The sequence below is a fragment of the Malaclemys terrapin genome, chromosome 21, assembly GCF_027887155.1.
Source record: "Malaclemys terrapin pileata isolate rMalTer1 chromosome 21, rMalTer1.hap1, whole genome shotgun sequence".
NCBI classification, from domain to species: domain Eukaryota; kingdom Metazoa; phylum Chordata; order Testudines; family Emydidae; genus Malaclemys; species Malaclemys terrapin.
Genome location: NC_071525.1, coordinates 16,591,150 through 16,659,530, shown reverse-complemented (window position 1 = coordinate 16,659,530; position 68,381 = coordinate 16,591,150). Strand labels below are relative to the sequence as shown.

Genomic DNA, 68,381 nt, shown 5'->3' with positions numbered 1-68,381 from the left:
GAGGCTGTGACCCACCCTGGGCTCCTCCTGCAGCCTGTGGGTGGGAGAAGAGACCTGCTCAGCTTGATGGACCATCTGTCCCACCCACCCCCCAGCTCCCATCCCACTGCCCCCAGCTCCCTCATCCCACTGCCCCCCAGCCCCATTCCACTGCCCCCCAGTCCTCCACCCATCTCCTCCAGACCCAGCTCTCACCAGCCCCTGTCCTCTGCCCAGTCCGACCCCAAGGCCTCTTCCTCCTCCGACTCGCCGCTCTCGCCGTCCTCATCCCACAGGCCGTGCCGGGGGTCGAGCTCCTCAAACAGCATCCTGCGCCCGCGGGACGAGACCCCCACACTCCTGAGTCCTGGCAGCGCCTCCAGAGGCCTCGCTCCGCCCAGCCCCCAGCCGGCTCTGCAAGGGGGAAACGGCTGAACAAGGCCCAGTAGCGGGGATGGCGTGGGGCAGAGCCAGGGAATGCAACCCTGCTCAGCCGATTCCCCACTCCTGACCCACAGTCCCCTACTTGTCCGGCCCTGGCCCCAACCCCCCAGCTCTGCCAATGCCCCTCACTCCCAACCCGTAGCCTCTGCTAGCCCAGCCCTGCCCCCCAGTCCTGACCCACAGCCCCCTGCAGCCCAGGCCTGGATTTGCCCAGTGTCTAAAGGGCCGGCTCAGCTCTCCCACTGTGGGGTGCTGATCTCTTTCCCGTCCAGCTCACACTCCCTAGGCCCCAGTCTGGAGACCCCCGAGGCTCTGGGGCTGGATCTGCAGCGACCCTCAAACAGGCCGGGAAGCTTCACGGGTTTCCAGCCCCCACCCCCTTTGCAAACAGCCAGCACCTGGCTGCAGCCCCTCACCGGTGGGTCCTGTGGCCCCTGGACTGGGACCTGGCTGAGTTGGGGCAGAGCCTACGGCCAGCGGGAGCTGCTCTGGGGCTGGCTGCAGACAGAGCAGAGGGGCCATGAACCCTCTGGACAATGGCAGGGCCCAGCCCCTCCCGCCTGTCCAGCCCCATGGGGTGTGGATCACAGCCCAGTTGACACCTGGTTAGCACCATTGGGCGGCTCCTTCCCCTGGGCTAAAGGGCCTTGGGTGGGGCCCTCCAGCAGCAGGGCTGAACGCCACTGGAAAGCTTCCCAACTTGGGCCACAATGTCTCAGCCCCACCCCCGTCCGGCTCCCCCAATCTAGAGACACCCCCAGCTCTGCTGGTGCCCCTCAATCCCGACCCACAGCCCCTGCTAGCCCAGCCCTGGGTTGCCCCCACCCCCAGCTCTGCTGGTGCCCCTCAATCCCAACCCGCAGCCCCCACTGCTCCAGTCAGCCGCTCTGGCTTCTGGGCTTCTGAGATGGTGGGGCCCTCAGGATCAGCACCACTTCATTCACCCAGCTGATCAATTCCCAACTTCAGCCACAAGTCTCAGCCCTGCCCCGCCCCCATCCCCAGTGGGGCCAACACCCTACCCACCAGCCCCCCACAAACAGCCCCCGTCGATGCCAACCCCCCACAAACTCCCAGGCAGGCCAACCCCCAACCACACAGACCCCCCCCATCCAGGCCAACCCCCCCAACAGACCTCGGCCCATGCCAACACCCTACCCCCACCCCCCACAAACAGCCCCCTGTCCATGCCAACTCCCCACAGACCCCCCCGCCCATGCCAACACCCTACCCCCACCCCCCACAAACAGCCCCCTGTCCATGCCAACCCCCCACAGACCCTCCGCCCATGTCAACACCCTACTCACCAACCCCCCACAAACAGCCTCCTGTCCAGATCCCCAGCCAGGCCAACCCCCGCCCCACAGACCCCCCCCCGCCCATGTCAACCACCCCCAACCCCTCCAACAGACCATGGCCCATGCCAACACCCTGCCCACCAACACACAGACCCCACCACCCATATCAAACTCCTCACCCTCCCACAAACACCCCCCCGTCCAAGCCAACCCCCCCCCACAGAACCCGGCCCATGCCAACACCCTAACCACTAACACACAGACCCCCAGCCTGCATCAACACCCCCACCTCTCACACAAACCCACCCCACCCGTGTCAACCCCCCCCCCCCCCACCACCACACAGACCCAACTACATGGAAGAGTTGGGGGGGGGAAGGTTGTATTTCCTGGCACCCAGGTTTGAGTCCAGCTCTGCCACCCCAGCCTCTGGGCCCTTGGCAGGGACCCCAGGGCTGGACCAGGATTCCTCCCCCGCCGCACCATCCCCTCAGCTGGGCTGCTCCGCCTGCCCCACCCAGCCCGCTGCCCCCCAGCCCTGTGCCCCACAGACAGGGGGGTCTGCTGGGGCCCCACAGGCTGAGGGGCTGGGCAGAGGATGCAGGAGTAGGGCAGAGGCTGGCATGGGGGGAGCAGGGACATGTTTTGAAGGGGGCAGGTGTGGGGGTTTGGGGGGTCAGAGCTGAAACCCCAAAACTCCCCAGCATTCCCCAGCCCAGCTCTGACCCCCCCCCCTCCTTTGCACCCCACACTCCTGTGCTGCACTGAGTTCCCCGTCCCTATGGAGCAGCTGTGGGGCAGGAAGCCCCCTCCCCACAGGTGGGGGAAACTGGGGGGGGGCAGGGGAGTTCTGGGCTCTGTCCCCTGGAGGGGGAGCACTGGGAAAGGGTAACCCCAGAGCCCCCCTTGTTCTGGAGGAGCAGCTGGGGAGATAGCAGGGGGGGTCATGAGAGGGGTCAGGTCCCAGACAGTGTCACTCACCTTCCCCCCCAGGAGTGTCACTGTGGGGGAGGGGCCCAGCCCCCTGGGCTCTGCTCTGGGGTCACTGCCAGCCAGGGGTCCAGGAGACAGCCAGTCTGGGCAGAGCTTCACTCACCAGGCCGGACCCTGCAAAACATGGACCCCCCACAGTGCTCCCCCCAATCTCCTCTAGCCCCCCACTGCTCTGACCCCCCAAATCTCCTCCAGCCCCCCACTGCTCTGACCCCCCAAATCTCCAGCCCCCCACTGCTCTGAGCCCCCCTCCTCTGCCCCCCACCCCTCCAGCCTCACACTGCTCTGAGCCCCCAAATCTCCTCCAGCCCCCCACTGCTCTGACCCCCCCACGTCCCCTCCATGCCCCCACTCATCTGATCTCCCACATGTCCCCACCTCTTTGTTGCTCCACCCCCAGGTGAGCTGGGAGGGTCCGCGCGGTGGGTGCGGGGGGGCTGGGCCGTGAGCAGGGCGTGTCCCAGCTGGAGGCAGGCAGGGGAAGGAGGCTGGAAGCGCAGAGGCCGGGCCCCAGATCGGGCGGGGGGGGGGGGAGAGGAGGCAGCAGGGGGCTCAGAGGGGGGCGGGGTCCGTCCGCTGCCAGGGAATGGGCCAAGCTGAACGAGGAACCTCGGGGAGGAAACAGCCTGAAAAAACTCCACTGAGGGGTTGAGCTGCCCCATTGATCCCAGGGGAGAGCTGACCCCCGGCCCACTCTGCCACAGCGCTGGGGTGTCTGGTCTCTGCACCGTGTGTCTGTGCCGTGCCCCGAGCGTGTCTGGTCTGTACTGTATGTCTGTGCTATGAACCCAGCGTCTCTGGTGTCTGCACGGTGTGTCTGTACTGTGCCCCGAGCATGTCTGGTCTCTGCCCCATGTGTCTGTGCCGTGCACCGAGCGTGTCTGGTCTCTGCACCGTGTATTTGTGCCATGTCCTGAGTGTGTCTGTGTATTTGTGCCGTGCCCCAAGTGTGTCTGGTCTCTGCACGGTGTGTCTGTGCCATGTCCCGAGCATGTCTGGTCTCTGCCCGTGTGTTTGTGCCGTGCATCAACCATGTCTGGTCTCTGCACCGTGTGTCTGTGCCGTGCCCCAAGCATATCTGGTCTCTGCCCCTGTGTCTGTGCCATGCATCAACCATGTCTGGTCTCTGCACCGTGTGTCTGTGCCGTGCCCCAAGCATATCTGGTCTCTGCCCCTGTGTCTGTGCCATGCATCAACCATGTCTGGTCTCTGCCCCGTGTGTCTGTGCCATGCATCAACTATGTCTGGACTCTGCACCGTGTGTCTGTGCCGTGCCCCGAGCATGTCTGGTCTCTGCACCGTGTGTCTGTGCCGTGCCCCGAGCATGTCTGGTCTCTGCCCCATGTGTCTGTGCCATGCATCAACTATGTCTGGTCTCTGCACCGTGTGTCTGTGCCGTGCCCCGAGCATGTCTGGTCTCTGCCCCGTGTGTCTGTGCCATGCATCAACCATGTCTGGTCACTGCACCACGTGTCTCTGCTGTGCCCTGAGTGTGTCTGGTGTCTTCACTATGTCTGTGCCATGCACTGAGCACGTCTGGTCTGTACTGTATGTCCATGCCGTGCCCTGAGTGTGTCTGGTTTCTCCACTGTGTATTTGCGCCATGCCCTGAGCATGTCTGTTCTGCACTCTGTGTCTATGCCATGCCCCGAGCGTGTCTGGTCTCTGCACTGTGTCTGTGGCATGGATCAAGCATGTCTGCTCTGTCCTGTGTGTGTCTGTGCCATGCACCAGCATGTCAGGTCCGTGTACTGTGTGTCTGTGCCGTGCACCGAGCGTGTCTGGTCTGTCCTGTATGTCTGTGCTATGAACCCAGCGTCTCTGGTCTTTGCAATGGGGGGGAAGAGGACGAGCAGGGGGTGGGGCCAGAGTTCCAGCCACTCCTGCGGGACCCCCAAATGGGCCGGGGACCCTGGGCACGGGCCCCATCGGCTGTGCGGGAATGCAGGGGACTGGACTAGATGAGCTCTCGACAGGGCCGGCTCCAGCTTTTCTGCTGCCCCAAGCAACAAAAAAAAAAGACGAGCGGCGGCACTTCGGCGGCAGCTCAATCGCGCCGCTTCTTCGGCGGCAGTTTAGCGGCGGGTCCTCCCTCTCTTCCTCTTCGGCGGCACTTCGGCGGCAGCTCAAAGAGGAAGAGAGGGACTGAGGGACCCGCCGCCGAATTTCCGCCGCAGACCCGGACGTGCCGGCCCGATACCGGACGGAGTGCCGCCCCTTTGAATTGGCCGCCCCAAACACCTGCTTGCTAGGCTGGTGCCTGGAGCCGGCCCTGCCTCTCAAGATCCCTTCCAGTCCTAGGATTCTAGGATTGTCCCCTGGTGCACGCTGCTGAGCTCCTGGCGCGGGCTGGCTGCAGCGCTGGGGCACCGAGCGGGTCTGTTTCTAGCAGCCCTCGGGCCGATTCCCCAGCCTGGGCATTTGCTTTCTGCCTTGGGAGCTCTGCAGCCTGGCTCCAGCTCCGCCCGCAACCCCGGAGGAGCAGCAGCCCGGAGAGGAGAGCGTGCTGCAACAGCACCTCCTGGTGGCCACGTTGCTCCTTCCTTCCAGACAGTCCCACTAGTGATTTCTGTCCTGTGTGTCTGTCACCCCCTCCCCAAGTGCGTCTGGGCCTGGGTCCAGGCCTGTGGTGCTAGAGCCCAGGTACCCCAAGAGCTCTTTAGGGTCTGTCTACACAGCCAGCGGCAGCTGTGTCCACACTGCAGCTCAGGGCCTGAACTTGCACGTCCCTCCCCAGGCCTCAGCGCCCAAATGTCTACACGGCTTTGGCTAGCCTGAGTCTGTCAGCTGGGGCACCGCGCTGCTGTGGACTGTGTGGACGCCGGATCCTTAGCTGTCCTGGGGTCTCACAGAAACAGCCAGTCCTGTGCTAGACCTGAGAGCAAACAGCTCGTCCCCTGAGGAGGAACTGGGGGGGAAATCGGATGTTTTAAAAAGTTTTCGAAAACAACCAACTTTTCAGTTTTAAAATTGTGTCGCTAATTTTTTTTTTTATTGAAAATTTATTTTTTGTTGTTTTTCCCTCTCGGCCGCCTCCCCCTTGCTTCCCTTTTGCTGCTGAAAAGAGGAAAAAGCCGGAAAAGGGGGAGAAAAAGAAAAACTGGAAAATAAAAAAACAAAAATCATTTTTGTCAGAAGAAACCCAGAACATTTTGAAAAACCAATTTGTCCGTGTGAAATTTTCATTTTCAAATAAACTATTTTTAATGGGAAAAAATATTTGACAAATTTCAACCAGGTCTCAGTATAAATTGGACTCAACTCATTTCAAAGGCTTGGGTTTCCTTTCCCCTCCCAGTAGATTCCTGTCCCCTTCCCCTCAGGAACCAGTTAGTGTCAGGTGTGTGGGGGAAGTTTTGAAAATGTTACTTTCTAAAAATGACGCACTCTGACTTTTTAACGCTCTCTTGAAGTGCAAGGAACTAGTGCCCCCTTCTGGCCTATGTATGAATCTATTTCGCTTAAGAAAAGGATGGTGAAGGGTAAGTACCTGCCTGGAGAACAAATATTTAATGATGGGCTCTGCAGTCGAGCAGAGAAAGGCCGAACACGATCCGATGGCAGGACGTTGAAGCTAGACAAATTCAGACTGGAAATAAGATGGAAATTTTTAGCAGAGCGAGTAATGAACCATTGAAACAATTTACCCAGGGTGCGGGTGGATTCCCCATCACTGGCAATTTTTAAATCCGGACTGGATGTTTTTCTACAAGATCTGCTCTAGTTCAAACAGGAGGCATTAACTCAGGGCAGGTCTGTGGCCAGTGTCATACAGGGGTCAGGCTAGATGATCACAGGTGTCTTTTCTGGTTTTGGAATCTAGGAAAGAAAAAACAAACACAGACATTGTTCCAGTGAAAGAAAGAAAAAAAGAAGAAGAAAAAGTGTGATTGCGTGTCGGGGCGCGGAGAGGGGGGGTCACACTTTCTTTTACTTTTTAACCCCCCCTTTTTTTTTCTTTTGGAAAAAGGGGGAGCGGTAAAATTGAGTTTGTTTTCCCTCTATTTGTCTCACTTTTTTACAAACATCCTGTGACATTCTATACCTTAGGGGAGCGCCCTGTAGCCCCCAGATTCCTCACTTGTACATAATTGTGATCTTGCATATAAAGCTGGCCATGTGAGGTATCAGGGGAAAGGTTGTGAACTGCTGATACCCACTGTTCCATCTAAATATGTGTATCTTTAGTGCATGTGAAGTTGTGAGAATTGTGTAGTATGGTTGTCACTAAACCACACTGTAAATTGGGGAATCAGGCAGAAATTAGCTCCCCAGAAACAATAGCCAGGAAAGTAACCAACACCCGGGTGGGTGTCAAACAACCCATCAACAGCCATTGTCCAGCAAGGGAGCTACAATGCAATGACTCACCCGCATAAGGCCCCACCAGGGGGATTGCTCAGCCTTGCCTGGTGACTCAGCCGTGCCCCCCAGACATGCCTGGATTTATGTTCTCCAAGCACATGGACTGAGGGTATAAAACAGAACACGGGGGCTCCATGCTGGGCCTTTCTCCTGTCCCCACCTACACTGCAAGCAACATGGACGCTCAGAAGACTGAAGACTCCAACAGAGGAGATAGGCCCAGGTTTAAGGGACAAACCTGTATATTAAGAACTGCAATATCCAGTGTGGTGAGAAAAACTGCTTCATCTAGATTTTGCCCAGTCTAATAGAGTTGAGAGTTTAGACCGCGTGCTTACATTTTCTTTTCTTTTGGTAACCACTCTTTTTGCTTATCACTTATAATCACTTAAAATCTATCTTTTGTAATCAATAAACATGTTTTACTGTTTATCTTTACCAGTGAGTTTGCCTGAAGTGTTTGGTGAATCTGGTCAGGTATACAAAGGCTGGTGTGTATCCACGTTCCACTGTGGAAGTGGTGAACCAATTAATACATTTTCACTGCTCGTCTTGAGCAGTACAAGACGGTCTATTCCTGAGGTACAGTGCTGGGAGCTGGGGGTTTTGGCTGTTGGCTTTCTCTGTGTGATTCATGAGTGGCTCTGGGAACATTCATAAGAACGGCCAGACTGGGTCAGACCAAAGGTCCATCTAGCCCAGTATCCTGTCTTCCGACAGTGGCCAATGCCAGGTGCCCCAGAGGGAATGAACAGAACAGGGAATCATCAAGTGATCCATCCCCTGTCGCCCATTCCCGGCTTCATGCAATCTAGCTGGGTGTGGGGCTCCACATGTGATTGTGCTGAGTGATCACAGCTCCTGGAGGGGTTTGCTGCTGGTCACTAGCAAGGCATTGTGAGAGACAGCCCAGGCTGGAGAGTTAAGGGGGCACAGCGATCCCACAGTCACAGGTTGCACCCTAGGTCTAGTTGTCAGAGTGAGGAGGTAAGTTAATGCTGAGGAAAGACAAGCTACCGAGGAAGGAGAGACAAGCCAGTAGTGTGGGATTCTGAGTCTGAAATGGCCACTCCAGCCCCTGTGAGATTGAACTGGTGACCCCTGTGTTTCACAGACCACTGTGCTAACCCCCAATCTACTGAGCACCAGGTCCCCTTGGCAGCTCATAACCTTTCCCCGATACCTCACGTGGCATGCTTTACATGCAAGATCACAATTATATATAAATGAGGAATATGGGGGTTACAGGGCTTTTCCCCCAAGATACAGAATGTCCCAGCTTGGCTCCCTAGTTCTGAGGCTCAGGTCAGGTCAGTGCTTCTGGAATGCAGGAGTCATGGTTCAAATCTTGCGGGGGCCCTGGGTAGCGATCTCAGACTCGATCTCTCCTGACTGCCGGTTCATCTGTCCTCAGCATTAACCAACCTTCTCCATCTGCCAAGGGAAGCTAGGACCCTCCTCTGTAGGTTAGCGCGGTGGTCTCAGACTGCAGGGGTTGCCCTTTCAAATCTCACGGTGCCCTGGGTCGCGGTTTCAGACTTGCACACTCCTCTTTAGTGACTCATCTCTCCTCCCTTAGCAGCCTGTCTCTCCTCAGTGTTAACCTGTCTCCTCCCTCTGCCGAAAGGATGCATGGCCCAGCTCCAGTGGTTCAGGCAGTGATTGTGGAATGCAGGGGTCACCAGTACACGTCTCCCAAGGGCCTGGGAAGCGTTCTCATACCCAGAACCTTCCCTTGGGTGGCTCATCTCTACATGCTCAGTAACTCATCTCTCCTCAGCGTTAACCTACCTCCTCCCTCTGCCGAGGGGGCCTGGTGCCTGGCTCCATAGTCCGGGGGATAGCGCAGTGGTCTCAGAGCACAGGGGTTGCCAGTACAAGTCTGGTGGGGGTCTGGGAGCGGTCTTGGACTTGGAATCTCCTCACTGGTGATTCATTTCTCCATCCTTGGTAGCTTGTCTCTCCTGAGTATTAACCTCCCTCTGCTGAGGGGACTTGTGGCCCTGCTCCATAGCTCAGGGGGTTAGAGCCGGGGTCACAGGTTCAAATGTCGCAGGGCCCTGGGTAGCCAACTCACAGTTGGAATCTCCTCAGTGGTGTCCCATTTCTCCTCAGCCTTACCCTCCCTCCATAGCTCGGGGAGTTAGAGAAGTGTTCTTGGAACGCAGGGATCAGCAGTTCAATTCTCACAGGGAACTGGCGAGCAGTCTTGGACTCAGAACTTCCTCACTGATGGTTCATGTCTCTTCCTGGGTGACTCATCTCTCCTCAGGGTTAACTTCCCTCTTGTGAGGGTACGCTGGGCCCAGCACCCTACCTCAGGGGTTTTGAGCAGTGCTCTTGGAAGGCAGGGATTGGTTGCTGGCTCAAATGTTGAGGGGCCTTGGGTAGCCAACTCGGACTCTCCTCAGAATTAACCTCTCTCTGCAAAGGGGCCCCGTGGCCTGGCTCCATAGCTCAGGGGGGTAGAGCTGTGGTCTCAGAATGCAGCAACACAGTTAAAGTGACCTTGCCCTCCAGAATCGATGGCCCTAATCAGTGGGAGAATTGGCCCATTACTTCACTACCAGCTCTCCGGGAGGAGGAGGAGCTCTGCCAACCGGAGAAGCCTTCCAGTTAGCATACATAGCATCTTCACTGAAGAACATCACTGTCACATTTTCAGCATAGACTTGCCCTGGGACAGGTAGCATGACACCACACACCCCTCATATACACACAGGTACGTCTCTTAGCCTGCCCTGAGAGCAAACTTAACCCTTCCCTCCACCCCCACTGGGCAGCCGTGCAAAGTATAGGGGAAACTGAGGCACACACAGGCTTCATAACAACATTACAGAAAATTCCCACTTTGTCGCACCACATCCTCCTTCTCTGGCCAGATGTTGACCCAACAGGTGGCCACTGAGCATGCCTCCCATCGGGTCCTGGATGCAGGACAGATGTTTGCCCGCCTACCTTCCCTGCTTCGTGAGGTGTTCTGGGGCTTAGGCAGGAGACAGGCATCCAGATGCCTGGAGCAAGGCAGCACTATGGGCACCTAGGGGCCCATTACCCGGCGAATGCAGGCGCTGAGTTTTGGGGCCTAATGGGTTTGACAGTTTTGGGAATTGCCGTGGAGCCTAAAGCTGGGATTTAGGCACCTAAACCTTTGTGAGTCCAGCCCTAAGCCTCTATCACATGGCCATAATATGTAGTGTGGGCGCCCGGCTTCTTCAGCCCCTGGTACCAACGTTGGCATCGTCCTTCTCCGAACCCTTCTCAGCACTGTCAGCAAAGCCGGCCCTCCCCGCAGCCATGCGCCTGCTCAGTAGGGTTGCCAGGCAACTGAACTGCCCAGTCGAAAAGGGACCCTGGTGACTCCGGTTGGCACGGCGGCGCAGCGGGGACCTGGGGCTATGGCAGGCTGTCTGCCTGCCTGGCTCCACGTGGCTCCCGGAAGCGGTTGCTCCCACCCTAAGTGCCGGCTCTGCAGCTCCAATTGGCCAGGGACCACGGCCAATGGGAGCTGCAGGGGCGGGGCCTGCAGGCTCAAAGGTAGCACGCGGAGCCTCCTTGTGCCTAGGGGTTGCAGTAAGTGCCGCTGGGACCCCGAACCTCCACCCGCAGCCCAACCCCCTGCCTGCACCTTGCACCGCCCCCTGCACCCCAACCTCCTGCCCGAGCCCGGAGCCCCCTCCTGCACCCTAAACACCGCATCCCCGGCCCCACCTCAGAGCCCGCACCTGCAGCCAGACCCCCTGCCTGCACCTCGCACCACCCCCTGCACCCCAACCTTCTGCCCGAGCCCGGAGCCCCCTCCTGCACCCTAAACACCGCATCCCCGGCCCCACTTCAGAGCCCGCACCCGCAGCCAGACCCCTCACCCCCCTCCCACACCCCAACCCCAGCCTGGTGAAAGTGAGTGAGGGTGGGGGAGAGCGAGCGATGGAGGGACGGGGGATGGAGCTAGCGGGGAGCGGGGCCTTGGAGAAGGGGTGGGTCATAGGCAGGGCCTCGGGGCAGGACAGGGGTGTTCGGTTTTGTGCGATTAGAAAGTTGGCAACCCTACTGATCCGAACCCTTCTCGGTGCTGTCAGCAAAGTGGTCTCTCCCACAGCCACACACCTGCTCTTGCACGGATCAGCTGCAGGTGCCACAGAGCCGGCGTCAGGGGCTGGGCTGACAGCTCAGTTTGGCAGGATTCAATTTTTATTTTTATTAATTTAATTTATTTTCTTTGTTACTGTGTAACTGTTGTTCCAGGTGCTGGAACTGAAGCGGGCTGGGGGCAGCCTTGGGGCTAGGGCTGCACCGAGGGCACAGCTGCTGGGGGGCCCTGCATGGCTGCAAAGCGCAGGACATAAGGTGCAGGGGAGGCTGTGATGCTGGAGGGCAGCACAGAGACCTCCAGGCAGGGCTGCGAGGAGCAGGAGGAGAATGAGCCCCCCCGTTGCGGAGAGACCACCCCAGGCAGGAGCCAGTCAGTACCGGGGTGGCATCCTGCCCGCAGTGGGGCTGCAGAGGGCCCTGCTCTGCGGTGATGGCCCATCCCTGCCAGTGCGACAGGGGAGACCCCACTCGGGTGATGGAAACTTTTTAGTCAATTTCAGTGTCAGCTGCAATTGACATTTACTGACCTCTATTGATTTATACCCAATCCTGCTAACCCTACTGATAACACTTGACCCCTGAGTTCTAATTGGCTCAGCCCTCTGATGAGACAACAGGGTGCGACCCGCCAGACGGCCCCCTCCAATGAAAACACCCCACACCGCTTCAGAAATCAATACGGAGCCTAGCGAGTAACAGCTGCGCCCTGTTTCTGGGCCAGGTGATCAGCCTGCGCTCTGTACCTGCGCCGAGACACAACAGCGCAATGTGTTAAGCAAGCTGAAAACCCGTCTGACGGGGTCCTCACACCCCTGTGGATATCGCACGGCTGGACCCGTTACTAGTACCATCCTCATGTCAGGACGGTGTAGGAGACAATGCTGTGTTCGGAAGTTCCCTTTCCCTAGGGGCACGTAGAAAGAGGGAAAGTTTTACATCACGGTTAGTGAAGAGGTAGCGGCTGAGCTCAGAGAAGAATCTTCACAGTTAAAAAGATCAAAATTTGGCTCAATTGATTAATTCTAATAGGACAAGCATTCCACCGGGTTATGTACATGGTTTATAGAGGGGATCCCTGTTCAACTAGGCCAATATCCTCTGAGTGCACAGCACGATCTACCGTGCCATTCAGGCCTTCATTCTCCGGCTCAGGAAAGATGTCCTGACCTGCCCAGGACAGACAAGGAGTGAGAACACCTTCAATTTTTAACTGTAACCGTTCACTGACCCGGTCAGGCCAAAATTGATACCTGTGAGTTATTGCCCAGGCTTTTCTACAGAGGGCAGTTCCGAGGAGGGCCCCGCTGCTTCGCTCCTTCTCACTGGACTTCAAACGTCACATGTGGGTCACACCTGGACTGTGCTAAACTCTAAAGATGTTCCAGGCAGGTCAAAGGCCTGAGGACTAACAGCGTTTGGGGGAGGGATGCCTGACACCTTCAACGTTTGCCCTGATGCCCTTCGTTTTGGCAATGGCAATTTTACTTCTGAACGAGCGCGTCCACACAGGGGCTTTGGGGGCTGTGACTTACGTGCATGGACATCACACCTTTAGTGCCACGGCATGATGACAAACCCTTAATAAGGGATGGGAATAAAGGAAATGGGGGGTCTGCATTGACGCCTTTGTTTAAAATGTTTTAACTGGTTTCGTTCTGTAAAGGGGGCACAGCAGTCCTACTGTCCCACACTGCACCCTGCCACTTGGTTATCAGTGGGGTTAACCAGTGGGACTCCCTGCCACTTGGTTATCAGTGGGGTTAACCAGTGGGACTCCCTCACACTTGGTTATCAGTGGGGTTAACTGGTGGGACACCCCTCTAAATCCATGACTCAGACACACCATTTATGATTCTTTCTTCTGACTTTCCCCCACATGCCGAGTGCTGGACAGACCCAGTCCTGGCCCTGAAGAGCCATGAGAGGCCGAGGGGAGGATCTGGTAACCATGGTGAGATGCTGAGATGGGGGCCCAGCCTTTCAGCTATGATGCTCACCCGAACGCAGAGCAAGTTCCAGGAGGAGCTGCATTCCTCGTGCCCGTCATGAGCAGGCCCTGCTCTCCCCGCAGAGGCTCTGCCTCGGGCTCACAGGGTAGTGGTGGGATCCGTATCCACCATGCACGAGGTCGCCGTGCTGCAGACAATGTGCCATGGCCGTCTTCAGACAGCAGTAGCAGAATGGCATGCAGTACTCCAGGCATGCCACCAGGGGGCAGCCTAGCCTGGTGTGGCACACCACGGTGTGGTGTGGGGGGCAGCCATGGACAGACGATCCCGGTGTCATACAGCACGGGGGCCTGTAGCGAGAACTGGAGGTCGGAGCAGGATTTGCTCTGGGGTGGGGAGCGTCCAGTCAGCCCCAGCAGCACTACAGCCCCCCGGCCCATTGGGGGCAGGGCAGGCAGGAGGCGCACAGGGGTCTGGGGTCTAGGACCTGGACAAGGTACTGGCAGCACGGGCACGGGGGGGGAGATGTGGGAGGCATTGACCACTGGGTACGATAGTCTATTGCCCCGAGCTCTGAGCTCTCCATATCCCATTGCTGCGGCTCCCTGCCCAGCCAGTCGGAGACGCCCCAAAAAACACTATAATCAGGGACTTAATTGCAGCCAGTGTCAGAAGAATATTGGCTGGGAATTGCCTTCGTTTTTGTTTTAATTTAGTATCTGTCTATCCATCCCAATACACAATCATCTATCCATCCATCCACCCCCATGCACACATCCATCCATCCCCATACACACCCATCCGTCCATCCCTCCCTCCCTCCATCCATCCCCATGCACACCCATCCATCCATCCCTCCCTCCATCCCCATGCACACATCCATCCATCCCCATGCACACCCATCCATCTGTCCCTCCATCCATCCATCCCCATACACACCCATCCATCCCTCCCTCCATCCCCATGCACACCCATTCATCCATCCCCATGCACACATACATCCATCCCTATGCACACCCATCCATCCATCCCTCCCTCCATCCCCATGCACACCCATTCATCCACCCCTCCCTTCCTCCATCCATCCCCATGCACATCCATCCATCCGTCCCTCCATCCATCCATCCCCATGCACACCCATCCATCCATCCCTCCCCATACACAACCATCCATCCCTCCCTCCATCCCCATGCACACCCATCCATCCATCCCCATGCACACATCCATCTATCCCCATACACACCCATCCATCCGTCCCTCCATCCATCCATCCCCATGCACACCCATCCATCTGTCCCTCCATCCATCCATCCCCATACACACCCATCCATCCCTCCCTCCCTCCCTCCATCCCCATGCACACATCCATCCATCCCCATACACACCCATCCATCCATCCCTCCCTCCCTCCCTCCCCATGCACACATCCATCCATCCCCATACACACCCATCCATCCATCCCTCCCTCCCTCCATCCATCCCCAGGCACACCCATCCATCCGTCCCTCCATCCATCCATCCCCATGCACACCCATCTATCCATCCATCCCCATGCACACCCATTCTCACATACCCACATCTCTCTCTGTGTCATACATTTCAATGACTGATACTTTAACCATTATACAATAACACCAAAGATTTTAGCTTTGGAATTTCCTTCCTTTAATAGTAATGTTAGAAGAGATTTAAGGCCCCTCGTTCTCCCCCCGTCCATTCATTGCCGATCTGATTCACTCATTCAGACACACAATTACCTTACACAATTCCATTATACTGTGGTGGCACCTAAATGCCCCAGCCATGCCAGGGACCTCACTGTGCCAGTGCTGCACTGATAAAGGGAGAGGAAGCCCCTGCCCCCGATGCCTGGAGTCCTGACAGCCCTGGGAGGGGAGTCAAAGCAGCGCCCCCTTGTCTCAGATCCACCCTCCCCAAAGCCCCAGGATCAAGCCCATGATCCCGGGCACTCCAGGGCTGCCCCTGGAAGTTAGGGTTACCGCATCCCCACTCCCGCAGACCAGCTGCGGGTCAGCGATGGGGCAGGAACGCAGGTGTCCCCCCGACAGACCCAGGCAGCGGTAGCAGAACCAACACCCGCATTCAGGGCAGACCACCATGGGGCAGCCTTGCGTGGTGTGGCTTAGGAGGGCGTGGCAATGGGGACAGGCCCGCAGCGAGGGGCAGCTGTGGACGGACGATCTTGGGGCGTGGATCTTGGGGGCGTCATGCAGCGCGGCCTGTAGGGGGCATCGCGAGTCAGCATGGGATGAGGGGTCCCTCCATTCCGTGCGGCAGCCCCAGCAGAAGCAGTACAGGGCCCCGGCCCGCTGGGAGCAGGGCAGGCAGGGGGTGCGCAGGGTCCCGGGATCCAGGCGCTGGACAAGGTGCTGGCAGCGTGGGCACTGCAGGGCAGAATGAGGGCGTGTTAGCTACTGAGACCCCACCCCACATCCCAACCTGAGCCAGATCTGGGAGAGAGGGGATCAGGTCCCCCTTACCTCCCCCAGGACTCACCTGACGGTAACTGCCCCTAGCCCCATCCTGCGCCAGGATTTGGGCCTCCAGCGTGGCCCGGTCCTCGTCTGAGAAGAGCCCGAGTTTGCACAGCTCCTGCCAGAGCCAAGGGGTGTCAGGGCAGCGTGGGCAGCAGAATGAGGTGACGCCCTGGACGGGAATGAGGGGACCCCGATCAGCCACCAGCTCTCCCCTGCGGCCCTTGGCCACCCACCTACCCCACCCCCACCCCTCCCCAACTGCCCTCCCCCTTCAGCCCCCTGAACTCCCCTCCCCTTCCCCTGTCACTCTGCATCCAACCCCCCTTGAATCCCCTGAAACCCCTCCCCTTCCCCAGCACCCCAACTGACCCCTCCCCCTTGAGCCCCTTCCCCTGTCACTCTGCATCCAATCCCCCTAGCATCCCTTAATCCCGCCCCTATCACCCCAACTGACCCTTCCCCCCTGAACCCCCTCCCCTGGCACCCCCACAGCAAACCCCCCCTCCCCACCCCTCCCCAACTGCCCTCCCCCTTCAGCCCCCTGAACTCCCCTCCCCTTCCCCTGTCACTCTGCATCCAACCCCCCTTGAATCCCCTGAAACCCCTCCCCTTCTCCATCACCCAGCTGACCCCTCCCCCTTGAACCCCTTCCCCTGTGACTCTACATCCAATCCCCCTAGCATCCCCTAACCCCTCCCCTTCCCCATCACCCCAACTGACCCTTCCCCCCTGAACCCACTCCCCTTCCCTTCCCCTGGCACCCCCCAGCAAACCCCCCTCCCCAGCACTCCCTCAACTGGCCCCAAAATCTGCTCTGAAGCTCCAGCCCCGCCCCACAATCCCCTCGATACCTCCCCCCGGAGGGCCCCGCCCCGCGCCCACCTGCCCATAGCGCGCGGGGGGGGGGGTGTTACCTGGTCCAGCAGCGCCCGCACCCAGCCCCGCAGCCCAGCCGCGCTCACCCAGTGCCCACAGGTCATCTTCCGTCCCAGCGCCCCGGGGGACCCCGCACCTGCAGGGAGAGAGGGGGCGGGGTGAGACAAGGGCCGACCCCCCGGAGCTCGGCTGATCCCGCCCTTCCCCAGGGGTCACCCCAAAGGGCCCCACCGGCGGGGGTAGGGGAGGGGCCGGGGTCTCACCTGGGGCCCCCCCGGGGGGGCAGATCACCTGGAACTGCTCGGCCAGCGCCCGCCACTGCCCCGACGGCATCGCAGGCTGCCGGGATCATGTGTCCTGGGCTGGGAAACCCCGCGGGAATCCACCCGCTTTCCCTTTCGCTTTCACCCTCCCCGCGGTGCCCAGCCCCCCAGCTCTGCCGGGGCCCTCACTCCGGACCGGCAGCCCCTGTTAGCCCAGCCCTGGGCTCCCCCCTCCCCAGCTCTGCCGGGGCCCCTCACTCCGGACCCACAGCCCACCGCCAGCCCAGCCCTGGGCTCCCCACCCCCCAGCTCTGACGGGCACCGGCAGAGCTGGGGGTTGGGGGAGCCCAGGGCTGGGCTAGTGGGGCTGCGGGTCGGGAGTGAGGGGCCCCGGCAGAGTTGGGGGGTGGGGAGCCCAGGGCTGCTCTAGCAGGGGCTGCGGGTCGGGAGTGAGGGGCCCCGGCAGAGCTGGGGGGTGGGGAGCCCAGGGCTGGGCTAGCAGGGGCTGCGGGTCGGGAGTGAGGGGCCCCGGCAGAGTTGGGGGGTGGGGAGCCCAGGGCTGCTCTAGCAGGGGCTGCGGGTCGGGAGTGAGGGGCACGGGCAGAGCTGGGAGTTGGGGGAGCCTGGCTAGCAGGGGGCTGCGGGTCGGGAGTGACGGGCACCGGCAGAGCTGGAGGTGGGGGGAGCCCAGGGCTGGGCTAGCAGGGGCTGCAGGACGGGACTGAGGGGCACCGGCAGAGCTAGAGTGGGGGGAGCAGGGCCGGCCTTAGAGAAAAAGGCACCCTGGTCGAACATGTATTTTGGCAACCCTGGCTCCCATGGGTGCGGCACCCCCGCCCCCCCATTGCCCCTGGCCCCTGTGGGCTCCCCACCCTTCCTTTTCCCCTAACCCCTGCCCCATGTGGGGAAACTGACCTGGCTGCATGGAGGAGCTGGCATTGCTGATCTCCCTCCCCCCCCAAACGCGGTTCCTCTGTGCACCCCAGGGGCTGTGGGGGGCGAGGAGCGACATCAGGGCTCCCTGCAGGGGGAGGGGCAGAAGGCAGGAGCTCTGAGCAAGGGCAGCAGGCAGCTGAACCAGGAGCTGCTTGGAGCAGACGCCGTGTAAACGCCCAGATTGGGGCTGAAACCATGAAACGGGCCCACCAGGGCGAGCTGCCAGCGCACGGCCTGGGTGGGGGGCAGAGAGTCGGTGTGAGTCCAGCCAAGCGGGGGAGGGGGTCTGCATGCTGTGGGGGGGAGGGAGGGTGTGTACCCCACTGCAGGACCTGCGCTGGGCTTGGCCTGGGTTAGGCTCGTGCAGTGCTATTGTTACAGGGTGCTGGAGCCAGGCTTCATGCTGCCCCCAGAGGAGGGAGGGCTGAGTTTGTGCAGAGGTGGGGGGCCTCTGAGCTATCCCTCCCCCCTTAAAGGGCTGTTCTTGGTGGGCCCTGCAGCCGTTTCCCTGGCTGGGCCCCCGCAGGTGGCATGAGTGGACACATCCCTGGTGATCTCGCTGCTCTCAAGCAGGGCATCCATCGGCAACTGCAGGACCGGGGAGGCCTCTGCTGCCTCCAGCCGCTCAGGGAGGCTGGCGTTCAACAGCAGCACGGCCACCACGGGGCCACCCACGCTGCCGAAGATCCCCATGGTGGCCTGGTGGAAGTCCCAGACGATGGCCCCCTTCTCCTGCAGCGAGGTGTGAGGGGAGGCCATGCGGGCGTACAGGTCCCGGCTGGCGTTCTTCCACACGTGTCTGTCCATCTGCTCTGCCGCGGCGTGTATCTCCTGCGCTATCCACACCAGGCGCTCCAGGTTCTCTCCCACACCGACGCTGCCCCCCACCAGTTTGAGAGGCACGCTGGTGTCAAGGTGCTGGTTGAGGATGCGGAGCAGAGCGTGGGTGGCCGAGATGTATCCTGGCAGGGAGTTGTGCAGGGACTGGCTGGCGCGCACGAGCCTCTGCCTTTCGCTCTCTGTGCCGGAGAACAGGGACAGCATCACACGGCTGGGAAACAAAGCGGAGAGCGCAGGTGAGGGGGTGAAAGCAGTTCCCCACCTGGATCCCCAGCGCAAGGCCAAGGGGGCGTGCAATGGAACTGAGAGGCAGCCCCTTTCAAATGGAGAAGAGGGAATGTTGCTTCATTTAATCCCAGAATTTGTCTGTGGAACTCACTACCACATGATCTCACTGAAGCCGAGAGCCCAGCAAGATCCAGAAAAGGGATGTGACATATGGCTAATGAGGAGAGACAGAATGACATTAGAGAAGAATTGTTTTTAAGTTTGGAAAGATTAAACACTCTCATGCTCCAGGGCATGAACCTGCCTCTAACTAATGGCTGCGTAAGCAGAGTCCGGATGAGCTCTACCCTGACATCTGGTGGGGAATTATGGCGAGTGTGGGAAAGAACTCCAGGGGCTGATCTTGTTTGCATAGGCACACCCACCCACCTGGCATGAAACAACAGCAACTCAAAGTGGTTACTTTGGCTGGTGTGGGATCCCCAGTTTCTCTGTTATTGGGGCAGGAGGAATAAAGGGTACGTCTACACTTATCGGAGGGTCCGGCGGCAGGCAATTGATGATCTGGGATCGATCCTGGAAGTGCTCGCCGTCGACGCCGGTACTCCAGCTCGGCGAGAGGAGTATGCGACATTGACGGGGGAGCCTGCCTGCCGCGTCTGGACCCGCGGTAAGTTCGGACTAAGGTACTTCGAATTCAGCTACGTTATTAACGTAGCTGAATTTGCGTACCTTAGTCCGAAGTGGGGGGTTAGTGGGGACCAGGCCAAAGTGTTGTTACCCTGATTATGTGAATCAAGGCCAGTGGAACTGTTGTATGACAGAGGGTCTCACCATTACCTAAGTAGCACTCGCTAGATGAGGGACATGGGTTCCAAAACCAAGTGACTTGAGAGAGGTTGTGGACAGAAATTTGTACTTTGTGGTATGGGCCCCTTTTGAGGGCTTGAAACATCAATTTTACCATTTTCTTCTGTTGAATAGCAGAACTAATTTTGATTCTATTAAGAGTTTAGTTACAGACTGTTATGCTGAATTCACTTTGGACCAATGGTGTACTAGCACTAGGGCTTATCTCCTATGAGCTGAAATCACTGAGTCCTGTGTTAATTAGTGGGGGAGCCTGAAGATTTATTGCTAAACAGCTGGCAGAGTAGGGCAGTTTGTGAGATAGCTGGAGGGACTCACAGGACAGCTGGAGGAGTGGAGTGGCTTGTGGTGAAGGCTGTTTGTGGTGAAGGCTGCTGCAGAACCCCATGGAGAGGCGGGGCAGTTGGCCTCAGACCATGTAAGGTGCCTCTTAATACCCCGTGTGCCCCTTTCTCCCCCCCCCCCATTTCCAACCAGGCTGGGGGAGGGGGAGTAGGACTCTGCAGATAAACTTTTGAACTCTGGGGCTGCACTGACCAGGGACAGAGACTTTTGGTTGATTCTTGGGTTGCTGGACTCAAGAGACTTTTGGGGTGTTGGACTTTTGGAACTTTGGGGGTGGGTTTTTGCTCATGGTTTGTGTTATGAATCCTGTTTGTGGTGTTTTCCCAATTTAATGCTGATGTCATTTACCTCCTGTTATTAAATATTTTCTGCTACACTCAGACTCCGTGCTTGCGAGAGGGGAAGTATTGCCTCTTAGAGGCGCCCGGGGGATGGTATGTAATTGTCCCAGGTCACTGGGTGGGGGCTGAAGCCGGTTTTGCATTGCGTTATTGAAATGGAACCCCTAGATACAGAACCGGCCCTTGTTGCTGCCAACTCAGATGGGCAGAAGGGTTACAACTGTCAGGAAGGAACTGTCCCTGAGTCAGAATCTCCCTAACCTGCTACTGTGGGGTTCTCTGAACCATCTGGTACTGTCACTATCGGAGACGGGACACAGCGCAAAGGGCCTCTGGGCTGAGCCTGTCTGGCCAGTCCGATGGTCCTAGTTATTAAAAAAAAAAAAAGTTTTCCCGCTGCTCTTCCTGTTTTCAATGCACTGAAAGCGCCCAGACAAAGGCAGGAAGGTCCCAGGCTTCATAAGAAAGCCGGCAGCTTTTGTATCTCCAGCTCGGGCATGTTTTGAGGACGTATCAGTGCAGAGAGAGGAAAGAATAAAACACCACAAACTTGCCACAGCGAGTTCTTTTCTGCTGCTCGAAAGCGCTGGGGGGCGATTCCCAAAGCACCCACCAGCATTGTCTTTGCTACTGAAAGACGGGCCCCGACCTTCAGAGGTATTTCAGCCCCCCCTGACATTCCAAAGACAAAACCTTTTTCATCAGAAAACATTTGGCCAGCTCGAACTGTTCCCTGATAAACTGGATTTAGGTCCTTTTAACCCAAATTATCTCATCCTGTAGCACTGCCTGAACTGAACTCTAACAGTTTAAATTCACGCCTTGGGTTAAATTAGTGACACTGTCTGCAGAGTGCCACTCGGCAAGCTGGGTTTTGGTCTCGTCAACCCAAAGTGTTAAAAAAAACAGCATGAATCAGGCCTTTAAAAAGCATGAGTACAAATCTAAGCGATGCCGGACTCTGTTTTTTTTTTTTTTTTAGTTCAGATCTTTGTGGGTTCCCCCCATACACACTTTTCTCCCTTTTTTACTTTTTCTGCAGGGAAAACTGTTCATCTTCTGACCCATTTATGCCTCTGATGTTTGCTGTTTATGAAAATTTGAATCTCACGGGCTCCCTCCCACATCCCCCCCCCATGCTCCCTTCGCCACTGGTCCCCATGCCCCTCCATGGCTTTATCTTCCAGCCGCCGCCGCGGGCGTGGAGAGGCTGGTCTGGAGTCACCCCTGTGTGGCCCACTCCCAGCCCTGGCAGGCTGCCCTCTACACCCCCCAGGGCTACAGCTGCAGGGGGACCCTGATCAGCCCAGAGTGGGTGCTCACTGCGGTGCACTGCCACACCGGGTAGGTCTAGGAATGAACCTGGGACCTCCGGATCTGACCGCAGGAGGCCATACGGCATGAGCTAAAAGAACTGCATGCATTAGGTAGAGCTGTAACAGGCTCATCAAGTCATGTATGTGGCTATCCAGAGGTTAGAGCACGGGGGGCTGGGAGCCAGGACTCCTGAATTCTATCCCCAGCTCTGGGAGGGGAGTGGAATCTAGTGGCTAGAACAGCGGGGCTGGGATTCAGGGTGACGGCCTGCAAGGATCCCTGAGACCTGCTCTTTTGCCCCCAGCCTGATCCAGGTGCACCGAGGGGCTCATGACCTGCGGTGACCCGCCCTGGGCTAGCAGCTCGGGGGCCGTGCGTGCTATCCGCAACCCCCATTACAATTTGCGCACCAAAGACAGTGACCTCCTGCTGCTCAAGCTAGCGCCCCCTGCTGCCATCAACGAGTATGTGTGGCCCCTGCCGCTGGCCCCGCGCTGTGTCCCTCCCGGCCGGCGCTGCCTGGTGTTGGGGCGGGGAACGACCTCCAGCCCCCCAGGTACGGGGCTAGCGCTGCGGGGTGGGTGGGTGGGGGGATCGTTATCAGCTATCCAGGATCAATTATTGATAATTAATGACACACGAACAGTTGTTCACGATTGAGGCTTGGATCGAGTGGGATTCTAAGTGATGATTAGCTATTCATTATCAATCTTCCAGTCCATTGCTCATTAATTACTGGTTATTAATTGCCAGCTGCCCACTGCCCACTGCCTATGATAATGATCATTATTATGTATGTAAAGTGATCAGTTATTATATATCAGAGGGGTAGCCGTGTTAGTCTGGATTTGTAAAAGCAGCAAAGAGTCTTGTGGCACCTTATAGACTAACAGACGTATAGGAGCACGAGCTTTCGTGGGTGAATATCCACTTCATCGGATGCATCTGAAGAAGTGGGTATTCACCTACGAAAGCTCGTGCTCCAATACATCTGTTAGTCTATAAGGTGCCACAGGACTCTTTGCTGCTTTTACAGTTATTATATGTCAGTCATCCACTGTTACTGCATCCGGTCAGTATTAAGGAGAAACTGTTAGTTACTGAATGTCACCCACACCGTGTCAATTACAGTGATCACTGTTAGAAAGGATCACTATTAATTATGGCTGTTAACATACATATTAGTTACAGGCTATCAATTATCCATTATATTGATCATATGAATTAGAAACAATGTGCTCGTAGGTAAAGCCATTGAAATTACCCATTAATAAATGTTAATTGGTTATCCACATATTGATTATTCTCAATTAGAAACAATTTGCTTTTAATTATGGTTGTTAATATTGCCTATTAGTTATCAACTAGCTATTATATTGATCACTATTAATTAGACACTATTTTACATTAATTATGGTTGTTAAGATTTCCCCAAATTATCAAGTATCCATTTTATTGATCCCTATTAATTAGAAAATGTTTTCTATTAATTATAGCAATTAATATGAGCTATTATGGATTATTGATTATCCATTACATTCTATTAATTAGAAACTATTTGTTATTAAGTATGACTTAATATTTCCCATTAGCTATTGGTTATTGGTTATCTATTATATTGATCACTATTAATTAGAAATTATTTGTTATTAATTATGGATGTTAATATTGCCAATTACTTATTGAAGAGCAATTATCCATTACATTGATCACTCTTAATTAGAAGTAATTAGTTAATAATGACCGTCAATCAATTATTTAAAAAGTTATTGATAATTATTAATTTAGAAACTATTTGCTATTAATCATGGCTAATGTGCCCATTAAGTATTGGTTATTAATCATCCGCTATGTTGATAATTGTTAATTAGAAATAATTAATTATGACCAATTACTATAAATTACACTGATCGCTATTAATTTCAAAATTATAAGCTACTAATGACATCTATTAATTAATGCCTATTAATTATGCATTATATTGATAAATAGAGAGTAGAACATTGTAGTTTGTATTTATTGATCGGCAATTGTCCATCACCAATTGACAATTAACCCTTTCTTCTCTGCTTCCTCCCCCCAGCGACATTCTCCAACGTCCTACATTGCACAGACATGAACATGATCTCAGCAGCAGTGTCAGGTGGCGTACCCTGCGGGCATGAGTGACAACATGTTGTGTGCGGGGGTGAAATAAGGAGGTGGGGACTCCTGCCAGGTGAGGTGTGTGTGGGGGGGGTTCCCCAGGGGTATCACTGAGGAGGGAGGGCTGCTGGGATGTGGGGGGAGTTCAAAACATTGAAAAAAATACATAATTTCAGGTCAGCCCAAACACAGAGATTTTCAAAATTCTCAGATCCTTGAAAAGTCAAAATAAAATCATTTTGGGTCAATTCGGAGCATTTTTACACTTTTCTGAAATTTTTCATTCAACAGCATGGAAGGGAATTTTGAAGGAATTTTGGTTCTTTGCACCGAACAGTTGGCCTGTTCCATTTGAAAAATGTCAAAAGAAAACATTTGGATTGTTTTGGCAATTGTTTCCTCCCCCCAGAAATGAACAATCCCGTGAAACCAGCACAGATTCACCAAATATTTTGGTGTCACAGAATCTGTATTTTTTGCCAAAAAAAAGTTTTGGTTGAAAAATCTTACCCAGCTCTAACATTGACTCAGTAGGTGAGGAAGACACACCACAGACTACATGTGAAATTCTCTGGCCTGTCTTATACAGGAAGTCAGTCCAGATGATCACAATGGTCCCTTTTGGTCTCGGAAAAATCTCTGAAGGGGGAGGAGTTAAGGTGAAACACACAGGGGGGGAGGAGTTAAGGTGAAACACACAAGGGGATGGAGTAAGGGATTAAAATGAGATTAAAGTTATTTTAGATCACCATTGAGTAGGAGTAGGCCATTAGAATGATTGTAGCTCACACTTCAAGGTTGGGGGCTGTATTTAAGGCCTTGGTTACACTTGGGGATTCATAGCGCTGGCGCGAAAGCACCGCCGCGGCAGCAGTGTGAAGCACGAGTGTAGTCGTGCCGCCAGCGCTGTGAGAGCTCTCTCGCAGCACTGCAAGTGCTCCACCTCTCCGAGGGGAATAGCTTGCAGCACTGCGAGCGAGCGTGCAGCGCTGCAGGCGCTGATTACACTGGTGCTTTACAGCGCTGCACTCGCTGCGCTGGGGGGGGTGTGCGTTTTCACACCCCTGAGCGCAGCAAGTTGCAGCGCTCTACAGCGCCAGTGTAGCCAAGGCCCTAGAAAGTAGCGACTCTGGAAAGGACCCAGGGCCCACGAGCTTCCTGGGTGATGTTGCAAAAAGAACAGGAGTACTTGTGGCACCTTAGAGACTAACAAATTTATTAGAGCATAAGCTTTCGTGGGCTACTGCCCACTTCTTCGGATGCATATAGAATGGAACATATTTTGAGGAGATATATATACACACATTGTGGCTAAGAGGGCGAGCACAACCCTAGGCTGAAGACACAGGGGAATAGCAAGTAGGAGCTGGGAAGTGGGGTCCCCTCTGGATATGGCATTGGGGACACCATGACTGGAGACTGCGCCCAGCTCTGGTGGGGCCAAATGTCAAACAGGAAGTTGGGGAGGGATCAGAGAAACGTGACAGGAACAATCCGAGGGCTGGAAAACCTGCCTGAGAGCTGGAGACTGAAGGAGCTCGATCGGTGGAGATTCTCTCACAGAAGTTTCAGAGGGGACTTGATCTCGGTCTGTCAGCGTATCCCTGGGGAGCAGATTTCGGAGAGCAGAGGGCACGTTAACCCAGCTGACAAGGGCAGAACAAGAGCCGATAGCTGGGGGGGGGGGAAGTGAGACAAATCCAGACTAGAAACAAGGGGAGTCTTCCCATTGAGATCGGGCGTCTCTCTCTAAAAGCTCCAATCTAGCTCAACCACCAGATATGGGCTTGAAATCTACAAAGGGGAAGAGATAAGGGCACACATGCACAGGGGCAGAGTTAAGGGTGTGCTAGCTCAATCCCCAGATCTGGGCTGCAGGCAGGGATCCCTGGGGGAGGTTCTCCAGCCTGGGGTAGGCAAGAGGGCAGGCTGCGTGGTGCAATGGTCAACCCTGGCCCTAACATCTCTGCTTCCTGCTGGGTTGTGTCTCTACAGGGTGACTCCGGGGGCCCTCTGGTCTGCGACAGAGAGCTCCAGGGCATCATTTCCTGGGGACAGGTAGAGTGCAGCCTGCCCAACAAGCCTGGGGTCTACACCAGGGTCTGCAAATTCCTGGGCTGGATCCGCAGGACCATGTGGGAGAACTGACGCTGGGACAGGGACCCCGTCACAATAAACCCGGGGCAGCAGCCCACTGGGTCTCTGCGTCTTCTTCCCTAGCAGTGGCATGGGGCTGCTGGGCTGGCAGCTGGGGAATCAACCTGCTCTGCGCACATCAGAGAGAGAGAGACGTATGGGGACGGATGGCGAGATGGATGGATAGATAGATAGATGAATGGGGTGTATGGGGAGGGAGAGATGGATGGATAGAAGGGGTGTATGGGGATGGATGGAGGGATGGATAGGATAGAGGGGTGCGGATAGGGGTGGGTTTCGTGGAATTTCCATCACTGGAAATTGGAGATGAGAAACATTCTTGTTCCAGCCCAGCTACTGGAAATCACCCTAGGCCGTTCTCTTGAGTCAGACTGGATGGTCACAATGAGCCCTTCTGGCCTTAAATGGTATGAATCCATGGAGGGGGCAGAGTTAAGGGTAGACACGCAACGGGGTGGAGTTAAGGGCAGACACGCCGGGGCGGAGTTATTGAGGGGATCAGCGAGAGGCAGACCCTGGGGTTCTCGGGCTACGTCATTACCCCTACCCCGGCAGGTGGCTGACACCTCCAAGAACTTTAGCGGGGCTCAGGTGTGCTCAGCACACGCCGGGCCTGCAGAGGTTTGAAGGCTATGAAGTGAAGGTGGCCAGGTGCTTCCCGACAGAGCGTTTTTCCACCAGCAGTAAATTTCGATGAAATGGCATTTGGGGCTGGGCTGGAGTGGGGTGTAGAAAGGAAAAACAAAGAGCCTTTTGCTAAGAGGTAGGACGGCCCAGTGGTTAGTGCAACAGCCTGGGCCTTAGCAAGCCTGGATTCAATTCCCTGCTCTGTCACACACTCCCTGGATGACCTTAGGCCCAACTCCATGCCTCAGTTTCCCCATCTGTACCGAGGGGACAAGAGCCCTGTCCTTCCTCCTGGGGAGGTTGTTAAAGAGCGTGAGGGGCTCGGCTGCTATGGGAACGGAGGGGGGGGGGCAGAGAAGCCCCTATGCTACACCAACTGACCCTTGGCTCAGGCACTGGCTGAAAGGCGCTGCCCCATGGAATTCCTGCCGGGGAGAGAGGTGGCGGGATGTATGACTAGGAGGAGGGAGGAGAGATTTCCCCTCTGTTTGGGCAGACACAGCCTGATCCGGCAGGGGAGGGGGATGAGAAAAGGAGATGGGACTCTTCTAAGCACCACCCACTAAATAAGCTCCTCCCACCCGAGACATAATAGTGTCCTACTGTTCAAATGACCATGGGGCAGCTCTGGAGTCTGGGGTTGGCCTGGGCTATGTGGGGGCTTGGGGAACTTGCCCCTCTCCCAGCGAGGGGCTCAGGCTCTCTGCAGACTCAGGCAGCACCGCTGGGTTGGTCACACTGGGGGCAGTTGCCCCCTTAGGACTGCGTAGCGGCTTCGCCTCCCCTCTGCCCCCAGGTATGCCCCCCTGCAGGGGGATCTCAGCCCGGCTGCCCTGCCCCGCCCAGCTGGGATGCAGTGGGAATTTTCTGTACTATTGTTCCTGGCCTCGGGATTGCTCCCCGGCGGGGGCGGGCGGATGAAATCCGCGCGGGGGGGCCAGGCTGCCAGGGGCGGAACCCCCCCGAGAACCCCCCCGGCCTTGGCCATCGACACCTAGCGGGGTGGGGGGGATCTGGGGCAGGCAGGCCCCCGATGGGCCGAGGGGTGCCAGGCAGGCTGGGCAATGCAGCTGGCCGGGGGGAGGGGCAGACATGGGTCCCCCGGAGCCGGGGGGGGGCAGAGCTACTTGGGGGGGCGAGCAGGACCCCGCGAAGGGGTGGGGGGGGGGCTGCCCCACTGCAGTGGGACCCTCCCAGGGCGCCGCACCCAGCAGCCGGGGGCTCCGGCCCTGCAAGGAGGGGTATGCAAATGAGCTCATTAGCTCAGCTAGAGGCCGGGGGGGTGGGGGCCTGACGTGGAGGGGCGGGTGGAGGTTGGTGAGGTCAGCGCGCGCGTGCATCCGGGGCATGGAGCGCGTGAGCCAGGTAGGCGCTGCGCCCCCCCCCCCCCGCTCCCGTCCTTTGCGAGCTTCCCCGCCCCTCCCCCCAGGAGTTCCTCTGCCCCCCCCTTTGCAAACACCCCTCCCCCCCAGGGAACCCGCCTGTCCCCCTCCCATTGCAGCCTCTCCCCTCCTCCCCCACCCCACCCATTGCAAACTCCCGCCCGGGACCCCCCGCCCCCCAGGAACCCGCCTGCCCCCCTCCCATTGCAACCTCTCCCCCCCCCGCCCCCACCCATTGCAAACTCGCTCCCGGGAACCCCCCAGGAACCCGCCTGCCCGCCCCCTTCCCATTGCAACCTCTCCCCCCGTCCCCACCCATTGTAAACTGCCGCCAGGGTCCCCCCCCGACCCCCAGGAACCCGCCTGCCCCCCTCCCATTGCAACCTCTCCCCCCCCCGCCCCCACCCATTGCAAACTCGCTCCCGGGAACCCCCGCCCCCCAGGAACCCGCCTGCCCTCTTCCCATTGCAACCTCTTCCCCCCGCCCCCACCCATTGCAAACTCGCTCCCGGGAACCCCCGCCCCCCAGGAACCCGCCTGCCCCCCTCCCATTGCAACCTCTCCCCCCCCCCCGAGCCCCTCCCATTGCAAACTTCCGCTCACCCCCCCCCCCCCGCCCTCTCTCTCCTGACGCCTCCTCTGGCCTCTCCCCAGAAAATGTCCGGCCTCCAGTTCAACCTGGGCCCTCTGAAGGAGCCGCTGGGGTTCATCAAGGTCCTGGAGTGGGTGAGTGTGTGTGTGTGTGGGGGGAACAATGGGCTGGGTGCTGGCAGGGACGGGGTGTATGGGGAGGGGTGGGGGTGCTAGTGGGTGGGGGAAGGGCTGGAGGTGAGGAGGCCTGGCAGGGGGGTTGGAGTGGGGGGCCGAGGGCCAGGTGTGTGGGGGGGCTGGGTGGAGCAGTTGGGGTACATGGGTGGGACAAGGGAATGGGGAAGGCAAGGGGCTGGGGGGTATCCGGGGGGTGGTGGTGAGAAGTGGGGGAAACGGCTGCTGATCTGGACTGGTCCCACCCCCCGCCCAGTACCCCGGTGCCCCCTGACTCCAAGGGGGCTCTGGCCTGTGGACGCCAGTGGATCGGGCCCCAGGGCTAATGGCTCATGAGGGCGTTTCCTGATCTGGCCAGTGACAGATCTTTCTATGAGCCGATTTCTGGTGCATCCTGGTTTTGGGGTATAAACCCCTGCGTAGCCCAGGGCACATCGCTGTGAGATGAGATTAGGGCCCCGTTGTGCCGGGCGCTGCCCAGACACACAGCGAGAGACAGGCCCTGCCCCAGCTGAGATCAGGACCCTGTTGTGCCAGGCGCTGCACAGACACACAGCCAGAAACAGTCCCTGCCCCAAAGAATTTCCACTGTGAATAGACAAAGAGTGGGAGGGGAAACTGAGGCACAGCAAGAAAAAGGGAGTGGCAGAGCAAGGGATAGAACCCAGGAGTTCCGTCTCCCAGTCCCCCTCCTCTAACCATTAGACCCCACTCCCCTCCCAGAGCTGGGGAAAGAACCCATGAGCCCAGGCACCCAGCTCCACCCGTCCCCACCCACTAGCCCATATTTTGACCCCCTAGGTGATCTCTCTCAGCACCCCCAGGTTGTTCGGCTGACTCCCCCATGCACTGACACTTACACAAGCACTGGCCGTGCGCAGACCTGATGTGAGGGGGATGGACTTTCTTCCCTGAGCTGGGCAGAGAACCCAGCCATCCTGCCTCCCACTCCAGCTCCTTGTCTGCTGGCCATGCCACCCTATCCTGGTGCACTTCCACCAGTGTCACCCTGGGAGGGGACCACAGAGAGGAGGCCCTGACGCTGTAGGGGAAGTTGCGTCCGTTTGTGGGTTTCCGGTGGTTTGGTAATATTGGATGTTAATGAAACAGAGTTCTCCAAGGGGATGGCCGGGGGCTTGGTGGGAAGGGCAGCGCCAGGGCTGGTGGCAGGGAGCAGCTGGGCCCTTCCACCACTGCGGTCATTTGCCTGGCAGCCTGGATCTGGAGGTCTAGCTCGACCCCCAGATAAGGACTGGGAGCCTGGACTCTTGGGTTCTGGTCCCAGCTCTTGAGAATGTGTGGAGAGGGCCGTTATTCAATCTTCCCTCCTCCGTTTGCCTAATCCTGAGTGTTTAAAAAAAAAAAAAAAAAAAAAAAAAATGCCTTGGGAGGTTGCGCGATTGTGACCAAATCCGGTTGATTTGCCTGTTGGCCTCCGAGCCCTTTCCTGGGCCCCCAGTTGTTGTTCCCCATGCCGCGAGGGTGAGAATTGAAACCCATTCTCCTGGTGACCCACGATGGCTCCCGGCGCTGGGCATTGAGAGAGAACGGCAGACAATGGAGGCTACCTGCGACCGTGCCAGCCTCAGGGCTGCTACGATCGGCTAATTGCAACACTGCGCCCTGGGCCTGCTAGATTTGGACCCAGACAGAAGTTAGCAAAACCCAGACCAAGCTGGTAGGTTCCCCAAGCCGAGATCAAATCCCTGTTGCGCTAGGTGCTGTACAGACCTGGAACACAAAGACACTTGTCCCCCCAGAGCCCATGTCTAGCCTGAGCCTGCACGTGTACACTGCAGTTTTATAGCCCCGATCTCGAATCAGCTGATGCCAGCCACCCCTGGGAGTTTTATCTATACTCCCACATCCGCCAGCTCTGGGACTTGTAGATGATTAAAGTGTAGCCTCTGTTGTAGTTTTCATCGCTGTTTCTCCGGGGTTATTTTCCGCCCTCGTGCCATCAGAGGGAAAGTTGGCTTTAGTTTCGCTTTCTTTCTCCTGCAGCATTGGCAAAACTGCTGTTGCTGGACAGCCAGGAGGAACGGGAAAAGATTTTCTCCTGTCTGGTGTTGAAAAGTTGAATCGAAGGCATGCTCCTGTCACCCCTGGGCGGTGGCCTTTAAAAGGACCTGGGGAAGGGGGAAAAAAGCCAGGGCTCGCCGAGCAGCGCCAGCTGTGTCCGATCCCAAGTCAGCCCCGCCAAAATCCCAAGGGTGGGGTAAAAAAATCACGAGATTTAAAAAGAAACAACAACGCTTGTGTTTTGTAGTTGGGGAGGCTGAATCCTTGCCACCCGTTTCTGACCTGGAGTGGCCACGTTCGCCAGTTTAGCTCCCCAAAGCTGGAAGCCTGAGTTTCAAGGCGAAAGCTGGGATTGTGTCCTGACTCCGGGAGCTGGAGATTTACGAAAAGCCCCCCGGGAGCAAGAGGTTTGCGAGAATGTTGCCAGAGACAGCAGAGTTGTCATTTTGCTGATTGAAAAACATAAGCAGCCCCCTCCCCCCAATCTGTGCAGCACCTGGCCTGATGGGGGCCCTGATCTCGGTCGGGGGGGTCCGTGCAGTCCCTGGCAGGACGGTGCCACGATGCCTGCCTGGTGCAAGGAGGCACGCTTCATCGACGGGCAGGGCCATGGTGCCATCCGGCTGAATAAAACCACTGTATGGAAAGCAGCAGCCGTGCTGGCAGAAGGCAATGCCCCACGTTGCTAGCTCCAGCCCGCACGGTGCCCTCGGTGCCTCCTGCTCTGCCCAGCCGGCTGGAAACAAGAGCCAGCAACACCCAGTAACCATTGTGCCCTTTCTTCTTTGCACCCACCCCACCTGCGTACCCATCACTGGGCACGTGGCCACTCCCTCTGCCTGGGCCCAGCCACTTGTAGCAGAGCGGCGCAGTGGGATGTGCGGAGATCGTGGGTCAAATCCTGGCTCTCTCTCCCCCGCCCCCCCCCCCCTGGCCTGGGGCAAATAGTTTCATCTGTCCCGTGCCTCAGTTTCCCCAGCTGCGAAGTAGGGTTATGAGCTGTACTGCGGTTGTGGTGCTAGGCGCTGTACAAACGCAGAGAAGGGAGACCCGTCCCTGTCCTTGGGGGGATTTTTGACAATTAGACAAAAGCCAGATCAATACCTAGATTGATACCTCACCCGGCTAATTGGTGCTAGCTGCTGAGGGTACGGCGTGCTGGCATCTCTGGGCACAGTTCAAAACCATGCCCACAGAAAGTCTATGCCATGTCATCCCCCCACCCCCCATCCGCGTTCTATCTCTGAGCCACTCTGATGGATGTAAACTGCAATCGCGGTATTTATAGCCTCTAACGTGATCCATGGCGGAATCTGGTCAAAAAACTCCCCCCCCCCCCCTCCCCCCCCCATGGAAAATTTGGGGGAAGGGGGTCACAGGAAAGGGCATTTTTTGCATGCAGGCTGTTTGCAATCCTCAAACATTTGATATCCACCCCCGCCCCCAAGTTTTACTGTTTTCATCCCAATTTGTATAAATCAGAAAATCTGCAAATTTTACTGTTTTAGCCCAGTTTTTATTCATTGGAAAATCTGCCGTTTTGACTGTTTTCATCCCCTTTTTCCCAATGGAAGATTTGCAAATTTGGCCATCTCATCTTAATCCTCAGAGTGGGGCATTGGCCGTGAGCGCGTCTCCGTTAGCCTGCGGCCGGGGCGGACGCGGCGTTGCGTTTCCATCCTTTGCCGCGTGGGGCAGGACCAGTGGCCCGGTGGGGATGTGATCTGGGTTTGCAGTGCCGACGCAGGCAGCCGGCTTCTTGTGGCTGCTTCCTCAACGCTGCTGGGGGCGTGGCGGGGCTGGTCTGTCTGGGAGGAGTGGGGGAAGAGATTGTGGGTCCGCTGGGCTCTCCCCCCCTCCACCTTCCCAGCCCTAACGTGATGAGAATGCACTAGCCTTGTGCTTTACCTCATTCTGAGCCCCCTGTGATGCCCACCTGCCGTGCCCAGCGCAGCCTCTCTCCCTTCCAGACTGGCGACTTGTTCCAATGGGTAATTACTCTCACTGCTGTGGAAAAGGGCAAGTTATTTTGATCACAGATCAGAAAAACATTGATAACTTCCCCCATAAAAGTGTGTCACACAAATGGTCAGTTGTAGGCTACAAAATTTTTTTCCCAGTAAAAACATTATGGTTTGGTTTAAAAGTTAACTTCAGGTTTTCTAAAATCAAATTTTTGAATTGAAATCCATTCTCAGTAAACATTGTTAGTTAAAAAACCCCACACTTTTACGTTAAAATTTGCAGTTTGGGGTGAAGACTTCAGTTTGCACTAAAAATGCTCTGGTTTTGTTTTTAAAAATTGAGTTTTAGTTTTCAAAACCATTTTTTATCAAAAACTGCTCTCAGGAAAACATTTTTTGGTTTAGCTGAAAATTTGCACTCTGAGCTTTAACTTCTCATTTTTTCAGTTCACAAAACGTTTGAGGATTGGGGAAATCAGATTTGTTTGTTAATTCCAGTTGGAGTTGAATTGAGGTTGGAGTCTTTGAAAAACCGATCTCAGGAACATTTTCAATAACACCGTTTTTTGAAAACGCAAACCCTCCGTGTTTATTTAGTTGGATTTTTAACAAAATACGAACATGTTACCACAACCCGTGCTCCACAATGGAACCGTTTGGAGCTGAAAAAACAGCCAGATTCTCCCGTGAAATTTTGAAGATTTAAAAAAAAGAAAACACCCTAGGAAAAATTTGCAAACTTTCCCCAGGAAAACCTTTTTTGGCCATTCCACCCCCTGCTTGTACAGCTGGCAGACACTCCGTAGTGGCAGAATAACGCAATACAAGTGAACGAATTGTCAGCCAGGGGATCTGGCTCCAGGCCTTGAAGGTCACGGCCAGGTTTAGCAACTAGAGGAGCGGCAGATTCCAAATCTGGGCTGCGTGAGCACAGGGGAGTTTCGGACATTGTCCCGCTCGGAGTGATTCCTCCTTAAGAAACCTTGCAGAACTGGAGCTGCTGGCACCATGTGCCGATGGTGCCCAGGGTGGGGGGGAACTAAGCTGGCCAGGACCCCACCGACGCCGGGCCTGACTGGGAGCAAGGGAAGCTGAGTGCAGTGACTACAGAGAGACGTGCCTGTTCTGTGGAATTCACTGCAAGGCTCAGAGATCTGAGGCCCGGCTGGAGGCTTTAAGCGAGAATTATTATTTCGATGCCAGCAGCTAGGTTGTCCCCCAGTGTACTCAGTGCCACAGCGATCCTGACCAGCGATCCCTTCCCCCTGGGTGCCACACAGACACACACCCCCTCGACTGAGATCAGGGATAATATCACGCTGGGTGCCACACGGATTTTCTGCCCTCCAACCGAGATCCTAGAATATCAGGGTTGGAAGGGACCTCAGGAGGTCATCTAGTCCAACCCCCTGCTCAAAGCAGGATCAATCCCCAGACAGATTTTTGCCCCAGATCCCTAAATGGCCCCCTCAAGGATTGAACACACAACCCTGGGTTTAGCAGGCCAATGCTCAAACCACTGAGCTATCCCTCTCCGAGACGCGGCACAGACTGTCCCTGACTGAAATCGGGCACCCCCTCATACCAGGTGCCACACAGATTCCCTGCCCCCATCCCACCCCTGACCAAGATCAGGGCCCCTGTCGTGCCAGGCGCTGCACAGCTCCCTCCGCCCCCCCATATGACCGAGATCACGGATCTCTCTGCACCTTGCTTTAGGAGGGATGGTCCAGTCTGGAAGGGAGAGAGGTTTTTCTAAAAGCTCTGCTCTAGGAATTATCGTGGGGCAGCTCTCTGACCTGTGTTACACAGGAGGTCACACAAGATGATCACAATGGTCTCTTCCGTCCTTGGAATCTGTGAATCATTAAAATTTCCTTCTTAGTAGAAATGTCATTTTCCATGGGGAGGAAAAATGCGTTGATGAAAATATTCCAGTCAGTGTAAGTCCCTTGGGAAACAAGAGTGACAGAAGTGGAACTCAAGCTGTGTGTTAACTTCAACCTCTTGTTTGTGTTTAGCTTGTGAATGGGCACAGGGAATGGGCAATAGCTCCGGACGTTAGCAGCTGTTAAAGAGGAGGGGGGCTGTCCCAGCTGTGGTCTGCTGAGTGACCTGCAAGTCACGGTGACATTCTGTGCCTCAGTTTCCCCATTGGTGATAACGTTGTGCATGTTCCTTGCCACAACCATTTGAGATCTGTGCATGGAGAGCACATGAAGGCGAGGGATTATTCCCAGACTCTGGCAAGGTCTGCGGAAGCCGGGAGGGGTGTTGAGAGAGGTGTTTCGTCTCCAGTTAGCTGTGCCAACAGAAAGTGGTGTGGTCCTTGGCCCAGACTGCCAATGGAGCCAGATCCCCATTGGAGTCAGTTTACCCTAGCTCACGATCTGGCCTCTTCTGCTTTCAATTTTCATTAGAACCGTTTTTAATGGGCCAGGTGGCAGCAGAAAATTGACCCTGTTACGATCAGAATCGTGTTGAGAGTGAGTGGCACATGCCAACCCAGCTGCTGTTCTGCTGGGCGAATGCCAGCGGAGAGTGCTGGGATCAGCTGATGCGAATTGTGTGCACCGCTGGCGTTCCTTAACGGGACCCTTCTGACACTGGCTGGAGTGCATGTGCTGAGCTTGAAATGGAGTTGGGGCGTCGAAAAGATCGGGGTTAGCTCAACCCCCAGATAGGGGCTGGACGCTGGAATCCCTGGGGGCGGTTCTCTGGCCTGGGCTCTGCAGGAGGGCAGGTTGGATGGGCACAAATTCCAGACTTGAAATCTACGACTCTAATGCTGTGTCTCTCCGTGTCTCTAGATTTTTTCCATCTTTGCTTTCGCCACCTGTGGAGGGTACAGTGGCCATACCTCCATTAAAGTCAGCTGTTGGAATGCTAAAAATGAGACCCTTGAAGCGGCTTTTGGCTATCCGTTCCGGTGAGTGTAGCCCTGGGTGGACAATTGGCTGAATCTGTGCTCGTGACGGGATGCGGTGGCCAGCGGGGCTAACGCGATCCCGAGACGCGGAGCAGAGAGGTTGTTATACCTGCAACCACTGCTGCAATCCCATGGTCCAGTCCTGGTGGCTGCAGTTCCGGGAGGACGGTGTTCACAGGAATTAATTCAGGGACATTCTCTGGCTAGTGTGACGTAGAAGGGCTGGCTGGCTGATCACGGTGGGCCCTTCTAACCTTAGAATCAATGAATCATTCCCACATGACCCTTGCTTCCTCCTCCTCCTCCTCTGCATTCTCCCAGCCCCTGGGAACAAAACACCCTGGGACTGGCTTAAACATCACAGGTTGTTTTTAAACAAGCAACCAGCGTCAGGCTAGGTCTGTTCCCCTCCGTTTTTTTAGCTTCTAGGGGGCTCGTTTCCCATCCCCCTTCCCCAACTCTGAAGATAAGTCATTTTAATAGAGATTCTCCCAGAAATGCCGTGACTCCGGGAGCTGGAGATGGAAGGAAAGGAAAAGCCCCAACTATCACAAGATGCACAGTGTCCGGTTGGATCTAAAGGGTGGTGTTAGTGGTGGGGGGGTGAAGTCCCAGTACGGCATTGGAGAGACAATGACTTGAGACTGCGTCCAGCTCTAGGGGGCCGCCTGTCAAACAGGACATTGGGAAATCAGGGAGGGGTCAGAGAAGAGCGACGGGAACAAGCTGAGGGCTGGAAAACCTGACTGAGAGCTAGACATTAAAGGAGCTGGATCTAGTGAGTTTCTCCCAGAGAAGATTCAGAGGGGACTTGAAACCGGTCTGTCAGTACCTCCCTGGGGAGGAGATTTTGGGGAGCAGAGGGCTCTTTAATCCATCTGACAAAGGCAGAGCGAGAACTGACGCATGGGGGATGAAGCCAGACTGGAAATAAGGAGGCAAATTCTTAACGAGGAGAATTGACCCTTGGAACGACTGCCCCAGGGATGGAGCCGATTCTAAATCCCTTGGAGTCTTTCCATCGAGATCTGACATCTCTTTAAAAGCTGCCCTATCAGATAGGGACTTGAAATCTATGAAAGGGCAGAATTGAGGGGATGCATGCAAGGGGTGGAGTTAAGGGCATTCAACTCCCAGATCTGGACTAGAACCAGGGATCCCTGGAGGAGTTTCTACGGCCTGGGCTATGCAGGAGGGCAGAGCGGGTGGGTAGATGTGGATCTTTCGCCCCAGAGGTCCAGCACTTCGTCTTGCTGGTGTCAAAGTGAACGCTTCAAACTTCTCTTGTCTCCGCTGGCAGGCTGAACACTGTGTTATTCAAAGACCTGGATTCAAAAAAATGTAACAACACATGGCACCCGACCCACCTCGTGGGCGACTTCTCCTCCTCGGCCCAGTTCTTCGTCACCTTCGCCGTCTTTGTCTTCCTCTACTGCATGGCGGCGCTGGTGCTGTACGTGGGGTATCTGCACCTTTACCGTGGCGCTGGCAAGCTGCCCATGATCGTAAGTGACATGTAACCTTTTGCTCTTAATGGGGGCTGGGAGGGAAATTGGGAGCAGTGGGGCGGAGGGGGAATCTCCTGTGGAGAATTTAGACAAAAATTGAAATCTTTATTCGTTTTCGTGGTGGGAAAAAATTGACATTTCACTGAAACCTGGAATGTTTGGATTCAAAATGACATTGCGGTGCCTCATGAGAGCTGTAGTCCTGATTGCCTCGGGTTCCCATTCTCCCCTATGGGTTGGGCTCTTTAGCTGGACTACATCTCCCATGATGCACCACTCCACCTCTCTTGCTGAGTTACTGTGGTGCATTATGGGAGTTGTAGTCCTGGGTGCTTCGTGTTCAGTTCTCCTTGGGCCAGGATGCACCCTTCCTCTCATGTTCAGGAGAGGGGTTGTGTCATGGGTGTCTGTGGCTGCAATGCCTCATGAGAGTAGTTGTCCTGGGTGCCCCGTGCTCTCATTCTTCTCTATGGTCCAGGCTCTCAGGCTCCCATGATGTACCATGTCCAGAGATTCCTATGACACAACCCGCCCAAAGGGAGAAGAGTGGCACATTGTAGGAGATGTAGTCCAGCCAGAGAGTCCAGGCAAGAGAAGAGAATAAAAATGAGATACCTGAACTACAACTCCCATCATGCACCATAATAGATCAGCAAGAGGCGAGGAAGTGGTGCATCATGGGAAATATGGTCCAACCAGAAAGCCCAGCCCATAGAGAAAAATTGGCTCACGGGGTATTCAGAACTACAGTTGCCATGGTGTACCACTATGTCATTTTGAATCGAAACATTTCAGTTTTCGGACAAACAATTTTCACTGAAAAGTTGAAATTCTCCGTGAGAAGAAGACGTATGTTACAAATATTTTGGTTGAAACAACAATTTTCTGTCAAAAAGCAGCTATAACAAAGAATTTTCAGTGAGCTCTACTCTTAAGCCAGGAGTGTCCTGTAACCTAGATCTCCAAGCGCTCCACAGATCTGCTCAGAATCTTGGCATTGCCAGGTTTTTTGGGACCACAAAAAGATTAACAAACTCTTTTTATTGGCCAGTGTGGAAACTTTCATGGGAAAATCTTTGATCAAAATTTTCTTGCTGTTCAGCTAAATTTTTTTTTTTAAGTGGGGAAAACCTCCCATTTTAGATTCATAGACTATCAGGGTTGGAAGGGACCTCAGGAGGTCATCTAGTCCAACCCCCTGCTCAAAGCAGGACCAACACCAATTCCCCCCCAATCCCCCCCTTAAGGATTGAACTCACAACCCTGGGTTTAGCAGGCCAATGCTCAAACCACTGAGCTATCTCTCCTCTTTTTAAAACCATTTTTCCCCTTAAAAAGAGGAAAAACAACAGGCTAATTGCAATGAAAAGGGTTTTGTGCAATACACATCTTGGCTTTCTGAGGTCGAGTTACAGCACAAGAACGTTTTTTGCTTCGTTGGAGAAAATCTGCCTTTGGTTTTTCCCTTTTGCCTTGGCCTTTTAAAACGTTCTGCTTGACGGGTTTTGTTTTCTGATGACACTTTTCAGCAATTTTTGTTTTCCCAAAACACCAAGCTTCCGTCAATGGGCCGTAGCTCCATTGGAGTCAATGGGGCCAGATCCCAGCTGGGGGTCAATCGGCCATCACTCCATTTAGTCCAGTGGATCTGTGGCGATTCACACCAGCGAAGGCTCTGCCCAGTTGTTCTTACGGTGATCTGTGTAATTCCTGGCTCACCCGCTGGCTGGATCCTGGCTCTAATTAAGAGCCGTGAGACCCAATCTTTGGCACAGTGCCCTGGCTCCGTGCTGGCGTGTGAATCAAAGCCCCTGGCTCTGAACAGCAGAGGGGTCGCGAGCGGGAGAGGATTATTGTAACTTGATAAACAGTTGCCCCTTTTCTCTTCTCTCCCTGCTGCGCCGGCTCCCCGGAGGGCTGGGAAATGCGGTAAGTGCCCGGGCATCTCCTGCTGGTCCCACATTGGCGCTGATCTGCTTGCCCGGATACGTTATTCAAGAGTAATTGGCAAACCCCAGCTTCCAAGCGTGGGGTGAGGGGGTTGTGGGAGGAGGAGGGCGGAGGGAAAATCCTGATTGTATCAGAGCTCTGGGGATGTGTCCCCAGAATGGGGAGGGCGCAACAAGATCTATGGGGCACTGTCCCCCTTTCCCCCCCAGCATTCTCTAATGCAGCTAAAGTTGCAGCGAAATCAGGGTTTGCCAGGAACAGCTTCCCTTAGCGAGGAGGGGTGAGCTAGCAGTTAGATCCAACTGGAAGGCAGGAGACCTGGGTTCAAGAACCTTGGACAGGGCTTGGGTGAGTCCGTGCCTCAGTTTCCCCATCTGTAACATGGAGATAGTGATCATTCCATTGTCTGTGTACGTTGTAAGTTCTCTGGGGCAGAGACTCTCTCTCGCTGTGTGTCTGGGCAGCACCTGGCACAACAGGGCCCTGATTTCAGCTGGGTCCGTTGGATGCTACCAGAATAACACTAATGGGTTGTGCTCACCACTGTGGCGCTTCCTGGTGGTTGCTCCAGGAATTAGCTCTGTCCCTCAGCAGGGCGCCCTCCCCTTGTGGTGTCTCACTCACTGTCGCTGCTTCTCCACCGTCTCCGCTGTCTGTGGGGACCCACGTCGCTCCCAAACTGCGGCGTCCTCTTCAGGGCACGGCCCTGCGGCTTTGCCCCAACTCCGTTGTCTCCCCCCTTCCGGGGGAACCGGCAGTCCTTGGCCTGGCCTGTCGCTGCAGTGGCCAACTGCAGCCCCTAGTCCAGCCCCTCGCTCGGGCAAACTGCAGTCCTTCAGCAGCCAGTGGGGCAAAGGGGAGGGGGGGGGCAGGCCCGCCTGCTACTCTGGGCCCTGACCTAGGGACCTTATAGCTGGCAGCCACTCACTGCCTCTCCTTCCCCTCTGCCGCTACGTGCTTTCCCTGGGCCGTTTTCCCTGGGCCACCTCCCCAGCACCTATTCGGCCCCTGTATCAAGGCCACAGTTGGAGCCAGCCAGGCTGGAGCTCCGCTTGTTCCCCTGACCCTGCCCAGCACTGTTCTGTCCCAGATACTTCTCTCTACAAGCAGCCAGTCCTTCTCCCTCAAGCTCCAGGGAGCGACTGACTCCTCTCTGGCCTGCAGCCCTTCTTATAGGGCCCATGCTGGCCCTGATTGGTTGCTTCTAAGCCTTCCTCTGATTGGCTGGGTTCTGCGCAGCCGCTCCAAGGGCTGCTATTAACTCTTTGCTAGCCAGTGAGGGGCAGCTGCTCCATCACAAACACCTAAGGAATAGTACTGCAGAGAAGAGAAGTGATGAAATTAATCCTGAACTTTTGTGAGCGGATGAAGCGTTTGCAATGAGTGGCATTTTTGGCCAGGCCTAGAGCCTAGTGGCTTGATTGCCGGGGGAATTTAGCGCCTTGTGCGATCCTTTGGGAATCCAAGCCTAAAGCCAGAGTCTAGACCCGGGGCTGCATGTTGTAGCTCGGGGGGTCCACCTCCCGTGTAACAGAGGAAGGTCCAGCTTCTCTACTGGGCTGCTTGTGAGAATGCTGTGGGCTCTGCACTGCGCAATCCAAAGAGCCGGCTGGATTGTTTTGGGTGCCCGACTCATGACACGGTAAAAGGAGACGGGATTTCAGAGAACGCCAAGTGCCCGTCAAAACCAGACTCGCCGCCTGGCATCTCCAGTTGGGCACCCGCAATCCGGAGTCTCTTGAAAGCAGTTGGGGGGCACGCGCCAGGCGTTTCACAGACCCCCCCCCACCACCACCACCCTCCCCCATGACTGAGACTGGGGGCCCCCAACCGGGCTGTTCAGTGCCCACATCTCCGCTGAGCGGCCCCAAGCCCCGAGGTGGAATCGACACTTATGTGAGTTCAGTGGCTGTGCGAGGGTGTGGCCTTGTGTGTCCATCACCTGGTATAATAACGCTTCCATCATTAAAGCCAGTGGGGCTAGACCCAAAGCTGGGGTCAATGGGCCGTAGCTCCGTTGGAGGGTTGGCCTCAGCGTGTCCATTGTAGGTGCCTGGGAATCTGTCCCCTCCATTGTGTGTTTCTCTCCTGGTGGCCTTCGGCTTGTAACTCCCTGACCCACCATCTCCCCCTCCTGCAGGACTTTGTGATCACCATGGTGGTCACGCTTCTCTGGCTGATCAGCACTTCGGCTTGGGCCAAAGCCCTGACTGACATCAAAGTATCCACCGGGCCTGCGATGATGTCGGATATACTTTTCTGCCATTCGGCCCCAGATTCTTGCCTGTTCGGTGCAGTGAGCAGCATGGGCTCCCTCAACGTGTCCGTGGTACGTATGGCCGGCGCCCTCCCCTCCCCTGTGCCGCTGAGACACGGGGCGGGCCTCCCTTGAAACTCAGGGGCGTGTGCTTGACACCGATCCCGTGGTCGGAGATCTTGTCTACATGGGGACGCGAAGGGAAGTGAATCCAAATTAAGAGTTTAAATTAGGGCCGTCAAAAAATTTAAAAAATTAATCGCAGTTTTAATCGCATTGTTAAACAATAATAAAATACCATTTATTTAAATATTTTTGGATGTTTTCTACATTTTCAAATATATTGATTTCAATTATGACACAGAATACAATGTTTACAGTGCTCACTATATTATTTTTGATTACAGATATTTGCACTGTAAAAAAGATAAAGAAAGGAAATAGTATTTTTCAGTTCCTCATACAATCTCTTTATCGTGAAAGTGCAACTTACAAATGTAGAATTTTTTTTTTACATAACTATTTTATTTTTGAGTGCAATGTAAAACTTTAGAGCCTACGAGTCCACTCAGTCCTACTTCTTGTTCAGCCAATCGCAAAAACAAACAAGTTTGTTGAAATTTATGGACGGTAATGCTGCCCACTTCTTATTTACGATGTCACCTGAAAGTGAGAGCAGGCGTTCGCATGGCACTGTTGTAGCTGGCATTGCAAGGTATTTACATGCCAGATGTGCTAAAGGTTCATATGCCCCTTCAAGCTTTGACCACTGTTCCAAGGGCCATGCGTCCATGCTGATGACGGGCTCGGCTCGATAACAATCCAAAGCAGTGCAGACCGACGCATGTTCATTTTCATTATCTGAGTCAGATGCCACCAGTAGAAGGTTGATTTTTGGTGATTCAGGTCCTGTGGTTTCCAAATCAGCGCGTTGCTCTTTGAAGACTTCCAACAGCATGTTCTGTACCTCGTCCCTCAGACTTTGGAAGGCACTTCAGATTCGTAAACCTTGGGTCGAGTGCTGTAGCTATCTTTAGAAATCTCACAATGGTATCTTCTTTGCGTTTTCTCAAATCTGCAATGAGTGTTCTTAAATCGAACAACATGTGCTGGGTCGTCACCTGAGACTGCTATAGCATGAAATATATGGCAGAAAGCAGTTAAAACCACAGAACAGGAGACATACAATTTCCCCCTCAAAGAGTTCAGTCACAAATTAAATTGACGCATTTTTTTTAACAAGCGTCATCAGCATGGAAGCGTGTCCTCTGGAATGGTGGCCGAAGCATGAAGGGGCATACGAATGTTTAGCATTTCTGGCACATAAATACCTTGCAACGCTGCCTACAACAGTGCCATGTGATCAGTGACATTGTAAATAAGTGGGCAGCATTACATAAACAGAAACAAACCTGTTTGTCTGAGCGATTGGCTGAACAAGAAGTAGGACTGAGTGGACTTGTAGGCTCTAAACTTGTACATAGTTTTGTTTTTGAGTGCAGTTATGAAGCAAAAAAAAAATCTACATTTGTAAGTTGCACTTATAAAGAGATCTCACTACAGTACTTGTATGAGATGAATTGAAAAATACTATTTCTTTTATCTTTTTTACAGTGCAAATATTTGTAATTAAAAAAAATATAAAGTGAGCAGTGTACACTTTGTATTCTGTGTTGTAATTGAAATCAGTGTATTTGAAAATGTAGAAAACATCCAAAAATATTTATAATAAATTTCAATTGTTATTCTTATTGTTTAACAGTGCGATTAAAACTGCAATTAATTGCAATACATTTTTTTAGACAAGTTAATTTGCTTTGCTGGCATCACTGAAGTTAAGTGCAATTTAATTGACAGCTCTAGTTTGAAATGGATTGGTTCCTGTAGGGTGTTCGTAGAGGGTTCAGAGCCGGAGAAGAGAAGTTATTTTACCTCTGCGTTTGGCACTGGTGCGACCATTGCTGGAATCCTGTGGCTGGATCTGGTGTCCATCATTCGAGAAGGATGTTGATCAGTTACAGAGGGGTCAGGGAATAGCCACAAGAATGATTAAAGGATTGGAAAACCTCCCTTATAGTGATAGACTCAAGGAGCTCAATTGATTTCTCTTAACAAAGAGAAGGTTTCAGTGTTGACTTGATCCTCATCTTTAAGTTCCTACATGGGAACAAATACTTGATCATGGCTCTTCAGTCTAGCAGAGGAAGGTCTAACTAGATCCAATGGCTGGAAGTTGAAGCTAGTCACAGACTGGAAATAAGGTGTAAATTTTTAACAGTCACAGTAATTCACCCTTGGACCAATTTACCAGGGAGTGTGGTGGATTCTCCCTCACTGGCACTTTTAAAATGAAGGCTGGATGGTTTCCTAACTGATCTGCTCTCGTTCAAACAGAAATTAATTCAGGGAAGTTCTCTAGCCTCTGTTAGACAGGAGGCCAGACTAGCTGATCACAGGAGTTTGTTCTGGCCTTAGAATCTATGAATCTCGGAGAGTGGGTCTGAGACCAGATTGTGGATTTGATGGAAACTCGGAACTGGTTAAAATATGAATGTTCTTATTCTGAATTAAAGTCACCTTCATTCTTAAGTCATAGTGATTTAAACTAAACTCAATTAGGACCACTCTAATTCAGAATGAGAGCATCCACGATGCGGTTTAACTAATTCACTTTAAATTCACACCAGTGAGGACTTGTCTACACTTGAAATTTAATTTGGATTAAGGCTGGGTGTGAATTTAAAGCCTTGGTTATTCCTGATTAACTCCATGCGTGGATGCTGTTGTTCTGGAGTACGAATGCCTTGTCCTGATTTGGCTGAATCCACACCGGTAGCCACCGGGGAAACCATTCAGGAGTAGCAGTGGGTGAAATTTTCCAGATGAAACGTCTTTTGGCAGAAAAAGCAGATTCAGTTTCCAAACATCCGTCCCCCAATAAAAGAGTTTCTAAAGCGAAGTGAGTTTGCCCGACACCATTTTTTTTTCGACTTTTCGGTTTCACCAGCAATTTTGAAAAACGTTAGTAGTTTTTTCTCCTTTTTTGAATTACTGGTGAACTGAAAAAAATCTCATTAGGTGCTGCTATTCTGAAGTAACTCTGTGTGTGGACAAGCCCTCAATTAATTCAGATTAACTTTCCTGACTGTCCCTATGTAACCAAACCCATAGACTGGCGGCGTCTGGGGCAGAGACTGTTTTGTTTGGTTTGTACAGCACCTGGCGCAAGGAGTCTTAGCCATGCCTGGGGGTCCCATATGCTACGATAGTACAGCTAATAAATGATCTAATAAACACTTGTTAAATGAAGGAGCTTGATCTATTTAGTTTCTCCCAGAGAATGTTCAGAGGGGATTTAATCCCGGTCTGACAGCACCTCCGTGGGGAGGAGATTTTGGGGAGCAGAGGACTCATTAATCCAGCCAACAAAGGCAGAGTGGGAGCCGACAGCTGGGGAATGAAGCCAGACAGATCCAGACTGGAAAGAAGTGAATTTTAGTCACACAGAGGAATTGACCCATAGCTCAACCACCGGATCTGGGTTTGAAATCTACAAAGGGGGCAGAGTAAAGGTCATGCATGCAAGGGGGCGGAGTTAAGGCACTCTGGCTCGACCATCTGATCTGGGCTGCAGGCAGGATTCCCTGGGGAAGGTTCTCTGGCCTGGGGCTATGCAGCTGGTCAAGCTGGGTGGGCAGAAATGCTCCATGTAGAGCTGGAGGGGGCGTCTCCCAGCTGAACCAGAAGCTGACCCTGGAAGCTAGATACTGCAGCTAACCCCCTCCTTTGGACCCCTTAGGTTATCGGCTTCCTGAACCTCATTCTGTGGGCAGGCAACGCTTGGTTCGTGTATAAGGAAACCAACTTGCACAATCCCCCAGAAGCTCCGGCCCCAGGCGCCACTCCGGCTCCCGCGGGAATGTAAACGGCCCCGCTGGGACGCACCAGCGCCACGCACGACCTCTCGGCCTCAACTTGGCATCAGCGCGGTTCATCTGTCCTAAGTGTAGTCACCATTTCAACCGGCTGGGGGCGGGTGGGAATTGCAGAGACAGCTCGGCTTTCAATTGCGAGCAGGTGCCTTTGAGTTTTGACGGCAGCGGTGCTTTCACAGGGTGTGGCGGTGGTGGGTTGGTTTTGTTTTGGGTTTTTTTCTGCTTTATTCTACTGAAATATTACCCTGGTTGTCGGCAAGGGAGAGGGGCAGCTTCTTCGCGAGAACAGTGGCCCGGCAAAATATCTGTAGTGTCAAGGGCAGTAGTTCTCAAACTTTTGTATTGATGACCCCTTTCCCGCTGAGTGCGATTTCCCCGGCCCCCCCCTTATAAATTCAAAACACTTTTGTATATATTTAACACCAGTATAAACGCTGGAGGCGAGCAGGGTTTGGGGTGGAGGCTGACAGCTCGCAACCCCCCATGTAATAACCTCGTGACCCCCTGAGGAGCCGTGACCCCCAGTTTGAGAACCCTGGTCTGGGGTTCTAGCCCTTGGCTGGCGTGACCCAGCAGCGCTCCGGTGAACCGAATAGCGCCGTTGGCAGCAGATTGGCATGGAACTATTGATTGCAGATAGGGCTGGTGCGTGCAGACTGGTGCAGCGAGTGACCGATCGCAGAGAGAGCAGTTGAGTTGCAGACGGGCACAGAGAGCGATCTGTTGGCCAGCTGTAATCAGTAGATCTGTGCTAATTGGGACAGATCTAGAGCACGTGCATGTCAGTATCAAGGTGTTCATTGCAGCAGACTGCTGCTGATTTCTCTCAGCTGAGTGGCTGGCCCTGCATTTCAAGAAGTGCCTTTTGTCTTTTACACCCCTCTGATGGGGGACGGTTTGTATCTGGGGCACATGGCAGGGAGGGAAGCTGCATTTGAAATACACTATTCTCACTTTGTACATGACACACACAACTTCTCTTGGTTTGAAAACCTGCGTTAGCACCAGGCTTCCTCTGTCATCGACCCGAACCGATTCTTCATTACAAAGACGAACTTCAGAATCTCAGCGTTGGCTCGCTCAGGGCAGAGCCGGTCGGGAGTTTTTTGGACTAACCGTTTTTTCCCCACTGCAAAATGCAGACTCATCGAAACGGAAACTTTTTCAAGTTGGGAGATTTGTCCAAACCAAGCCAGGTACGCCACACTCTGGGTTTGGAAGAATCTCCTGACGCAGAAAATGTATCGGAGGGCAGAAAGTTTAGAAATCGTCCACACCTTCAGCATGAAAAGGTTTGGGGGTTTTGAGTCGTCACTTTTGGTTTGAAATTTTAGTAAAAGTGGGCTTCAAAAGAGCTGACCTCAAAACAACACTTTTTAAAATCATGGAAATGAAATGTTTTGACCCCAACTGAAATTTTTTCTGTATTTTTCAACTTGCCAAAATTGTCGAGATCTGGGTTTTTCATCCCAAATCAGGACAGGAAAACTTCTTGATCTCAAAAATTCTCTCCTCGCTCTATGAATCTAAACAGAGGTTTGGAGAGCGCTACTGCATTTTTAGTTTTGGTTCAGTCACTCTTGTATATTTCCCCTCCCACTATTAGCTTCTAGGCTTCCCGTCCAGGGTTGACTTTTAGCAGACGCTTTCCCTAGAGTTTGAACATCACACCTGGCTGATTTGAAAGGGAGCTCCTGGCCCCGCTTCTCTCTGCCTGCAAGTAAAATCTCTTTTGCATTTCTCTCTGTTTTATGCTACGTGGCTGCTTCCAAGATGTACGCCCTGTAGAGCAAAAGCCTTCTCTGCATTCTTCTCAGCAGGAGACAAGAAATCCATCTCTGAAGTTAATTGTGTTTGAGTCTGATTGGTAGACAAGGAAAACCTATAGAAGGAAGCTAAACTTGGCAGATCCTCAAGCGGTGTAGATTAACTCCACAGTGAGTGCCAGTTTAGACCTGTGGGAATCTCACTTTGCTAGCTACCCTTTCCCATTAGGACAGGTTTCAGAGTAGCAGCCGTGTTAGTCTGTATCCTCAAAAAGAACAGGAGTACTTGTGGCACCTTAGAGACTAACAAATTTATTAGAGCATAAGCTTGAAGTGGGTTGTAGCCCACGAAAGCTTATGCTCTAATAAATTTGTTAGTCTCTAAGGTGCCACAAGTACTCCTGTTCTTTCCCATTAGCTTGGTGTCACATATTTGCAGAAATTTGTGGACAGAGTTAAGGGGGCTCTAGTTCGACCCCCAGATCTGGGCTGGCCATTCTCCAGCATCCGCTATGCAGGAGGTCAGACTGGATGACCATCTGAATTAAGAGCCGGTTGGAAAATTTTCTGCTAAATGGTTTTCAGTGGGAAAATGCGGTTTGCCCCAAACGGAATTTTTTTGCGAAATTGTAGCAATTTTGGGCACAACGTTTAGATTAAAAAAACACCAAGGGCAGTTTTGCAAACGTCAAAATCTCCGGTTTGGTCATGTTTTTCATTATTCGTTTTGAAAATTTTCATTGGTCGTTTTGAAGAAACATATTCTTTCGAAACACGTGTGAGAGATTGGACAAAACCCCAAGGTCAGAATCGTTTGGCGCGAGTTCAAATGAGTGTTGCGCCCAGAAATTCATTGGTTGAAGAATTTGGAAATCTTGGCTGTTGGATGGAGGGCAGGGAATTGAAAGTTTGAAAATTTATGCCGGAGGGAAAAATCTCTCCCAACCAGCTCTTATGGCTGTGATCCAATATTTCACTTTGCCTGTGGGCTCGGTTGTGATGCAGATGCGCGTGGGACTCTCACCCTGCTCTTGTCGCTGGTTTGTATTTGCCTGTGATCGAGGTTCGAAGCTCGGCTTTAAGGTCATGACAGGTGGAAGCTGGACCTGGCTTTTAATTTTTTTATTTACCCTTTTTCTTACGAATTGTTCAAGAACTATGTATGTCCTGTATGCCACCGACTTGATAATAAAAACCAATTATCTCAGCGGAATTCTCTGAGCTGCCACCCTAACCCTCGGGGCCGGAGCTAGCTAGGGGCGGGGTGAGGTTAAATGCATTAAAGAGGTGATGGGAGCCAGGTAAGGACTTAGCTAGAGAAGTCTTTGTTGGAAAAAAAGCTTTGGAGGGATAATTTTCCCACTAGCTGTAGTTCCTGCAAACCTGGAAGGGGTGTTTACACATATAACAGCTGGTGTAGCGGGGGGCTGCGGGTCGGGAGTGAGGGGCACTGGCAGAGCTGGGGGGGGGGGGGAATCCCGGGGCTGCGATAGCAGGGGGCTGCGGGTCGGGAGTGAGGGGCACCGGCAGCGCTGGTGGGGATCCCGGGGCTGGGATAGCAGGGGACTGCGGGTCGGGAGTGAGGGGCACCAGCTGCTTGCAGATCCAAGGGGGAGACACTTCCCTGCTATGTCAGTGTTTTAGGCACTGGTTGGGGCCCAAAGGGCAGTGCTCACGTGCCTGGTTGAAAGGTGGGAAGAAACAGGAGCTGTTGGCCAGGTTCTGTGTGGTGGAAACTGGGTCCAACCATTCCCAGGGACCCAGGAGATGAGACACCAAGACACAGACTGCTGCTCGGGCTTTATTATGGATTCTGCTCCCCCGGCACCATCCTCAATTCATCTGGATGGCTCTGCGGATCCATGCTACGTAGTTGCAGACCTTGGTGTAGACACCAGGCCTGTTGGGCTGGGCGCAGGTTTGCAGCCCCCAGGACACGATGCCCTGGAGCTGCCCAGCGCAGATCAGGGGCCCACCGGAGTCACCCTGTGGAGAGAACCATCTTGCATCATAATGGCCCCCCTTGACTGGACTGGGGGAGCCCAGGGCTGGGCTAGTGGGGGCTGTGTGTTTGGAGTGAGGGGGAAGGATTGGGGGGAGCTGTGGGTTGGGAATGAGGGGCATTGGCAGAGCTGGAGGGTTTGGGGGGAGCCCAGGGCTGGGCTAGCAGGCGGTTGGGAGTGAGGGGCACCGGTAGACCCAGTCCATGGTCCCCTGCCCAGAGGGGAGCTAGCGTGATCTGTGGGGCTCCAATCCCCTCTGCAAACCCAGCCCCCCCCAGCTCCTCCCCTTCCCCACTGGGTCCCCACCCCCATCCTGCCTTTTGCCATGACAAGTGGCAAACCATGGCTCTGAATCGGGGCCGCCTCTGCCCCCACACTGTGGGGCAGGCCACCCCTCCCCCAGTGTGTGCCCCCTGTCCCTTCCCCCCCATTGGGTAGAGCCAGACCTTCCCCCAACAGATGCTGCCCATGCGCCCCGAGTCCATACTCCCCTCCACCTCCATGGGGCAGTGCCCGCCCCTCCCCCCAACTATCCCCCATCCCCTTCCAGATCCCCACTCTGACCCTGAGACCTCCCTTCCCAGGGTCATGGCAGAGACCCAGGGGAGTGGGCTAAGTCCCCCCACCCCCAAGGTTCCCTGGCCCTGCCCCCTCACCTGGCAGGAGTCGATGCCTCCACCCATGATGCCCGCGCACACCATGTTGTTGGTGACCCGGCCAGGGTACGAAGCCCGACAGCTCTGGGGCGAGACGATCCGGACGTTTCCGCACTGCAGGAGGTTGGGGAACGTGGCTGGGGAAAATACCGTGACAGTGGGGTCACTCCTGAGTGACACCGGATTGAATCAGTCCCAGAGACCTGCACAGGGTCACTCCTGATTGAATCACCCTGGTGTCAGCCCCAAAGACATATAGGGAGTCACTCCCGATTGATGGTCCCGGTCCCTCCCCGGCCAGGCCCCGGCCCTACCTTGGGGAGTGGTGACCGTGCCCCAGCCCGAGATAAGGCAGGTGGTCCTGGTGGCCGCGCAAGCCCTGGGCAGCGTGACTGGGCGGGCGGTCGGGCCGATGTTGATCGGTTGCGCCAGCTTCAGCAGCATGAGGTCGTTGTCCAGGGTGAAGCGGTTGAAGCCGGGATGCAGGATGGCGCCGGACACGATTCGGTCCTGCTCTGGCCCCTCCTGCACCGCCAGGTTGTACTCCCCGAGCCGCACCCGCAGGCCGCTAGCCGCCAGGGACAAGAGGGAGCTGTGTCAGAGGATTGGCCCCACGGGCCCCCCACCCCCACTGCTGCCGCCCTCCTGGGAATGGGGGAGAGACTGGACAGAGCAGGGCCCATCCCCTCCAGCAGGGGGCGGCAGGGACACACACACAGAGCAGGGCCTATCCCCTCCAGCAGGGGGCAGCAGGGACACACACACAGAGCAGGGCCTATCCCCTGCAGCAGGGACACACACACACACACACACACACACACACACACACACACACACACACACACACACACACACACACACACACACACACACACACACACACACACACACACACACACACACACACACAGAGAGAGAGAGAGAGAGAGAGAGAGAGAGAGAGAGAGAGCAGGGCCCATCCCCTCCAGCAGGGGGCAACAGGGACACACACACACAGCAGGCCCATCCCCTCCAGCAGGGGGCAGCAGGGATACACACACACACAGAGCAGGGCCTGTCCCCTCCAGCAGGGGGTGGCAGGGACACACACACAGAACAGGGCCTATCCCCTCCAAAAGGGGGCGGCAGGGACACACCCACACAACACGCAATGCGAGGCTCAGCCCCTCCAGCAGGGGGTGGCAGGGACACACCCACACAGCACGCAGTGCAGAGCTCAGCCCCTCCAGCAGGGGGCGACAGGGACACACACACGCACACACACTTACGGTCTGTAGCAGTGGGCGGCAGAGAGCACCCAACTCCTGTCGACCAGGATGCCTCCACACTGCAGCGGGCCATAGACGAAGGCCTGCCAGGGCTGGGAGTAGCGGGGACATGTGTACCCGCCGATGATCCGGCCCCCGTCGTCCTGGGCGGACACTGCAGCACCTGTCGGCAAACTCCACGTCAGCGCGAGGGGCCCGGAGCGGGGGGGAGATTGGAGCAGGGCCACCAGGAAGGTACTGGGGTCACAGGCAGAGCTGCTGCAATGGGCCGGGGGGCCGGTTCCAGCGATTGCAGGGCAAGGGGCACCGTGTTTTGTCTGGGTCTTAAATCCCCAGCTGCTGGAGTAATGGGAGAGGATCCATTGATTGATCCATCTATCAATCAATCCCCAAACAGCCCACTATCCAGCCCCACAATCCCCTCCCCACTATCTATCTAGCCATCCCCCCACCCCCCACCCCTTTATCTATCCATCCCAACGCCCCCAGGAGTGCTGGAACAATTTGTATAGTGGGGGGCTGAGAGCCATTGGACCAAAATGTAAATCCTGGATAACATGGAAACCACTTCAAGATGGGGGGTGCAGCAGCACCCCTAGAGCCCCTAGTTCCAGCATCTATGACACCCCCTCTATATGTCTAGCCAGCCCCACACCTCCTTCTATCTATCGATCCCCCCCACTAGCCATCCCCACACTGCCAATATTCATCTATCCAGCCTCACCACGCCACTACTATCTATCTATCTATCTATCTATCTATCTATCTGTCCCCACACACCCCCTCTATCTATCTATCCCCTTCCACCCCCTCTATCTATCTATCTATCTATCTATCCCCACACACACCCTCTATCTATCTATCTATCTATCTATCTATCTATCTATCTATCTGTCCCCACACACCCCCTCTATCTATCTATCCCCTTCCACCCCCTCTATCTATCTATCTATCTATCTATCCCCACACACACCCTCTATCTAGCTATCTAAAGTGGTTCATGCATTAAGATGGGTCAGTCCTGTTCAGTCCCCACTGCCGACGACCGCCCTCCCACTGCCGGCGAGGGTCAGGGCCAGTCACCCTCAGAAATTACAGCTGTGCACAACCCTCCCCTGCAACTCCCTCCCTGCCCCCACACCTCCCCTTCCCCGCAACCCCCTCCCTGCCCCCCACACCTTCCCATCCCCCTGCAACTCCCTCCCTGCTCCCACACCTTCCCATCCCCCCACAACCCTCTCCCTGCCCCCCACCCCATCCCCCCACACCTACTCATCCTCCCACAATCCCCATCCCTGGCCCCCACACCTTCCCATCCTCCCACAATTCCCATCCCTGCCCCACACACATCCCCATCCCCCTGCAACCCCCCTCCCTGCCCCCCATATCTTCCCATCCCCCTGCGGCCCCCTCCCTGCCCCTCACCCCCATCCCCCCACAACCCTCTCCCTGCCCCCCACCCCATCCCCCCACACCTACTCATCCTCCCACAATCCCCATCCCTGGCCCCCACACCTTCCCATCCTCCCACAATTCCCATCCCTGCCCCACACACATCCACATCCCCCTGCAACTCCCTCCCTGCCCCCCACATCTTCCCATCCCCCTGCGGCCCCCTCCCTGCCCCTCACCCCCATCCCCCCACAACCCTCTCCCTGCCCCCCACCCCATCCCCCCACACCTACTCATCCTCCCACAATCCCCATCCCTGGCCCCCACACCTTCCCATCCCCCCACAATCCCCATCCCTGACCCCACACATCCCCATCCCCCTGCAACCCCCTCCCTGCCCCCACACCTTCTCATCCCCCCACAACCCTCTCCCTGCCCCCCACCCCATCCCCCCACACCTACTCATCCTCCCACAATCCCCCTCCCTGCCCCCCACACCTCCCCTTCCCACTCCACATACACAATCCTTCCCTGCACACATGCACCCCCCTAACATGGGCCCTCTGTCCCTGTCTGCGCACACAGCCCCCCATGTGCACACAACCCCCTCCTCCCTGCACACCTTCTTCCCCTCCCACAGCCCCCCACTCCTATATACCCCCCTCACCTGCAGTCACCAGTAGCAGCGCGATAGCCATCAGCTCCATGGGGCTCAGGCACGGTAATGCACAGGGCTAGCGGCAGCTGGCTCGGTGGTGGTGGGAGAAGGAAAAGGGAAAATTAACAAATAACTCGCCCCCTCAAAACAGACTCCGCCCACCAACATCCACCACCTGCTCTGGGTTAGATGCCGCTTCATCCCCAAACATGTCCGTCCACCCATCCTTCCATCCACGCATCTCTCCATCCCCAAATATGTCCACCCACTCACCCCTCCATCCCCAAACACATCCATCCACCCATCCCTCCATCCCCATACACGTCCATCCACCCACCCACCCCTCCAACCCCAAACACGTCCATCCATCCACCCCTTCATCCCCATACATCTGTCCACCCATCCCTCCATCCCCAAACACGTCCATCCATCCACCCATCCCTCCATCCCCATACACGTCCGTCCACCCATCCCTCCATCCCCATACACGTCCGTCCACCCATCCTTCCATCCCCAAACACGTCCATCCATCCACCCACCCCTCCATCCCCAAACACGTCCATCCATCCACCCACCCACCCCTCCATCCCCAAACACGTCCATCCACGCATCTCTCCATCCCCAAACACGTCCATCCACCCATCCCTCCATCCCCATACACGTCCATCCACCCACCCACCCCTCCATCCCCATACACGTCCGTCCACCCATCCTTCCATCCCCAAACACGTCGATCCATCCACCCACCCCTCCATCCCCAAACACGTCCATCCATCCACCCACCCCTCCATCCCCAAACACGTCCATCCACGCATCCCTCCATCCCCATACACGTCCATCCACCCATCCCTCCATCCCCATACACGTCCATCCACCCACCCACCCCTCCATCCCCATACATGTCCGTCCACCCATCCTTCCATCCCCAAACACGTCCATCCATCCACCCACCCCTCCATCCCCAAACACGTCCATCCATCCACCCACCCCTCCATCCCCAAACACGTCCATCCACGCATCTCTCCATCCCCAAACACGTCCATCCACCCATCCCTCCATCCCCATACACGTCCATCCACCCACCCACCCACCCCTCCATCCCCATACACGTCCGTCCACCCACCCTTCCATCCCCAAACACGTCCATCCATCCACCCACCCCTCCATCCCCAAACACGTCCATCCATCCACCCACCCCTCCATCCCCAAACACGTCCATCCACGCATCTCTCCATCCCCAAACACGTCCATCCACCCATCCCTCCATCCCCATACACGTCCATCCACCCACCCACCCCTCCATCCCCATACACGTCCATCCACCCATCCTTCCATCCCCAAACACGTCCATCCACCCACCCCTCCATCTCCAAACACGTCCATCCACCCATCCCTCCATCCCCATACATGTCCATCCATCCATCCATCCCTCCATCCCCAAATATGTCCACCCACCCACCGTCCCCCTACACGTCCATCCCTCCATCCCCATATATGTCCATCCATCCACCCACCTCTCCATCCCCAAACATATCCGTCCACCCACCCCTCCATCCCCATACACGTCCATCCACCCACCCCTTCATCCCCATACATCTGTCCACCCATCCCTCCATCCCCAAACACTTCCATCCACCCATCCACCCATCCCCATACATGTCTGTCCATCCATCCACCCTTCCATCCCCAAATACGTCCACCCACCCACCATCCCCATACACATCCATCCATCCACCCATCCCTCCATCCACCCACCCTTCCATCCCCAAACACCATCCATATACATGTCCATCCCCCTCCATCCCCATACTTACACATTATCTATCTATCTATCTATCTATCTATCTGTCCCCATCCACCCCCTCTATCTATCTATCCCCCTCCACCCCCTCTATCTATCTATCTATCTATCTATCTAATCTGTCTCAGTGTTCAGAGCTCTCTAGGGGAGTTAGGTACACATCTTGGAGAATTAGGTACCCCTAACAGGATGAACCCATCTAACCTCCCTAGGAAGCTCTGAAAGTCTCCGCCAAAGATTTCACTCTGTGTCCAGCCCCCAGGACTGAAGCAGAAGAGGGAGCAACGTCTCGCTCTTCCACGCCCTCCCAGTTGGATGGTTCCTGGAAAGCCAAGCCAGAGGAATGGTTGTTGCGTCTGGTTCTGGGTGGCAGGGCCTGCCATGACTAGCTCATGCCCAAATGAAGGTCAGGTCTGGCCCAGGGTGTGGGGATCTCCCGAGCCCATGACTCAGATGGGCAGTGTAGAAACGGAAGGACCTGCCTCGCTGGTCTGATGTCTGCCAGACCAACCCGTCGGGCCTCCAGAAATCCCCAGATGGGGCTCCCAAAGCACGGGAGCTGTGGGGTTTTTTTTTTAACTGATGGGCAGTGTCACTGGGTGTCGGGCTCCTGCGCCTTCGGGGGCTCGCCTGCCCCAGCCTAGCTCCCCAAAACCCAAGGAAGAGAGAAACCATGTCTCTCCGGCAGAGAACCCCGGCCAGTGCAGCAGCCCCATCTGGGCAAAAAACTGACCCGTGTTGCTGGAGGGTGCGTGTGCTTCGGTGCTTGTGTCCCCCTGAGTTCTCACTGCGCTCACCAGGGGCATCACAGCCCCCCACGCACATGGGGCCACCTCCCATCTCCTGCTACAACCTCTCCATGCTTTCTTCCATGCCAGGGGCTCTGTGTGCCCCATTCCCCTCCCCCCATGCTAGGGACTCTGTGTGCCCCATTCCCCCTCTCCTCATGCCAGGGACTCTTTGTGCCCCATTCCCCCTCCCCCATGCCAGGGGCTCTGTGTGCCCCCATTCCCCCTCTCCTCATGCCAGGGATTCTTTGTGCCCCATTCCCCCTCCCCCATGCCAGGGGCTCTGTGTGCCCCCATTCTCCTCCCCCCAGGCCTGGGGCTCTGTGTGCCCCATTCCTCCTCCCCCCATGCCAGGGGTTCTGTGTGCCCCTATTTCCCTTCCCCCCCATGCCAGGGGCTCTGTGTGCCCCCATTCCCCTCCCCCCATGCCAGGGGCTCTGTGTGCCCCATTCCCCTCCCTCATGCCAGGGACTCTGTGTGCCCCATTCCCTCTCCCCCCATGCCAGGGGCTCTGTGTGCCCCCATTCCCACTCTACAAACATGGCCCCAATGAAGACTCACTGCCCTCACAGTAAAATCTAGGAGTTCTCCCTTCATGCCATGCCTCCAGGAGCTGGAGATTTAGGAAATCTCTAAGTATTACAAGGCTTGTGATAAAAGAGCAACAGTTGGCGACACTGAGCTAGATTCTTCCCAACCCTTCGCTTGCCACCAGATGGGTGTGGAATAGAAGTGAAAAGCTACTTATGAAAGACTTTGGAGCAAACAACGTCGAAGCAGCTTTAGCTGTTCCCCTGTTCCCTGTTCAACAGGCTGCTGACAATTAGTCTGACCACTGGAGATAGTTAAAAAAAATAAAAAATCAGAAATTTTGGGGGAAATGTCAAGAATTTTGGAAAATAAAAGTCAAGAGTTTTGAGAGGGAAAAGTTCAGGAATTTGGGGGGAAATAGCAAGAACCTGGGAGAAAATTTCAGAAAAGTTGGGCAGAATTTCTAGAATTTGTGGGAATTGTTGAAGAATTAGCAGGAAATGTCAAGAAATGTGCAGGAAATGTTTCAAAACATTGTGGTGGGAAATTTTCAAAAACGATTGGAGACCATTTCAAGAATTTGTAGGAATATATCAAACACGGGGGAAATTTCAAGATTTTTTAGAAAACATTTTGAGACTTAGAATTTCAAATATTGGGAAAAATTCAAATATTTTGGGGACAATTTCAAGGATTTTGGAGAAAATTTCAAGAAACTACACAAAACGTTTAAAAAGGAAAAAAATCAGGAATTTTGGGGAAATTGCAAAACGTTTGGTGAAAATTCCAAGAATTTAGATGACATTTTCAAAATTTTTGAAGAAAATGTCAAGAATTGAGAAAATTTTGCAAATTTTGAGGGGAAATGTTCAAGAATTTGTGGGACATTTTAAATATTTCACCGGGGGGATGCAAGACATTGGGTAAGTTTTGAAAACTTGTAAACAGTTTTCATATAGTTTTTTTTTTCAAACTGGAACAGTTTTGCCCCATTTGAAACGTTCCATGACAATTTTTAACTGCAATTTAGTACCATTTTTTTTCCATTTTGAAACATTTCTTGACTTCTATTTCCAAGATAAGCAATTTTCAGAACTGATTTTTTTGGGTGTCTATCAATTAAGCAGCAATTTCAAAACCACATTAAAAAAATAACAATTTCAGAAACTTTCAAAACGGGAAAATGTTAAAACCAAACCATTTTCAACTCTAAAAGGCTTTTTGCATGTTATTTAAACAGTTCCTTTGTTTGCTTTCAAAGCAGAGTGATTTTTTTTCATGCTCCCATTTTGTACAACAGGATTTCATTTGCCTGGATTATTATTGGTGTTAAATCTCATGATTTTTCATGCCAATCTCGCGATTTTCCTAGCTTCACTGATTATAAAGCCAGATGGGAACCTCTGTGATCATCTGAGCTAATCCTTCATATTGTTAACCGAGCACCAAACACAAATCCACAACCACTCCCTTGCCCTTCATCAAAGGGCTGTTGATGGCTTCTCCATCAGTGGCAAGTTTGCAATCACGATGTGCCATTTTCGCCAGATGCTCTGTTCTGGTTCCACCAGAAATTAAGTGAGGGAAGTTCTCCGGCCTGGGTCATACATGGGGTCCGGCTAGATGATCACAGTGGTCCCTTCTAGCCTTGGAGTCTACGAATCCGATAACAGAGCAGGGTCTGCCCTGGAGCACTTGGCCCAGAGTTCCATCAAGCGGAGGCCACGGGAATCATCCATCGTGTGGTTCCCCTCCTGAGTGAACCGAGATGAAGCAGCGGCAGCGTTACCCTTCACCAATCTGTACCAGCCACCGATCCGTCCTGGCATCCCTCTCCACTGCGGGCCCCCAAACTGGCTCAGCCCAGAGATCAACAAGAAATCTGCCCTCACCGGAGCTGGGTAATCCGTGCACTGGGTGGAGGAACTTCCCCTGGCACCTTGGCTTCCCCAGCAAGCGGCGACGTGTTGGCTGGTGCCCACAGCCTCCTCTCTGCTGGATCCTCCGTGTGCTTGGCTTATAACCTGCCTTCGGCTCTGGAACCAGCTGCCCCGAGGGAGCGTGCAGGGCAGGGCTGGCCCACGCCTCTCAGCCTGTCATTAACCCTCTCTCACCCTGCCTTGACGTCAAATAAAGCCTGGGTGTCACCGGCAAAAGGGATAAGGGGTGTTGTCACCTTGTGGGGCCCACGCAAGCTGGGGATTAGGGGCGGCTCACATGGTCCAGATGAAGGGGAGGGAAGCCAGAGCTGTCATGTTTTCGGGGTTGCACCAGGCGAAGCAGGGATGATTTGTGTAGGTTTCCCTGAAATTAGAGGGCACGCCAGACTGGCGCTAATGGAGCCACTGGCTAGTTGCGTCGTAGCAGGAAGTTAGAGAATCGAGCAGGGCACATGCTGTTGGGCGAGTGTGATTGTGTGTTTGTGTGTCGGAGAAGGCACTGTCCCTCGCTGTGTGTCTGGGCAGTGACAGGGCCCCAATCTCAGCTGGGGCAGGGACTGTCTCTGGCTGCGTGTCTGGGCAGCACCTGGCACACTGGGGTGCTGATCTCAGCTGGGGAAGGTTGGCTGTGTCTGGGCAGTGCCCAGCACAATGGGGCCCTGATCCCAGCTGGGGCAGGGACTGTCTCTCGCTGTGTGTCTGTGAAGCGCCCGGCACAACGGGGCCCTGATCTCAGCTGGGGCAGGGACTGTCTCTCGCTGTGTGTCTGTGAAGCGCCCGGCACAACGGGGCCCTGATCTCAGCTGGGGCAGGGACTGTCTCTCAGCTGGGGCGGCTACCGTAATGCACATAAGAGACGCTGCTCATGCTGGGGCAGGCCAGCTTGATGCTGTCTCTGATTCCTCGCCTCGGTCCTGAGACTCAGTCAGGGCCGCCCAGAGGATTCAGGGGGCCTGGGGTCTTCGGCGGTGGGGGTCCTTCTGCTCCAGGTCTTCGGGGCACTTCAGCAGCGCGTCCCGGAGCGAGTGAAGGACCCACCACCGAAGACCCGGAGCGGAAGAAGCTCTGGGTGTGTTCGACGGCACTGAAGGACCTGCCGCCGAAGACCCACCGAAAACTCTCGTGGGGGCCCCTGCAGGGTCCGGGCCTATTGCTCCACTTGCCCCCTCCCCCCCGGGGCGGCCCTGGGCTCAGTGGCATTTTGGTCCCTGGCCTATAGGCACTGCACTGCGCGAGACTTGGGCCCTGATTCCACCCCTCACCTCGCTCATGTTTCCCCTCCCCTTCCCGTATGCCCCGTAGGGCAGTGCTTTTATCTCCCCTTACAGAGAGGGAAACTGAAGCACAGAGGGGGAAACTGAGGCACGGTGAGGCTAAGTGACTTCCTCAAGGTGGCACAGGGAGGCCAGCAGAGCAGGGCCTTGACTGTGACTGCTCGGCTAATGCTTTAACCACCAGGGCCGCCCAGGCAGGGGGCAATTGGGGCAATTTGCCCCAGGATCCGGGCCCTGCAGGGGGTCCTTCACTCGCTCCGGGAGCTCCGGAAAACTCTCGCAGGGCCCGGGCCCCCGGAGCTTCTTCTGCTCCAGGTCTTTGGTGGCAATTCGGTGGCAGGGGGTCCTTCCGCCCCGGGACCCGCTGCTGAAGTGCCCCAAAGACCCGCAGCGGGGGGTCCTTCCGCCCTGGGACCCGCCGCTGATGACCCCAGACCCCCTGAATCCTCGGGGCGGTCCTACTAACTGCTGCCCCGCCCTCCCTCTCCGCAGGCCCAGGAGTGCAACCTTCTGGCTGGGTTGGTGTTGCTTGGTTTTGGCCAGCTGCATGGAGGGAGCTGCCCCTTCAGGCTGGGGAACGGTGTCGACTTGCCAGCGCATCCCTGGGTGGGGATTGAACCACAGTCCTCCAAGCAGGTGCCTTCCCAGCCGGAACTAAGGGCCTGCTGGGTTAGCCAAGCCCATCACAGGCTCTGGGGCCCAGTAGGGGGAGCCAGCGCTCCACCCCAGCGCGTGCAGGGCGCACACTAGGCTGTGGAGCGAGATGCCAGGGTGTGGTGTGTGTGTGTGTGGGGGGGGAGTTGTTCTTGGCTCTTGACCCCCCTGAGCTCTCGGGGGGCTCCATAGTGGGGACCACCAATACCCAGGAGGCTGCAGGGCCGGGAGCTGGGCCAATTGGTGTGGGTAGAAGACAGTGGATGGAGGGTAGGGCTGGGAGTCAGGACTCCTAGGTTCTACCCTGTCTCTGGGAGAGGAGTGAGGTCTAGTGGTTAGAGCATGGGGGCTGGGAGCCAGGACTCCTGGGTTCTCACCTGGCTCTCGGAGAAGAGTGGGGTCTAATGGGTTACAGCGGGGACGCTGGAAGCCAGGACTCCTGAGTTCTGTTCCTAGCTCGGTGAGGGAGTGGGGTCTAGTGGTTAGAGCAGTAGGTCTGGGACTTATGATTCCTGGGATCTATCCCCCAGTCTGCCATGGACCCACATTGCCACCTCCCCTTTCTTTGCCTTTGTTTACGCTCCCGGCCTTTGTCTGCCCCAGGTAATTACACTATGAATTCTCCAGGGTGCGGAGCTCTCCCACGGGGCTCAGCACAACGGAGCCTTGGGGCATTGTTGCAATAGAAATAATAGTTTCTGCACAGCCGATGTTTTGTTGTGAAACCATCTGGGTTACACACATGCAGCACATGTGCCTCGTCCACCACACGGAGAGGACCTGGAAAGTGAAGTTACCTAACAGTACAGCTCTAGCTCGCATCTTCCCACAATGAGGTATTCAACCTTAACTCTGCCTCCACAAACTTAACTTTCCCCCTCAACCTTAACTCTGTCCCCTCAACCTTATGTCTACTCCCTCAACTTTAACTACTTTGCCTCAAAGGTAACACTGCCCCTTAACCTTAACTCCACCCCTTAAACCTTAATGCTGCCCACTCAATCTTCCCTTTACACACCCTTAACTCTGCCCCCCATAGCATGGGGTGGTAGTGGGGCATGTACCAAGTGGGGTCCATAGCAGGGGAGAGGGTAGTAGGAGGACATACCAAGTGGGGTCCATGGCAGAGGGAGCAGTGGGGGATGTACCAAATGGAATCCATAGTGGAGGGGCACTGGGGGAAGTATCAAGTGGGGTCCATAGAGGGGATGGGTAATGGAGGACATACCAAATGGGGTTCATGGCAGAGGGGGGCAGTGAGGAATGTACCAAATGGGATCCTGTGACAAGTGAGGTTTTTCACCTTGTTATGTTGCATGTAAGTCCTTCTGTCCTGTACTAATACTGTGTGTGCCTCAGTTTCCCTGTGTGCTGCAGTTTCCCTTTGTGGTGGGAATTGGGTACATGACTTTTGCTGAGGCTCTCAGGGAAGGTGAGGCTGCCCAGCTGCCGGCAAGTAAGGTATGTCTGATGCCCTTCGTAACCTGAGTCCGAGGAGGGGGAGGCGACCAGGTGACACTTTGCTTGGGATGCAGGACAAAGACCAGAGGAGGAGAATGGGTGTGTTGGAGGCCAGGCAGCGGGGACCAGGGCAGTCTGCTGTGGGGGACTGGAAGAGGGGGAGTCCAGGGCGTCTGGCCTGGGTTCCCCCAAGATGGACTTGGCTGAAAGTCACTGATTTCTGTGCTAACAAGCTCTGTTCTACGCTATGTACCTGTCGACTAATAAACCTTCTGTGTTACATGCTGGCTGAGAGTCACGGCTGGCCACGGAGTTGGGGTGCAGGGCTCTTTGGCTTCCCCAGGGGTCCCGCCCAGGTGGACTCACTGTGGGAAGCACATGGTGAGAACAGGGATGCTGAATGCGCCAACGGTGTGCTCAGAGAGAGGCTCGACCCATCCTTCTTGGGGTCCAACACCACGGGAGAGGCTCAAGGGCTGGAGAACGGCTGAATCTCCCCTAAAGCCAGCATGACTTTGACCTCTCTCTCCAGGACTTAGGCAATTTTCCCTGTGACTCTGAATGGGGAACACCTGATGGGAGGGTTGGCTCCCGTCTCCACCCGGTGGACGGGCAGGTTAGTGAGCCCAGGCCGGTTGGAAAACAGCTGCTGGTCCGAACTAGCACCTCTTTGACCTCTGCCTGCTGGCAGGGCCTGCTCCTTGGAAGTGGCACCTTGGAAGGGGCGGCCAATCTTGGGGTGGCGGGGGGCGCTTGGAGTTTTTTGTTTTTTTGGTTCGGTGGGGCGGCGCTCGAGGTTGTTTGTTTGTTTTTGTTTCAGTGACGCGGCACTGGGGGGGCAGGGGCTTCGGCGGTGCGGCGCTGGGGCGAGGGTTGGCGCAGCGCGGCACTTGGGGGTTTGGGCGGTCCGGTGCGATGCTCGGGAGGGGAGGGGAGGGGATTTGGGCGGCCCAGCGCGGCCCAGTGCTCGGGGGGAGGGGTGGAGGGGGTTTCAGCAGCCCGCCGCGTCTCTGGGGGGGAGGTGGGGGTTTTGGTGGCGCCGCGCGGCACTCGGGAGGGGGTGGGGGTTTGGGCGGCCTGGCGCGTCGCTGGGGGGAGGGCGGGGGTTTCAGGAGCACAGCGTGGCACTCGGGGGGAAGGGGGGGCGGGGGTTTCAGCGGCGCAGCGCGTCGCTGCGGGGGGGGCAGGGGTTTCGGCAGCACGACGTGTTGCTCGGGGGGGGTGTTACGGCGGGCGGCGCTCTTTTTTTTTGCCTGTTACTGCAAAAAAGTTAGAGCCGGCCCTGCCTGCTGGCCAGGGTTAGCTGTGCAGAGAGGGAGATTGGTTCCAGTGAGGGGCCGGCTCCTGTCTCAGGGAAGAGATCTGCCAAGGGATCATCTCTCTGCTTCTCCCACAACCAGTATCAGCCTCTCCCTTTCACAGTACAGCTCCATCATGTTGACGTGGTGCACCCGGTGGCTGTGAGCCCAGTTAGACAGTTTCACCACGTAGTTCACCTCATTTACCTGCCTGGTGACATTGAAGGGCCCGTCCCAGGCAGCTGGCAGCTTGTTCTTCCTCACGGGGATGAGAAGCATCACCTGGTCCCCGATGGCACAGGAGCACACACGTGCTGAGCGGTCGTACCAGACCTTCTGTTTCCCTTGGGCCCTGCTAGGTTTCCCCTGGCCAAGCCCATGAGCTCAGCGAGCTTTTCCTGGAAAGTCAGTATGTATTCCACCACCGATCCTCCATCAGGAGAGGCCTTCCCCTCCCATTCGTCCCTCACCAAGCCATGGGGTCCCCTCACTCTCCTCCCGTACAGCAACTTGAATGGGGAAAACCCTGTGGATTCCTGGGGCACTTCCCTGTATGCGAATAGCAGGGTGGGGTAAATACTTGTCCCAGTCCGGCGGGTGCTGGTTCATAAAGGTTTTCAGCATCATCTTTAGAGTCCCATTGAACCTCTCCACCAGCCCGTTGGACTGAGGGGGATACGCCGAGGTCCAGGTGTGCTGGACACCACAATGGAGCAAGGTTAACATGAAGTTGAACCCCTGGTCTGTAAGGATCTGCTTGGGGAACTCCACTCTGCTGAAGATGGTCAGCAGTGCGTCTGCCAGTGTCTGCCTCGAGAGAGGACAGAGCCACTGCCTCAGGGTAGCGAGTAGCTAAATCTACCCCCACCAGAATGTATTTCTTCTCTGTCCCAGTTGGGCCTCACTATGTCCATGGCCACCTTCTGAAAAGGCTCCTCTATGACAGGCAGGGGCCTGAAGGCTGCTTTACCCTTATCCTGGACCTTCCCCACCCTCTGGTAGGAGTCACAGGACCTGGAGTACTGTTGGACGGAGTCAAAGACCCCAGGCCAGTAGAAGTTCTGCCTGATGAACTGGATTTCCTAGTGTCTCGAGAGCGGGACATTGCGGGCCAGGTACAGTAGCCTGCGTTGGTACTTCTGGGGGACCACCAGCTGTCTCCTGATCCCCCATGGGTCCACTTCCCCTGGGGGAGCCCATTCCCAGTACAGGAATCCCTTCTCCCACAGGAATCTTTCCCGGCAGCCTTCCCCCAGGGGCTTTGCGGCGCTGGGGCCAGCAAGTTCCCTCAGCTTCTCTAAAGAGGGATCCTTCTGCAGCTCGGCCTGGAATTCAGCAGCTGAAGAGGGGAGTGAAACCAGTTGCCTCTTGCTGCCTGCGGTCACAGCCCTCCAGACTGGATCACTGGGACTCGGTCTCTTCTGGTGGAGAGCCGAGAGCCACCATCTTGAGCTTGGCCACCCTCTGACCAGGCGTCTCTGTCACCCTTTTAGCTGCTTCCTCCGGTCCTGGGGCCTCTTCACCTCTGGACAAGGCAGCCCTGGTTGGCAGCTGACCCACCCTGGCTGCAGTTCCCCACACTCAGCTGGGGTCTCCGATCCCCCTGGGCTCAGTTTTGCCCCTGCTGTCCCAGTAGGGGTAGGCAGCGAGCCCGCTGCTTTGCTCACAGCATCAGAGCCAGCGTGAGCCACCTGCCCCGTGTGCAGGGGGGTGAGAAGTATCTCTCTGCCCCACTCAGCTCCAGGGCTCTGGTTACAGACAGGCAGGTATCCTGAGCCTAGCAGCTCCTCCTCCCTGCCAGCCAGATCATTTGCATTTTCACTCATCACTTCAGTCTCAGACAATTGTTTCCCTGGATTCAAATTTGAATCCTTGGCCATTATGGGAGCAGGGCCTGGATCCTGTCCCAAAGAGACACAGTCATCCCCCAACAGGACGTCACAGCCGATACCTTGGAGAACCCCAACTACCAGCCAGCCCGACCCCTCCTGTGTCTGCACAGGTATCCAGGCCATAGGCAGGGTGAGGGGCTTCATCCCTGGGACCTTCACCAGGTCACACAGCCTCTCAGCATCTGCGGCTGCACCACCCGGGGCCTGACAACAGTTCTCTCTGTCCCAGGGTCTCACCATCCCAGGAATGTCTCCCCATTGACCACCACCTTCCGCTCCCATTGGGGGTCTGAGGGGCCTGAGCCCAGGAGAGTCTGCGCAGACATATATGCTGGGGCCAGGTGTGAGAGCCAGTCTGCCCCCCACCCATCTGGCTAAACAGCTCTATGGCCTTGGGACCCAGGAAGGGGGCTAGACACCAGAGCCTTTCTGTAGGGCCAGCCTGGTTCCAATTGCCAACCTCCCAAAGACTGCGAGACGGGCATCTTTACCTCACCTCTCCTTAACCTGGGGCAGCAATTTAGTGTCAAGGTTCCCTGCGGAATTGGCACCTTGGGGTCCATCCCCCCTCATCCCTGGACGGGTCCTTCTGCCTTTCAGCTCAGCCATCGCCAGTTCCTGCTGCCTCTGTCTTTCCTGCTGTTCTGCCTCATGCCTTCCCTTTTCTCTCATGGTCCTCTGACTCCTTCGATCTCAGCTCCAATTCCACCGATGAGGAACCCGGTGGAGACCCCTGCTGGTCGGGGACATGGGTCTCCGGGTCACCCAGCTGTTCCCAGCCTCCCTCACGGCCCCAGCTGGGTCTGGAACCGGTGTGGGCCCTGGGGCTGTTTGGCTGCTCCCAGCCTCTCTCGGGGCCGCAGCTGGGTCAGGACCTGGCTCCTTAGAGCGATTCTTCTCTTCCAACTGAGCAATTAGCTGTGCCTTGGTGAGCTTTCCAATGCGCAGCCCTCTCTCTGCACAGCTCTACAAGGTCCTTCTTAAGGAGATGCTTATAGGCCATCTCCACGCTGTTCCCAAGTGGTCACGGACTCACAGCTCCCCATGATCCCTGGGAGGAACCCCTTCAGTGCGACAGCCCTTCTCGAGGGTCCACTCTCTCTCGGAGTTAAGCCGTAGGCTCCTCCACGTCCTGGAACCGCACCTCTCTGAGCCTTCAGCATGCCCACCTCTCACTAATCCCCCTTCGTTTTACTGCTTCCCAGTCACTTACTGCAGGATGCTCTGTCCACGGGATGCAGTTCATCCCACTACTGCCACCAGTTGTTACGGAGTCACAGGACCAATGCTCTGGAACTGCTCCATAAGAAGTCAGACAGGACTCTGGTTACTCGAAGGGATGAAGAATTTTGCCCTGGCGTATATTCATGATATCTGTGTTTTTAGCCAGCTCTGGGAGGACCATGTTTCCCAGGTTAAACAAATGCTGGACCAGCTCCGGGATGCAGGACTGACTATAAAAGCTGAGAAGTGCAAGGTGGGGATGGCAGAGGTGTCATACCTGAGTGACTGGCCCAATCCCCAGTCTAAGAAACAGGTCCAGACCTTTATTGGGATGGCGGGGCACTACCGGAGGTTCGTGCCCCACTTTCGCTCCATAGCCACCCCTATCACTGAGCTATGTAAGAAAGATGAGCCAGGCAAGGTGGTCTGGACTGAGCAGTGCCAGAGGGCTCGCTGTGCTCTGAAGGAGGCGCTGGTCAGGGATCCAGTGCTGGGAAACCCAGACTTTGACAAGCCCTTCATGGTGTTCACTGACGCCTCAGACACAGGGCTGGGCGCGGTGCTGATGCAGGTTAATGAGAAGGAGGAGAGACATCCCATCGTGTACCTGAGCAAGAAGCTGCTTCCCCGGGAGCAGAACTATGCGGCCATAGAGAAGCAATGCCTGGCCATGGGCCCTTAAAAAGCTGCAGCCGTATGTATTTGGGCAGCGCTTCACTGTGTGCACTGACCACTCTCCTCTGACGTGGTTACACCTGAAGAAAGGGGCCAATGCCAAGCTCCTGACATGGAGTCTCCAGCTTCAGGATTATGACATGGAGATGGTCCATGTGAAGGGGAGTGCCAACATTATAGCAGATGCTTTGTCCTGGGCCGGAACTTCCCCAGGCTACTGGCTAAAGTGGCCCCGCTCAGTTCAGTCTCGGAGAGGGGAGACAGAGAGATGTGACACAGTGGGGTTTTATTCACCTTGTTATGTTGCATGTAAGTGTTAATGTCCTATACCAATACCGTGTGTGCCTCAGTTTCCCTGTGTGTTGCACCAATGCCTAGGTGGTGGGAATTGGGTGTGTGACTTTTGCTGTGGCCCTCAGGGCAAGGGGCACGTACCAAGTGGGGTCCATAGCGGAGGGGGGCAATGGGGGATGTAGCATATGGGGTCAATAGCAGGGTGGGGAATAGTGGGGCATGTACCAAGTGAGGCCCATAGAGGGGGAGGGTAGTGAGGGGACATACCAAGTGGGGTCCATGGCAGAGGGAGACAGTGGGGGCATGTACCAAGTGGGGGCCATAGTGGAGGAGGGCAATCAAGAGCTGTTCAATAATTGGGGGGGAGGCATCTTCTGTGCCTAGCTGAGGAGGCAGGAGTTGCTGGGCAGAGGCTCATGGGAAGGATTCTAGTGGGGTGGGGGCACGTAGAGGCCAGAATTTTAGCATCTGGTACTTCACAGCCCCACGTGGCCCCAAACCCAGCGAGAAACGCCGCCGGCTGGGGGGCGAGGGAGGGTCCAACGCACACGATGGATACCAGATCCCGGTGGTTGGGCACGTGACATTCCCCTCCTGGCCCAACCAAGAGCCCAACCTGTTGGAAAACGAAAGGCCAAGACCCAGTGCGCCCAGGCGGGCAATGCAAAGGGCCTGGAGCATAGCCCTGCAGGGCATTTCACCCCTGTGACGAACTGGGACTGTTCTTACTGTGGTATGTGAATGCTGACAGGGGAGTGTGGCTAGGATAGTCTGCATTGGGGGATGGGAGACTGACCGATGGAGAATACCTGAGCGTGTAACATGAGAACTCAGGAAGGGGTTAGAGGCCAGGTGACACCTTTTCCCGGGAAACTGAACAAAGGCTGTGGGAGGGGTCGCTGAAGGGAGAGTGAGAGGAGCTGGCTGGTGGAATGGCTGGGAGGCAGACGGGGCTCTGACCTCCCAAGGGGGCTGTGGCGCCCTGAGACCCCAAGATGGACCCAACTGAGGGGGGTCCTGTTGTCTGTGCCTGCAAGACCTGTCTTGGACTGTATTCCTGTGGTCTAAATAAACCTTCTGCTTTACTGGCTGGCTGAGAGTCATGGTGAATCGCAGGAAGCCGGGGGTGCAGGACCCTGAGTCCCCCATACTCCATGACAACCCCGGAAGCCCTCCCACTTGTGGGGGTCAAACAGGGGCCGGGCCCCCATTTTAAGCAATGTTTTGAAGGTGGCCCTCTGACTGTGGGGATGGGGCCGGATCGGAACCGGCACCTCCTAGAGGGAAAAGGCCCCAGGTCCCATTCCCCACCCCATGAGCCAGCCAGGCAGCCAGCCCCCGTCCCTAGGGCTGGATCAGAGCCGGCGCCCCCTAGAGGGAAAAGGCCCCGTGCCCCATTCCCCGCCCCCCTGAGCCAGCCAGTACCTGCCTGGGGCCAGAGACTATAAACGCTGCCCTATTCAAGCGGGCTTTGCAGAGCAGCCAGGCAGGAGAAGTGAGTTCCAGATGATTTATTGCGTCTCGGTTGCTC

At 55.4% G+C, this 68,381-nt stretch overlaps 5 protein-coding genes and 1 pseudogene across 6 annotated transcripts in view; 2 read left to right on the top strand and 4 right to left on the bottom strand.

Moving 5' to 3' along the window:
- Positions 1–2,790, bottom strand: part of SAP25 (Sin3A associated protein 25) — a 6,290-nt gene extending 3,500 nt beyond the window's left edge. The window contains exons 1-3 of one of the 2 annotated variants that reach the window (XM_054011328.1): positions 2,703–2,790; positions 196–309; positions 1–34 (exon numbers count right to left, since the gene is read on the bottom strand). The exon at positions 1–34 is cut by the window's left edge and continues 118 nt beyond it. In XM_054011328.1, coding sequence (XP_053867303.1) covers positions 1–34; positions 196–308 — 147 coding nt within the window. In that variant the 5' untranslated portion in view covers position 309; positions 2,703–2,790. Of the gene's footprint in view, positions 35–195; positions 382–2,702 lie in introns of those variants that run through there. The other variant, XM_054011327.1, reaches the window with a different exon arrangement.
- An 11,922-nt stretch (positions 2,791–14,712) lies between these two features.
- On the bottom strand, positions 14,713–16,833 carry LOC128827113 (E3 ubiquitin-protein ligase RNF19B-like). The gene is made up of 4 exons (XM_054010851.1): positions 16,758–16,833; positions 16,533–16,630; positions 15,638–15,787; positions 14,713–15,525 (listed from the first exon to the last, which is right to left on the bottom strand). Exons 1-4 carry the CDS (start codon positions 16,825–16,827, stop codon positions 15,040–15,042), a joined length of 804 nt encoding a protein of 267 aa, XP_053866826.1. The 5' UTR covers positions 16,828–16,833; the 3' UTR covers positions 14,713–15,039.
- Positions 16,834–21,964: 5,131 nt separating this feature from the next.
- On the top strand, positions 21,965–25,927 carry LOC128827355 (kallikrein-14-like; annotated as a pseudogene).
- Positions 25,928–27,871: 1,944 nt separating this feature from the next.
- LOC128826868 (synaptophysin-like protein 1) lies at positions 27,872–48,248 on the top strand. Its single transcript, XM_054010382.1, has 6 exons — positions 27,872–27,928; positions 28,600–28,671; positions 35,507–35,625; positions 36,926–37,130; positions 41,224–41,412; positions 45,140–48,248. Exons 1-6 carry the CDS (start codon positions 27,911–27,913, stop codon positions 45,263–45,265), a joined length of 729 nt encoding a protein of 242 aa, XP_053866357.1. The 5' UTR covers positions 27,872–27,910; the 3' UTR covers positions 45,266–48,248.
- A 605-nt stretch (positions 48,249–48,853) lies between these two features.
- Positions 48,854–55,064, bottom strand: LOC128826837 (trypsin-like). The gene is made up of 6 exons (XM_054010343.1): positions 55,024–55,064; positions 53,028–53,104; positions 50,969–51,131; positions 50,015–50,268; positions 49,701–49,837; positions 48,854–49,027 (listed from the first exon to the last, which is right to left on the bottom strand). The coding sequence occupies exons 2-6, from the start codon at positions 53,065–53,067 to the stop codon at positions 48,875–48,877; spliced, it is 747 nt and encodes a 248-aa protein (XP_053866318.1). The 5' UTR covers positions 53,068–53,104; positions 55,024–55,064; the 3' UTR covers positions 48,854–48,874.
- A 13,282-nt stretch (positions 55,065–68,346) lies between these two features.
- LOC128827499 (trypsin-like) overlaps positions 68,347–68,381 on the bottom strand; it is a 44,823-nt gene continuing 44,788 nt past the window's right edge. Inside the window, exon 5 of the mRNA XM_054011414.1 lies at positions 68,347–68,381. This exon is cut by the window's right edge and continues 229 nt beyond it. The gene's annotated coding sequence lies outside the window, so the exon portion shown is untranslated.

What these genes read in the sequence shown, in the direction of transcription:
- LOC128826837 (XM_054010343.1), bottom strand. Translation starts at nt 53,067, where the DNA reads ATGGAGCTGATGGCTATCGCGCTGCTACTGGTGACTGCAG. An exon ending in GCCGCCCACTGCTACAGACC is followed by an intron (nt 50,269 to 50,968) that starts GTAAGTGTGTGT and finishes CCTGGCGGCTAG; the next exon opens with CGGCCTGCGGGTGCGGCTCG. An exon ending in GAGGCATCGACTCCTGCCAG is followed by an intron (nt 49,028 to 49,700) that starts GTGAGGGGGCAG and finishes TTCTCTCCACAG; the next exon opens with GGTGACTCCGGTGGGCCCCT.
- LOC128826868 (XM_054010382.1), top strand. An exon ending in TCATCAAGGTCCTGGAGTGG is followed by an intron (nt 28,672 to 35,506) that starts GTGAGTGTGTGT and finishes CCGTGTCTCTAG; the next exon opens with ATTTTTTCCATCTTTGCTTT. An exon ending in CTGGCAAGCTGCCCATGATC is followed by an intron (nt 37,131 to 41,223) that starts GTAAGTGACATG and finishes CCCCTCCTGCAG; the next exon opens with GACTTTGTGATCACCATGGT.
- LOC128827113 (XM_054010851.1), bottom strand. Translation starts at nt 16,827, where the DNA reads ATGCCGTCGGGGCAGTGGCGGGCGCTGGCCGAGCAGTTCCAGGTGATC. An exon ending in CCCCCCCGGGGGGGCCCCAG is followed by an intron (nt 16,631 to 16,757) that starts GTGAGACCCCGG and finishes CTCTCCCTGCAG; the next exon opens with GTGCGGGGTCCCCCGGGGCG. An exon ending in CTAGGGGCAGTTACCGTCAG is followed by an intron (nt 15,526 to 15,637) that starts GTGAGTCCTGGG and finishes TCTGCCCTGCAG; the next exon opens with TGCCCACGCTGCCAGCACCT.